We start from the raw sequence: 72,089 nt of genomic DNA on the forward strand, positions 1-72,089 counted from the left end.
GGCTGTTGCCATCCCATCTGAGTCGCAGGAGGATGAAGGAGATAGTGAGTTGGACGAGGCTGTTGCCATCCCATCTCAGTCGCAGGAGGTTGAAGGAGAGAGTGAGTTGGACGAGGCTGTTGCCATCCCATCTCAGTCGCAGGAGTTTGAAGGAGAGAGTGAGTTGGACGAGGCTGTTGCCATCCCATCTCAGTCGCAGGAGGTTGAAAGAGAGATTGAGTTGGACGAGGCTGTTGCCATCCCATCTCAGTCGCAGGAGGTTGAAAGAGAGATTGAGTTGGACGAGGCTGTGGCCATCCCATCTCAGTCGCAGGAGGTTGAAGGAATGAGTGAGTTGGACGAGGCTGTTGCCATCCCATCTCAGTCACAGGAGGTATGATGTATTTTTCTATTAAATCAAATCAAATCAAATTTTATTGGTCACATGCGCCGAATACAACAGGTGCAGACATTACAGTGAAATGCTTACTTAGAGCCCTTAACCAACAGTGCATTTATTTTAAACAAAAAAAGTAAAAATAAAACAACAACAAAAAAAAAGTGTTGAGAAAAAAAAGAGCAGAAGTAAAATAAAGTGACAGTAGGGAGGCTATATATACAGGGGGGTACCGTTGCAGAGTCAATGTGCGGGGGCACCGGCTAGTTAAGGTAGTTGAGGTAATATGTACATGTGGGTAAAGTTAAAGTGACTATGCATAAATACTTAACAGAGTAGCAGCAGCGTTAAAAGGATGGGGTGGGGGGGCAGTGCAAATAGTCCGGGAAGCCATGATTAGCTGTTCAGGAGTCTTATGGCTTGGGGGTAGAAGCTGTTGAGAAGTCTTTTGGACCTAGACTTGGCACTCTGGTACCGCTTGCCGTGCGGTAGCAGAGAGAACAGTCTATGACTAGGGTGGCTGGAGTCTTTGACAATTTTGAGGGCCTTCCATTGACACCGCCTGGTATAGAGGTCCTGGATGGCAGGAAGCTTTGCCCCAGTGATATACTGGGCCGTACGCACTACCCTCTGTAGTGCCTTGCGGTCGGAGGCCAAGCAGTTGCCATACCAGGCGGTGATGCAACCAGTCAGGATGCTCTCGATGGTGCAGCTGTATAATTTTTTGAGGATCTGAGGACCCATGCCAAATCTTTTTAGTCTCCTGAGGGGGAATAGGCTTTGTCGTGCCCTCTTCACGACTGTCTTGGTGTGTTTGGACCATGATAGTTCGTTGGTGATGTGGACACCAAGGAACTTGAAGCTCTCAACCTGTTCCACTACAGCCCCGTCGATGAGAATGGGGGCGTGCTCAGTCCTCTTTTTTTTCCTGTAGTCCACAATCATCTCCTTTGTCTTGGTCACGTTGAGGGAGAGGTTGTTATCCTGGCACCACACGGCCAGGTCTCTGACCTCCTCCCTCAACGTGACCCATGTTATACGGTAAGATATACCACAGCTTTCAGCCAATCAGCATTCAGGGCTCGAGTCACCCGGTTTATAAAAAGGAACGTGTGTGTGTCAGCCTTAGCATTATGTGGTGGTGCCTGGTTATTTCTGTTGTGTTTAGCTTGAGGTTTGGCCACTCCTCCAGCTGCTGTTACATGTGTCACGCACGGCGCTCTTCCTGTCGTGTCGTTGCTGGTATGTTGTAGTAACGTTCCACATACGTTATTTATGTCAAGGTCAATGTCAAGGTTGATCTGTGTGCTGAGGAGATGGGGAACAACGTGCAACCTGCTGCTGCTCTCCTGGGGGACATCAATACTATTGTCAAGCAGGTAACACAACACAGTCCTGGGGGACTGGAGATCCTGGTTTGAATCCAGGCTCTGTCGTAGCCGGCCGCGACCGGGAGACCCATGGGGCGGCGCACAATTGGACCAGCGTCGCCTAGGGTAGTGGAGGGAATGGCCGGCTCAGTTCGTAGAGCATGGTGTTTGCAGCGCCAGGGTTGTGGGTTCGATTCCCACGGGGGGTATGAAAAAAAAAAAGTTACCCATGCACTAACTGTAAGTTGCTCTGGATAAGAGCGTCTGCTAAATGACTTAAACATGTTAAATGTAGAGGGCCCCGTAAACAGTTCCACAAACGTCAGCATGAGTGCGCTGACTGTGGAAGCACTAATCACTGGACCAAAGCTCACTGTCAGATGCACCAGCTGTGCATCAAGTGCTTTTCTCCGGGCCACATGAGCTTTGACTGTAGTGAGGCTGGGCAGCGACAGAACCCTGGATGTGGACAGACTGGCAGGTCTCAGGAAAACTAGAAAGCCTCCGTTCTGAGGAGGGCAATGTGGGGCATTCTTATTTTTTCTCCACTGATGATGATATCCAATCTGTTTATTCTTACTTTTGTGAGTCAGTACCCAAGAACAACACAGTCATTTTTCAGAACACAATGAGAATGACTCAGAATGACAGTTTGTTTTACACCACTGTGCTAGTACAGGATAAAGTTGAGCTGAAGGGGATGTTAGATAGTGGGTCCATGGCTACTACTCTGCGCGCAGATATTGTACCTCGGTTGAGGGAGGCAGGAGTGGTAGAGGGGAACTTTCTAGCTCCTTCAGACATCATCCTGGTGGGTTGTGGTGGGAACAAACTAGCCCAGTGGGCATGTGTGACTTAAAAATTCAACTTTATGGCTTCTGTTATGTAGTCCCAGTGCTTATTGTTGATGGGCAGGTTGATGAACTCATTGTGGGCACTAATGTGTTGAAGTCTCTGATTAGACAGTTATAATCAAATGACAGCTACTGGCGGGTGGCGGGTACACCAGGTTCCTCTAGCCAGTGTGTGTCAGTTTGGCACCGATGTGGATGTGATGAGGAGTCAGGCGCAGGACACAGAGGTTTAGTCCAACAAACTTTACTAATGTAAAGTGAACAATAATCAATACACGACCTCGAAAATACAGAGGCGAGAACAGTACGCAACATGCGTAAAACAAAACATGTAGAGCGCAAAACACGCAGCTCAAACGACACGCGGACAACAACACACAATATAACTAACACAAAACAGGGAACTTATAGGACACGTAATTAGGACACAAACAGACACAGGTGTACCAGACAGACCAAAGCAATCAACACACGAAACATACAACGGTGGCAGCTAGTATTCCGGGGACGGCGAACGCCGAAGCCTGCCCGAACCAGGAGGAGGAGCAGCCTCGCCCGAAACCGTGACAGTAGCCCCCCCTTGACGCACGGCTCCAGCCGTGCGCCGACCCCGGTCTCGGGGACGGCCAGGAGGACGCGGACCCGGGCGCGTGGGATGCCCACGGTGGAACTCTGTCAGGAGGGATGGGTCGAGGATGTCCCTCCTAGGCACCCAGCACCGTTCCTCCGGACCGTACCCCTCCCACTCCACGAGATACTGGAGACCACTCCTCCGGCGCCTCGAGTCCAATATAGTCCGGACCCTGTACGCCGGTGCCCCCTCGATGTCCAAAGGGTGTGGAGGGGTCTCTCCTATCTCCTCCTCTTGGAGTGGACCAGCTACCACCGGCCTGAGAAGAGACACATGGAACGAGGGGTTAATATTTTTGTACTCAATAGGCAGTTGTACTCTGTAACACACCTCGTTCAATCTTCTCAGGACTTTGAAGGGCCCCACAAACCGCCGACCCAGCTTCCGGCAGGGCAGGCGGAGGGGCAGGTTTCGAGTCGAGAGCCAGACTCGATCTCCCGGTGCGTACACCGGCCCCTCACTGCGGTGGCAATCGGCGCTCGCCTTGTGTTGACGGATGGCACGCTGCAGATGGACATGGGCAGCGTCCCACGTCTCCTCCGAGCGCCGAATCCACTCGTCCACCGCAGGGGCCTCGGTCTGGCTCTCGTGCCACGGTGCCAGGACCGGCTGATACCCTAAAATACACTGGAAAGGTGTTAATCCGGTGGAGGAGTGGCGGAGAGAGTTCTGGGCCATCTCTGCCCAGGGGATATACCTCGACCACTCCTCCGGCCGGTCCCGGCAATAGGACCTCAAAAACCTACCCACATCCTGGTTCACACGTTCAACCTGCCCATTGCTCTCTGGGTGGTACCCCGAGGTAAGGCTAACCGAGACCCCCAGGCGTTCCATGAAAGCCCCCCAGACTCTGGAGGTGAACTGGGGACCTCGGTCGGACACAATATCCTCGGGGACCCCATAGTGCCGGAACACGTGGGTAAAGAGGGCCTCGGCGGTCTGTAGGGCAGTAGGGAGACCCGGCAGTGGGAGGAGACGACAGGCCTTAGAAAACCGATCCACAACGACCAAAATGGTGGTATTTCCCTGGGAAGGGGGTAGATCGGTCACAAAATCCACCGAGAGGTGGGACCATGGTCGTTGTGGAACGGGCAGAGGATGTAACTTACCCCTGGGCAAATGTCTAGGTGCCTTACACTGGGCACACACCGAGCAGGAGGAGACATAAACCCTCACATCCCTGGCTAACGTTGGCCACCAGTATTTCACGCTAAGGCAGTGCACCGTCCGACCAATACCAGGATGTCCAGAGGAGGGTGATGTATGAGCCCAAGAAATAAGCCGATCACGAACCTCGAGCGGAACGTACGTCCGCCCCACAGGACACTCGGGGGGAGTAGGGTCGGTACGCAGCGCCCGCTCGATTTCCGCATCGACCTCCCATACTACCGGAGCCACCAGACAAGACTCCGGCAGTATGGAAGTAGGCTCAATGGACCTCTCCTCTGTGTCATACTGCCGGGACAGGGCGTCTGCCTTACCGTTCTGGGACCCAGGGATGTATGTGATCTTAAAAACAAACCGGGTCAGGAACATGTTCCACCTAGCCTGACGAGGGTTCAATCTCCTAGCTGCCCGGATGTACTCCAGGTTACGGTGATCAGTCAGAATGAGGAAAGGGTGTTGAGCCCCCTCAAGCCAATGCCTCCACACCTTTAGGGCCTGGACTACAGCTAACAGCTCCCTGTCCCCAACGTCATAATTGCGCTCCGCCGAGCTGAGCTTCTTAGAGTAGAACGCACAGGGGCGGAGCTTAGGTTGCGTGCCGGACCGTTGTGACAGGACTGCCCCAATACCGGTCTCGGACGCGTCCACCTCTACTTGGAAAGGCAAAGAGGGATCCGGATGCGCCAGCACCGGGGCCGAGACGAACAGGTTCTTCAGCTTGCCAAATGCCCTGTCCGCCTCAGCTGACCACCGCAAGCGCACCGGACCCCCCTTTAGCAGGGACGTAATGGGAGCTGCAACCTGTCCAAAGCCCCGGATAAACCTCCGGTAGTAATTAGCAAAACCCAAGAACCGCTGCACCTCTTTTACGGTGGTTGGAGTTTGCCAATTACGCACAGCCGCTACCCGATCTACCTCTATCTCCACGCCAGACGCGGACAACCGATAACCCAAAAAGGAGACGGACTCCTGGAAGAACAGGCATTTCTCTGCCTTGACATACAAGTCATGCTCCAACAGTCGTCTCAATACTCGGCGCACCTGGGCTACATGCTCGGCTCGTGTAGAAGAATACACTAGAATGTCGTCAATGTACACCACTACACCCTGCCCATGCATGTCCCGGAAAATCTCGTCAACAAAGGATTGGAAGACTGAAGGAGCATTCATTAACCCGTATGGCATGACGAGATACTCGTAATGATCCGAGGTGGTGCTAAATGCTGTTTTCCATTCATCCCCCTCCCTAATGCGCACCAAATTGTACGCGCTCCTGAGATCCAACTTTGTGAAGAACCGCGCTCCGCGTAATGACTCCGTCATCGTCGCAATCAGTGGAAGTGGGTAACTGTATTTGACTGTGATCTGATTGAGACTACGGTAATCAATACACGGGCGCAATCCCCCATCCTTCTTCTTCACAAAGAAGAAACTCGAGGAGACCGGAGAAGTAGAGGACCGTATGTATCCCTGTGCCAAGGACTCGGCTATGTAAGTCTCCATAGCCGCAGTTTCCTCTTAAGACAGGGGATACACATGACTCCTGGGAAGAGCTGCTCCGGTCTGGAGATTTATCGCACAGTCCCCCTGTCTATGAGGAGGTAGCCGTGCGGCCCTCGATTTGCTAAACGCTAGTGCTAAATCCTCATACTCGGGGGGAATGCGCAGTGCGGGCACTTGGTTCGGACTCTCTACCGAGGTTGCCCCTATGGAAACACCTAGACATCTCCCTACACACTGGGCAGACCACTCCATAAGAGCCCTCTGTTGCCACGCTATGGTAGGATCGTGGGTGCTTAACCAGGGAAGCCCCAACACCACTGGGTACGCAGGAGAGTCAATCAGATAGAACTGAATGATTTCCTCATGACCCCCCTGCGTCGTCATAGTCAGCGGTGCTGTGACATCCCTGATCAGACCCGACCCCAACGGCCGGCTGTCTAATGCGTGGACAGGGAATGGAACTTCTACCGGCCGAAGGGGAATTCCTAACCTAGCACAAAAGGCCCGATCAATAAAGTTCCCAGCTGTGCCTGAATCTACTAGCGCCTTATGCTGGGAATGAGGTGCCACCTGTGGAAAACGCACAGGAATATTCATGTGACCAACAGAGAGCTCTGGGTAAGTGGGGCGCCTACTCACCTGAAATGACTCCCCAGTGCGTGACCTGTTGTCCCCTCTCTCAGAAGACCCTCCCCAGCACCTGGCCGCGGTGTGTCCTCCACGGCCACAGTTGGTGCAGGGGGTGGCCCCCCTCGGGTTCTCCCTCCTCCTCTCTCTAGCGCCAGCACCCCCGAGCTCCATAGGAATTGGCTCGGAGGTGCTGGAGGATGAAATGGACGACCCCCACTCGGGACGTCCGCGGGTGGCCAGCAGGGTGTCAAGACGGATGGAGATGTCCACCAGCTGGTCGAAGCATAGGTTGGTGTCCCTGCAGGCCAGCTCACGACGAACGTCCTCTCGCAGGCTACACCGGTACTGGTCGATGAGGGCCCTCTCATTCCATCCTGCATCCGCAGCTAACGTCCGGAACTCCAGTGCGAACTCCTGTGCGCTCCTCTTCTCCTGTCGGAGGTAGAACAGACGCTCCCCCGCCGCCTTCCCTTCAGGTGGGTGATCGAAGACTGCCCGGAAGCGGCGGGAGAACTCAGCGTAGGTGATGGTAACTGCGTCTATTCTCCTCCATTCGGCGTTGGCCCACTCCAACGCCTTTCCGGATAGACAGGAGATGAGGGCGGAGACGCTCTCGTATCCCGAGGGCGCTGGGTGTATAGTAGCCAGGTATAGTTCTACCTGCAGGAGGAACCCCTGACACCCGGCTGCAGAACCGTCATATGCCCTCGGGAGCGAGAGCCGAATACCACTGGGTTCCGGCGCTGAGAGAGGAGGACTGACCGGTGGTGATGGGATGGTGTATGAGGACGTGGGCACCTCTCCATTAGCCAACCGGTGCAGAGTGTTGGACACCTCGCCCAGAACGGCCTCCAGTTGCCGGATCATGGAGTCCTGCTGACTGAGCCATTCTTCTAGCGACCAGGTTGTCGTCGCTGATCCTGCTGACTCCATAGAGGGTGTGTTGTTCTGTCAGTTTGGCACCGATGTGGATGTGATGAGGAGTCAGGCGCAGGACACAGAGGTTTAGTCCAACAAACTTTACTAATGTAAAGTGAACAATAATCAATACACGACCTCGAAAATACAGAGGCGAGAACAGTACGCAACATGCGTAAAACAAAACATGTAGAGCGCAAAACACGCAGCTCAAACGACACGCGGACAACAACACACAATATAACTAACACAAAACAGGGAACTTATAGGACACGTAATTAGGACACAAACAGACACAGGTGTACCAGACAGACCAAAGCAATCAACACACGAAACATACAACGGTGGCAGCTAGTATTCCGGGGACGGCGAACGCCGAAGCCTGCCCGAACCGAGAGGAGGAGCAGCCTCGGCCGAAACCGTGACAGTGTGATGTCAAATCTGGAGAGATGGAGAGGAGACTCCATCCCAGATAAAGTGGGCACCATTAAGTTGAAGAGAGCAGTAACGCTCCAACCCATGAGTGAGCATCTGGTGTGGGGCCGCCTACCCCCAAAGACAAAACTCTCTGTGGGCAGTACTGTTGTTGTCGAGCCCAGCACGTCTCGTTGTGTGAATCGGCACATACTAGTGGGGAGAGTAGTTACGCCTCTGTGGGGGGATGGATGGCTCCCTGTGAAGATTGTGAATCCAACAACATCGGCAGTTACCCTGAGACAAAATGCTAAAGTGGCGGATGTGTACCCTTGCATTGCATTGGAGTATTTTAATAATGTCAAGCAGCAAACAGCTCATCAGAATGTGGCAAAGGCTCAATGTGACAGATCACATGGCAGTCTGACAGCTAAGAGTTCAGTTGGTGGCAGTGTAGATAATGGCAACAGTACACTGAGGAATCTTGGACATCAAGGCCTGTCTGTTGAGGAGTAATTGGGAAGTATGACACAGTGTTCTCTAGACATAGCCTAGATTGTGGCGAGGCAAAGGAGTTCTGCCTTCGCATACGGCTGACTGATATCCGCCCATTTCAATGACCTTATCGTAGGCTGTCTCCCCCTCAGGAGACTAAAAAGATTTGGCATGGGTCCTCAGATCCTCAAAAAATTCTACAGCTGCACCATCGAGAGCATCCTGACTGGTTGCATCACCGCCTGGTATGGCAACTGCTTGGCCTCTGACCGCAAGGCACTACAGAGGGTAGTGCGTACGGCCCAGTACATCACTGGGGCAAAGCTCCCTGCCATCCAGGACCTCTATACCAGGCGGTGTCAGAGGAAGGCCCTCAAAATTGTCAAAGACTCCAGCCACCCTAGTCATAGACTGTTCTCTCTGCTACCGCACGGCAAGCGGTACCGGAGTGCCAAGTCTAGGTCCAAAAGACTTCTCAACAGCTTCTACCCCCAAGCCATAAGACTCCTGAACAGCTAATCATGGCTACCCGGACTATTTGCACTGCCCCCCCACCCCATCCTTTTTACGCTGCTGCTACTCTGTTAAGTATTTATGCATAGTCACTTTAACTCTACCCACATGTACATATTACCTCAACTACCTCAACTAGCCGGTGCCCCCGCACATTGACTCTGCAACGGTACCCCCCTGTATATATAGCCTCCCTACTGTCACTTTATTTTACTGTATATATAGCCTCCCTACTGTCACTTTATTTTACTTCTGCTCTTTTTTTCTCAACACTTTTTTTGTTGTTTTATTCTTACTTTTTTTGTTTAAAATAAATGCACTGTTGGTTAAGGGCTGTAAGTAAGCATTTCACTGCAATGTCTGCACCTGTTGTATTCGGCGCATGTGACCAATAAAATTTGATTTGATTTGATTTGATTTGAAACTCAGGGAAACACTGGATGATATGGAGGAAAAGGAAATCGTCAGAAAATCCAGCAGCGAGTATGCCTCACCATTGGTGCTGGTATGGAAAAAGAATGGGGACTTGCGCCTATGTACTGACTTCAGGTGGTTAAATGCCGGCACAGTAAAGGATGCTCATCCCCTGCCTCATCAGGCTGATGTACTGGCCGCGCTGGGAGGTAATGCCTTCTTCAGCACAATGGATTTGACGTCAGGGTATTACAACGTGCCCCTGCATGAAGAGGACAAGAAATACACTGCCTTTTCCTCCCCTTTAGGTCTGCACGAGTACAATCAGTTACCTCAGGGCCTCTGCAACAGCCCGGCTACTTTTATGAGATTGATGCTGACCATCTTTGGTGACCAAAACGTTCTAAGTCTCCTTTGTTACTTGGATGATCTGATGGTTTTTGCTAAGACGGAGGAAGAGAGTCTGCAGAGACTTGAGATGGTTTTTCAGCGGTTGCAGGAGCACAACCTTAAACTGTCTCCGTCTAAGTGCAAGTTTCTGAGGAGGTCTGTAAAGTTTTTGGGCCACATAATTTCTCAGGAGGGTGTAGCCACTGACCCTGCTAAAGTTCAAACCATATTGAATGTGACTGAGAGTGAGATAATGGAAGCTGATGGTGTCACACCGTCTCCTATCAAAATAGGTTATTTCCTTGGTATGGTAGTATACTATCAGCACTACATTGAGAATTGTTCCATGGTTGCTAGGCCATTGTTTCAGCTAACTACAGGTCAGAAGAAGCCTAGGAGAGGCAAGGGTAGGAAGAGGCCTGGTCCCCCTCGCAGGCTCACTGCTGCAGACTGTGTCACGACCCGGTGCGAGAAACAGTCACTAATAATTGTCAGAACCCAGAAGATGAGGCAGACACAGCTGTACTAGAGATGGTGGTTTAATTAAAGAACAAAATCTTCAGGCAAAGAAACTAAATCCACAATGTCCAAAAATAAAGCCAAGAGGCACAAAGAGGAAAACCTCCAAAAAACAAAAGAAACTCCACAAAGTGGTAAAAAACAGCAGGGAAAAACAAACCTCAAAAGACTACTCAAACAAAACACAAGAACTAAACCAGAGAACCTCTGGAAAATCCCACCAGAGAAATATCTATATAAAACAAGGCTTGGGCTGGGGCTGGGTGCTAACTTACAAACACTGAGCAAGGAACTGAGGAACACACAGGGTTTAAATACTAACAAGGGAATGACCTACAGGTGCAAACAATAATTAGAGCAAGAAAAACAAAAGGTACAAAAAAGGTGCAATGGGGACATCTAGTGACCAAAACCCGAACAGTCATGGCCAAAACCTGACAGAATCCCCCTCCTAGGAACGGCTCCTGACGTTCCTACCAGCCTTCTCAGGGTGGAGGGCCCTGAACTGACGAATGAGGTCAGGGTCCAGTATGTCCTTGGCAGGAACCCAGGAGCGCTCCTCGGGACCGTAGCCTTCCCAGTCCACCAGATACTGCCAGGACCGCTGCACCCGGCGGGAATCCAGTATCCGGTGGACGGTATAAGCCGACTGGCCACCGATGACACCGGGCGGAGGGGGAGGTCTTCCTGCCGGGATAAGGGGAGAAAAAACAACAGGTTTTAATAAAGAAATGTGAAATGTTGGATTGATCTTAAGTGATCTGGGTAAGTGCAGGAGAAAAGTAACGGGATTGACTCTCCTGGCAATCTTAAAGGGACCGATGAACCTCTGGGACAGCTTGCGAGACTCCACCCGTAGTGGTAGGTTCTTAGTTGAGAGCCATACTCTCTGGCCGGGGTACAGGGTAGGACCGGGACGGCGACCTCTGTTGGCTTGTCGTTGGTACTGCTGAGAGGAACGCAGAAGATTAAGACGTGCCTTCTTCCACGTAAGCCGACAGCGTCTGATGAACCTCGAGGCTGAAGGCACTCTGACTTCTGCCTCCTGGTCCGGGAACAATAGAGGCGCATAGCCAAACTGACACTCATGCGGGGACATACCAGTGGAGGAGGAGCACAAGGTGTTGTGCGCGTACTCGGCCCAAACAATGAAGGATGACCAAGTGGACGGGTTGTTGGAAACCATGCATCTGAGGGTGGTTTCCAGCTCCTGATTCATCCTCTCAGTTTGGCCATTGGACTCCGGATGGTACCCTGAAGATAAACTGGCCGTGGCCCCTATGAGTTGGCAGAAGGCCTTCCAAAACCTTGAGGCGAACTGGGGACCTCTGTCGGAAACCATATCTTGCGGAATCCCAAAGACTCGGAACACATGGTTAATCACCAACTCAGCTGTTTCCTTGGCAGAAGGTAATTTGGTCAAAGGAACAAACCTGGCCGCCTTAGAAAACCTGTCGATGATGACTAGGATCGTAGTATTACCATGGGACGGAGGAAGGCCAGTAATAAAGTCCAACGAGATATGGGACCAGGGTCGGTGGGGAATAGATAGAGGGTGAAGGAGTCCTTGAGGGCGGAGGTGAGAAGATTTGCCCTGGCAGCACACGGAACAGGCCTTGATGAAAGTGGCAACGTCTTCTTTTATGGTGGGCCACCAGAACTTACGCTGGATGAACTCCAAGGTGCGGCCTACGCCCGGGTGACAGGTGAGGCGAGAGGAGTGCCCCCACCGAAGGACTTGGGACCTTGCTGCCTTGGGAACAAACAACCGATTAGCAGGACCTCCTCCAGGGCCCGGTTCGATGGCTTGAGCTTGTTTCACGGTATCCTCCACTTGCCACGAGATCGGAGCCACGATCTTAGCGGCCGGAAGGACAGTCATGTCAGTATCTTCTCGAATGGCAGGAGAGTAGATTCGTGACAAGGCGTCCGGTTTGAGATTCTTCGACCCGGGTCTATAGGTGAGGATAAACTGAAATCGGCTGAAGAAAAGGGACCATCGAGCTTGTCTGGCGTTGAACCGCTTCGCCTGCTGGATATACTCCAGATTCTTGTGGTCCGTAAGCACTTGAAACGGTTGAGAAGCCCCCTCGAGCCAGTGTCTCCATTCCTTCAATGCCATCTTAACCGCTAGGAGTTCACGATCCCCCACATCGTAATTCCTCTCGGCCGGGGTAAGCCGGTGAGAGAAGAAGGCGCAAGGATGAAGCTTCTTGTCTTCACCCCTCTGAGACAGGACAGCTCCAACCCCAACCTCTGATGCGTCTACCTCCACCACAAAAGGTTCATCCGCCGTTGGTAGTGTCAGGATGGGAGCAGAGAGGATGCGCTGCTTGAGTCCTTGGAAGGCCGTCTCAGCTTCTCTACCCCACAGAAACCTTGTGTTGCCACCCTTGGTTACCGCCGAGAGAGGGGCTGCCACCGAGCTGAAGTTCTTGATGAACTTGCGGTAAAAGTTGGTGAAGCCCAGGAAACGCTGAACTTCCTTAACGGACTTGGGGGTGGGCCAATCCGCTACCGCCTCTACCTTCTTGGGGTCCATCTGGACTTGTCCGGGTTCCACTATAAATCCCAGGAATTGTACTCGAGAGGAATGGAATTCACACTTCTCCAGCTTAACGTACAAATGGCTGTCTAGGAGGCATTTGAGCACTTGTCTGACATGCTTAGTGTGTTCTGGAAGGGAGCTCGAAAAGATGAGGATGTCATCCAAGTAAACAAACACAAAGATGTTAAGCATATCCCTAAGCACATCGTTTATGAGCGCTTGGAACACAGCCGGAGCGTTGGTCAGGCCGAAGGGCATCACCGAGTATTCGTAGTGACCAGTAGGCGTGTTGAAAGCGGTCTTCCACTCGTCCCCGGGTTTGATCCGCACAAGATGGTATGCGTTCCGCAGGTCAAGCTTAGTGAAGACAACTGCTTCCTGGAGCAGCTCAAAGGCTGTGGCCATAAGGGGTAGCGGGTAGCGGTTACGGACGGTTATGGCATTGAGTCCCCGGTAGTCGATGCAAGGTCGTAATCCACCGTCTTTCTTGGCCACAAAGAAAAACCCTGCTCCCGCCGGCGAGGTAGATGGACGCATGAGGCCTGCTGTCAGAGCGTCCTTGATGTAGGTATCCATAGCAGCTCGTTCGGGAGGAGAAAGGGAAAAGATCCGACCCCTGGGAGGGAAGGTCCCCGGCAACAGGTCGATGGTGCAATCGTAAGGTCTATGGGGTGGTAGTTTGGTGGCCCTCTGTTTGCTAAATACCAGTTTGAGGTCATGGTAACACTCGGGAACTCGGGACAAGTCGATGGATTCTAGAGACTCGGAAGGAGAACTCTGGGAACTCGGGAAGATACAAGTGGCTTGGCACGTAGGACCCCACTGCTTGATAGTGCCCACAGACCAGTCGATGTGAGGGTTATGGCTGTGAAGCCAGGGATAACCAAGGACGAGAGGAAACTCGGAACAGGAGATCAGATGAAAGTTCATCACTTCCTGGTGTTGGGAAACTGAAAGTCGTAAGGGGGTAGTGGCACGAGTGACAAGTTCAGATCCCAAAGGACTTCCATCCAACGTAGTAACCCTTATGGGGTCACTTAGAGGTTCAGAAGGAACGCCATTCTCCTTCGCCCAGATCCCATCCATGAAGTTACCTGCGGCTCCAGAGTCTACCAAGGCTTGAAGAGAAAACTCGTGGTCGTCCCAGGAAAGGGTAACTGGAATGAGCAGGCGGGAGTTGGATGGATGGGAGGAGGTTATGTTTCCCGTTACAGTCCTCCCAGGCCTGCACGGGAGAGTGCGTTTCCCTGGAGCCCGGGACACGTGGAGCGGAAATGGCCCGGTTTGCCGCAATATAGACAGCATCGCTCCCTCATCCGGCGGTCTCTCTCAGCCTGGGAGATGCGTCCAACCTGCATGGGTTCTGGTGGAGCCAGCGAGGATAAAGGTGGAGACTCGGAGCTGGAACCGATAGGAGCTAGGGTGAGCGGTCTATGGTTTTGTTCTCTCTCTCTCAGACGCTGGTCTATGCGTGAAGCCAACTTGATAAGGGACTCGAGGTTGTCCGGTGGTTCCCGAGTGGCCAGTTCATCTTGGATGGTGTCAGAAAGACCCTTCAAAAAACACACTGTGAGCGCCTCGTCGTTCCAGCCACTTGCTGCTGCCACAGTGCGGAACTGGATGGCATAGTCCGTCACGCTGCGCCGACCTTGGCGGAGAGTCAGGAGCTGTTTGGCTGAGTCAGGGCCGTTGGTAGGACCTTGAAACACTCGCTTGAATTCTTCAGCAAAGGTAGAGTAGCTGGCACAGCAGGGACTTTGGGCATCCCACACAGCAGTAGCCCAGGCTAGGGCCTTTTCCGACAGCAGGGTGATGATATATGCTATCTTGGACCGGTCGGTGGGAAACGACGATGGTTGCAGCTCAAAGGAGAGAGAACATTGGGTGAAAAACCCCTTACAAACACTCGGATCCCCTGAGAACCGTTGGGGAGGCGGCAGACGAGGTTCAGCCAGGGGATTAACTGCCAGGGGCCCTTGAATCGGATGAACGGGAGCAGAAGCGGTTGCCGGGGAAAGTCGATCCGAAATCTGCTTTATGGAAGTCAGCATCTCTGACAGAAGTTGAGAATGTCTAGCCATTAAGGCCTCTTGCTGAACCAGAGCAGCTTCGTGGCGTTGGACAGTCCCCTCATGGTGGGACAGCATGGAAAAAAGATCCTGGGTACTGGCTGCCTCTGGGTTCATAATAAAGGCTCAGTGTTTCTGTCACGACCCGGTGCGAGAAACAGTCACTAATAATTGTCAGAACCCAGAAGATGAGGCAGACACAGCTGTACTAGAGATGGTGGTTTAATTAAAGAACAAAATCTTCAGGCAAAGAAACTAAATCCACAATGTCCAAAAATAAAGCCAAGAGGCACAAAGAGGAAAACCTCCAAAAAACAAAAGAAACTCCACAAAGTGGTAAAAAACAGCAGGGAAAAACAAACCTCAAAAGACTACTCAAACAAAACACAAGAACTAAACCAGAGAACCTCTGGAAAATCCCACCAGAGAAATATCTATATAAAACAAGGCTTGGGCTGGGGCTGGGTGCTAACTTACAAACACTGAGCAAGGAACTGAGGAACACACAGGGTTTAAATACTAACAAGGGAATGACCTACAGGTGCAAACAATAATTAGAGCAAGAAAAACAAAAGGTACAAAAAAGGTGCAATGGGGACATCTAGTGACCAAAACCCGAACAGTCATGGCCAAAACCTGACAGACTGGACTGCCGAATGTCGACTCGCTTTTGAAGCTTTGATATCAGCAATAATTGACCAGGCACTGCTGGTTCATCCAGATTTTTCTCAGCCATTTCTACTTTCCGTGGATGCATCTACTAGTGGTTTGGGAGCTGTACTATCACAAGTGCAAGATGGGAAGGACATAGCCAGGCCGATAGCTTTTGCTAGTAAATCTCTTAATCATGCACAATCCAAGTATCCTGCTCACCGGCTGGAATTTCTAGCCATGAAATGGGCTGTCGTGTCGCGTCGGCTGCTGGTGGCTATTTGCTGTTAACCAAAGAGTCTGCTTAAGCTGCACCGTGTTCAAAGGCTTTTATTAAAATCACGAGGTTACAGCATAAGTTACAGACACGCGAAGATCTGGAGAAGCAGTCCCAAATGAATCTCAATGCTTTCTGCCCCTCCGTCGTTGTTCCCCCAGTATATATAACCTCCCAAGATGTGGGTGTCTCCCTCTACTGTCCAATCCCCGTGTCTACACCACACTTCCTGTCTGTTGTATGTGACGTTACGCTAAAACATTCCCTCTTGATACCAAAATGAACATTCTTTTAGTTCCACTTAAAAAACATTTAACACCATCATAATGTCAATACACTACAGGGCCATTCATGATAAATTCAGCCATTGGCTGCGAGGGCATAAGTTTACTGTGTGGACCGACAACAATCCACTCAAATATATTCTTACAAAGCCGAGACGATGCATGCGAGCAGAGATGGGTTGCAAAGCTGGCACCCTTTGAGTGGCGCAGTGGTCTAAGGCACTGCATCGCAGTGCTAGCTGTGCCACTAGAGATTCTGGTTCGAATCCAGGCTCTGTCGTAGCCGGCCGCGACCGGGAGACCCATGGGGCGCCGCACAATTGGCCCAGCGTTGTCCAGGGTAGGGGAGGGAATGGCCGGCAGGGATGTTGCTCAGTTGGTAGAGCATGGCGTTTGCAACGCCAGGGTTGTGGGTTCGATTCCCACGGGGGGCCAGTATGAAAAATAAAAATGATGTATGCACTCACTAACTGTAAGTCGCTCTGGATAAGAGCGTCTGCTAAATGACTAAAAATGTAAAATTAAAATGATATCCAGTACATACAGTGGGGAGAACAAGTATTTGATACACTGCCGATTTGGCAGGTTTTCCTACTTACAAAGCATGTAGAGGTCTGTAATTTTTATCATACGTACACTTCAACTGTGAGAGACGGAATGTAAAACAAAAATCCAGAAAATCACATTGTATGATTTTTAAGTAATTAATTTGCATTTTATTGCATGACATAAGTATTTGATACATCAGAAAAGCAGAACTTATTATTTGGTACAGAAACCTTTGTTTGCAATTACAGAGATCATACGTTTCCTGTAGGTCTTGACCAGGTTTGCACACACTGCAGAAGGGATTTTGGCCCGCTCCTCCATACAGACCTTCTCCAGATCCTTCAGGTTTCGGGGCTGAGATCCCCAAAGCCTACAAGAATTCTGATAGTGAAACTCCACTCAGCTGGGATGGTGCTGTGCCTGATGTTGTTAACTTGGTTGAAGATGCTTTGTCAGTCTGGTCTGTGACAATCTACCAGGATTCTGATCAGTCGTCTGACACTACTAGTGTTGAGTTGGAAATTGAAAGTGTGCTGGCTCCGGATATGCTGATCTGTAGTACTCCCCAACCTGAGGTTAGACCTTTGAGCACGGTTGGTGCTGTCCGTGACATTCCTGCTAGGTTTTTGGGTGAGGGTGTTCGGACTAGACTAGGTAGATTTATTAATCCAGTGAATAGGCTAATCCAAACTATGTCTACACAGGAAATGAAACAATTCTTGGTTTCTCATTTACATTTACATTTTAGTCATTTAGCAGACGCTCTTATCCAGAGCGACTTACAGTTAGTGAATACATATATATATATTTTTTATACTGGCCCCCCGTGGGTATCAAACCCACAACCCCCAACCTTTTCTTTGTTGTGTGTATGTGGTAATCTAAGTGGGTCTTAGAGTGATTTGTGGGTTTGTCTAATATTTTTGACAATTCATGTAACTTTGTGTGTAGTTCATCAGCATAAAATGTATTTGGCATTTTTTGTATAGGGTTGAATAAGGGATTAGCTACCTCTTATTTTTCCTAATCCTTCACGGGATAGCTTTCCAGCTGATCGACCATTTGTGGGTCTAGAATTAAGGGACTACACTGGGTTACTCTGTCGCCCTGTGGGTGTGAAATGTTTTTTTTCTTTCTTTGCTTTGTTACCTTCGAGGTAATGTGTTTTGTTTTGTGTTTATAATCTAGTGTAAAACAGTAGGGGTGAATGTAGTAGTGTGATGTTGTTCCCCTAGATTATGCACCAAGTTGCACACAAGGACAGTTCAACTAGGCCAGGTCAAGAGGGGATGTTAATAAGTTAATAATAATAATAATAATAATAATAATAATAATAATAATAATAATAATAATAATTCAATGTGGTTTTTATTTAATTACAGCTGCATAGCTAATGTAATTTTTTGGTGTACAAACATTTTTATATATCTATATTGTAAATACACCTAATTGTAAAAGTTTTGTATATTTTGGTTTGGTCCATCGCGGGTTATCTGTATTTATGTACCCTCTTATTGTTCTCTTTTGCCTGTCCTTCAACTAGCAAGGTATGTTGTCCTTGGCGCCGTAATTTGTCAATATAAAACTGTGGTAAAGTTACACAAAGTGCTGTTACGCAACTATAGGTTTTGTTACAATGTGGACAATATAAAGATTTATGTTAACAACTTTCACCAAGCTCGCTAATTTGGGTACCTATTGTAACTCGGGAGTATTTGGGTCAGTGTTTGAGTGAGTTTCTATGTGCTCACGCAGGTGCCCGAGAGCTGTGGCTGCACCAAGGGCTAACCTATTGTGTGTTGTCTCTTCGTGTACAGGTATGTCTTTTATTTTGTCAGAATTATGTTGTATATCATTTTACTTGTATTGTATAGTGTGTTGTTAGGCACTGAATGTGTGCATGCAGCACCTGTTCTCTTTTGCCTGACCTTCAACTAGCAAGGTGCCCGAGAGCTGTGGCTGCACCAAGGGCTAACATCATTTTTTTGTCTCTTCGTGTGCAGGTCGAATAAAAATTATCCAACCATCAGAATTCCAGTTGTGGCAGTGTCCTAATTAAAAGTACACAACGCAGAACGAACCACGCTACATATGCATAATGATGTAGTAAACAACATCGCTCTGCGTGGGAACTTTTGGTGGGGGGGAAGTAGCCTTTATAAGTCTCCATGGTGGGTAAAGACCATCACTTCGTTGTCTTGTTGGGAATAGTAATAATTTGTGACAGTACGCATTGTATTAGTCTAACGGTTGTTTTTAATTTAGTTTCTCACATTAAACAGACATTTGAGAAGGATTTGAGAAGCGAATTGCTTGCAGTTGTACCTATGAGACACAGACACACTAAAGCTGTACAGTGTAGTTAGAAAAGTCAATTTACATTATTTGCAGATGTGTTCCCTTTTATTTACAAATCGAAAAATGTAACATTTGAAATGAATGTGGCAGAGCAGTTAAGCATAGAGTTCCTGTGGGAGTCTTCTCCTTCAGTCTTTTTGCCTCCTATGCCTCGTTTCCTATTAGATGGGATTTTCCCAATGCCAAGTTCACCTGAGACAGCCGCTATCCAGTGTCATGTGTTGCTGAATTACAGATCTCGCTATCCCAATGTCGCTGCTGTCCATGGTGCTGAAATATCCAATCTCGGCTATTTGCATACATAGGACCATCCACACTTGACACCACACACACAAGTTAATGCTAATATCACACACACTTTTGAACATTGCACAACCTGCAACAAGACACTGAAACAGCAAGTTTGTTTGTTTCTGAATAAAGATGCGAAGAATGAAATCAATGTGTGGAAGGAGATTGGACAATGTATAGGCATTCCCTATAGCTGTATTTGACTGGAGCATGATCAGATTGCTTTGTTTCAGCCAGAATGGAAATTTGGTCTGAGAAACTATGCCCATTATAGCATGACTATTTCAGACAGAATTCACTTAATATTGTCTGTAAAAATATAAATAAGGCAATGTTTATATGACCCCCTTTCAAACATTCACATATTTATCATTTTCTTGCAGATATACAGTGCATTCAGAAAGTATTCATACCCCTTAACTTATTCCACATGTTGTTTTCTTACAGCCTGAATTCAAAATGGATTCAATTATAATATTTTCTCTCACACAGCTACATACAATACCCCATAATGACAAAGTGAAAACACGTTTTTGAAATTTTTGCAAATGTATTGGAAATGAAATACAGAAATATCTAATTTACATAAATATTCACACCCCTGAGTCGATTAAAGCTGTGTCTTTCTGGGTAAGTCTCCAAGAGCTTTGCACAACTGGATTGTAAAATATATGCAATATACATTATATAGACAGCCATTTTTTTTTTTGCCATAAGTTTTCAAGCCGAATTAAGTCAAAACTGTAACTAAGCCACTCAGGAACATTCAATGTCATCTTGGTAAGCAACTCCAGTGAATATTTGGCCTTGTGTTTTAGAGAGTGTGCGGAAAAAGTGTGACACCACTCCGGCCCCCAAGGACAGGAATTGTCCATCCCTGATCTATATGGTAGGAACAGTACCAGACCTGAATGAATGTGTCTGTTTTGAATATTCACGGAGACAGAATGATGTGGTTGATAGCAGAGACGTCATGCCCAAAGGGGGCACAGGGTCACCTGCCCCCTCAGATTTGTGATGTTTAAATTTGTCTTGTTATTTTTTCTCTGTCATACTACTAACCATGAATTTGGCTTTAGCTAGCCCAGATAGGATCCCATTCTCCCAACCTAATAACTACACTGAACAAAAATATTAACGCAATATGTAAAGTGTTGGTCCCATGTTTCATGAGCTGAAATAAAAGCGTGAAATATTTAGTTCGCACAAAAAGCTTATTTTTCTCAAATTGTGTGCACAAATTTGTTTACATCCCTGTAAGCGAGCATTTCTCATTTGCCAAGATAATCCATCCACCTGACAAATATGGCATATCAAGAAGCTGATTAAACAGCATGATAATTACACAGGTGCACCTTGTGCTGAGGACAATAAAATGCCACTCTAAAATGTGCAGTTTTGTCACACAACACAATGCACAGATGTTTCAAGTTTTGAGGCAGCGTGCAATTGGCTTACGGACTGCAGGAATGTCCACCAGAGCTGTTAACAGATACGTTTATGTTAGTTTCTCAACCATAAGCCAAGGCGGCTTTAGAGAATTTGGCAGTACTTCTAACTGGCCTCACGACTTCAGACCACTTGTAAAGCAGCGTATGGGCGAGCTGTTGGCTGATGTCAACGTTGTGAATGCTCCATGGTGGCAGTGGGGTTATGGTATGGGCAGGCATAAGCTACAGACAATGAACACAATTGCATTTATCAATGACAATTTGAATGCACAGATATACCGTGGGATAGTGTACGTGCACAAAGTGAGTTTGTAACATGTATATCATTCTTACTTGTTGTTCATTCTTATATGTGTAACACGTTTTTGGTTCCTACATGATGCCATATGTGTTATTTAATAGTTTTGATGTCTTCACTATTATTCTACAATGTAGAAAATACACAAGACACAGAGGAGGAGAAACTATCCAACACCCTGGGAGAGAGAACGAGTGACCTCAGTCGAACTCACAGCCAGAAAGATGGGTTAGATACAGGAGAGGAGGAGGTTACCCCGGATGCCATACAACCCATACAACCTCTTGGCTGAGATTAACCACACAGAGGTAGAGGCAGAGGGCCTTCAGGGCAAGCCAGTCAGCCTGCCTGCTCTGATCCTCAAGTCAATTGTATTTAAATTCATATTCATTAAAGATTTTTAGTCAAGACTTGAAAAGTGCCATTTATTTCAAATGATAATTATTCAGTGTCTGCAACCCTCAAGAACCAGGGTGAGTCTGGGTCCCCCTTTAACTGGGCAAACACAACTTGCATATTGTCATAGACTAGGCCGAAACGTTAATCTTTTAACCTTGCTTAAGTAAAACAATGCATTTTTAATAGTGAGCAAGAGTTTTCTATGATGATTAAAGTTTTTTTGTCGCGCCCTCCACTTTTTTCTCAAATAATACATCTAAAAAAAATGTAATAAGTTAATTATTAAAAGCATTAAAATTGGGATTGGGATGTTTCCCACCTATTTATACAACCTACTCCACAAAGTTTAGAGAAATGTTCTGAAATTAATTAAGAATTAAACAAAAGAAAATCAGAATTGAAGGCAACTATAATGCAAAGAATTTAATGGTATATGGTTCAATCCTGTTTCTGGTCTAATGAATAATTAATATTGTTCCTCCTCTTCCTTGTGGCAAGCGCAGCAGCACACTGCCCTCCAAAGCCTGCAAAAAAAACGCTGGACTGCCCCTTTCCTCGCCCTGCATGGAACATCCAGGGTCACGTCCTTGGTGACGTGTGGGGTGACGTCCAGGGTGACCACAGCAACATCCTCTGGAAAGGGACAAAAGCGGGACAGAATGTAAATAAATGCAAACCGTAGGTTCTAAACACTGGCCAGTTGAATGGGATCTTTTATTTCAGCTCATGAAACATGGGACCAACACTTTACATGTTATCATGATGAACGGCACCTGTCAGAGTGCTTTCTATAAGTCTTACTCACCTGCTTGGATGTCAGATGGCAGAGTGGTGTAGACGGCCACCATGAGAGGCTTTTCTTCAGGTGTGACGTCCACAACCTCCAAGAGTGAAGAAGCAGGGTATGCATCTGTGTTAGGGGTGAGGTCCACAAGCTCCAGGTGGGAAGAAGCAGGATCTGCCTCTGTGTTTGGGGTGATGTCCACAACCTCTAGGTGGGAAGAAGCCAGGTGTGCCTCTTTGTTAGAATTGATGTCCGCAAACTCTAGGTGGGAAGAAGCCGGGTCTGTCTCTGTGTTAGGGTTGGTTTCCACAACCTCCTGATAGGAAGAAGCCGGGTCTAACTTTGTGTTAGGGGTGATGACCACAAACTTCAGGTGGGTAGAAGCCGTCTCAGCCTCTGTGTTAGGGGTGATGTCCACAAGCTCCTTGTGGGAAGAAGCCAGGTGTGCCTCTTTGTTAGGGTTGATGACCGCAATCTCTAGGTGGGAAGAAGCCGGGTCTGCCTCTGTGTTAGGGGTGATGTCCACAACCTCCAGGTGGGAAGAAGCCAGGTGTGCCTCTTTGTTAGGGGTGATGTCCACAACCTCCAGGTGGGAAGAAGCAAGGTGTGCCTCTTTGTTAGGGGTGATGTCCACAACCTCCAGGTGAGAAGAAGCCGGGTCTGCCTCTGTGTTAGGGGTGATGTCCACAACCTCCAGGTGGGAAGATGCTGGGTCTGCCTCTGAGTTATGGGTGATGTCAACAACCATACGGTGGGAAGAAGCAGGGTCTAACTCTGTGTTAGGGGTGATGTCCACAAACTTCAGGTGGGTAGAAGCCGTCTCAGCCTCTGTGTTAGGGGTGATGTCCAAAACCACTATGTGGGAAGAAGCCGGGTCTTCCTCTCTGCTACGGGTGATTTCAACAACATCTAGGTGGGGAGAAGCTGGGTCAAACTCTGTGTTAGGGGGGAATCCCTCAACCTCCAGGTGTGCAGAAGCCGGGTCTTTCTCTGTGTTAGGGGTGATGTCCACAACCTCCAGGTGGGAAGAAGCCTGGTCTGCATCTGTGTTAGGGGTGATAATTAAAATCCTGATTGGCTCTACTACTACAAGGCACCAGGATGTCATGACAAAAGGCATCTGTCAGAGTGCTTTCTATGAGTGCTACTCACCTGCTTGGATATCAGCTGGTAGTGTGGCGGAGAAGGCCACCACTAGGACAGGGGGAACTCGCAGGGTGTCTGCAGTAGGCTGGAAGTAGCTTTTCACCTCGTCCGCCACAAAGGCACAGACAGAGCTCATAAAAAAAGGGGTCTTGTGGTCATCCAGGGAGAAGGACTGGCTGATTCTCCCGAGGATCGACCTCACAGAGTCAAAAGCAGCAGCCCGGGAGAAAGGGGTGTGAGGAGAAGAGGCCTTCAACATGTTGGAGAGCTTCTCCCCTACGGCCACCACCATACTCACAGCCATCCCGCTTAGGAGGATGGGCTGATCTGAATGGTCTTCCTCTGGCTGAAGCCACAGGGCCAGGAGGATCCTGGGCACCAGCTCCACCACCACCTGGGATGGGCTGAGCAGGTTGCTACAGGGCTTATTGGACAGCTTGTCCAGAATGCTCCTCACAGCTCTCTCCACGATGATGTGGACCTTGGGGTCGCTGAAATCAACAAAAAGCAGCAGAGAAAGCTAAACGATGTGCAATGTTCACACAGAGAACACTGCCCTAGTTATTTTCTGCATAGCTCCAGATGTGTAGATGAATGGAGCAAGCTGTATGCAGGGCAGTACATGGAACTCACATGTCAGCGCCAGCTGGAGAGGTGGTGTGCATAGAGCGGCGGAGCTTGCAGACAGCCTTGTGCTCCATGTCAATCATTTTTAGGCAGGTGTTTACTTCCCAGGTCTGCCGTAGGAAACAGGAAGTCCCATTAGTGTAATTTCACAACAGATATATTCTGCTGTACTGACTAGTTGTTGAAAGGCTAGAAAGGAGCTCACTGACTGATAGTCTAAGTCTCTAACTCTCATTCTCTTACCAGCCGAGCGAGTTCGTTCCCCTCCTCCAGGGTTTCCTTCCACACCCTTCAAATAAAACACAAAGCATTTCAACTTTCCTGGCTTCCTATTTATCTGTTGTTGATTTTACCCACACCTCCTGGAGTGCTGCTGGTGACAGAGAATGGCAGTGAAGGTGAGAGCTGACGTGGTACTCACCTCTCCCTAAGGGATTTTTTGCCCTGAGACACCAGCCAGTCGCTCATGTGCTCCATGGTGACATGGGGCGAGACCTGGCCTCGACTCTGGAGCAGCAGATAGTGGACCATGAACTTCTTCTGCAAGATGAGGTAAGGTGTGAGACCGTGCCACTAAAGACCATATAATGTGCTTTCAGAAGGGCCTCTCGCAACATTTCACAACTGCTCATGTCTCACAATTTGCAAGTGATATTAAAAACTCTTATGACCATCTTCTCTAAACTGTCTTGATATAAAACTCTTGTTTTGGGATTAAATCTATCTATTTTTTTCTGTGGTTACTGTTTTTGTGGGATGAATCTTACCTGTTTATTGTAATATGCTTCCTCCCAGCAGGCCTGCAGAGTCTGAAAATAAAGGCTGCTTCTACAGAATTCCTTTGAAGATAATTAAAACAATTATGCTTTATTAGGTACATTATGCACAGGCATTTACAGTATGCCAAAAGGAATATCTCCTAAGATTACCTTAGTGGGACCATAAGTGAACTCAGGAATGCTCCCAACCCTATCCATGGTCAGAGGGGGACGAAATGCAGCGCTATAAATATACGGGATGCTCTAGAGATAACAGGAATGACTTAAAGTCGCGAATGATCAATGCCTGTGGAGTCGTCCAATATGCTGCGCTGAGAATTGAGTTGTAGGCGATATTTGGATATGTTTGGCGCAATTTACATGTTTACATTCTATTGCCATGGAGAAATTGAGTTTCTAGAACCTGTTTTCTTCTATGTCTTTATTTCGTGAAATATTAAGATCTTTATTTTGTCATAATGTGTATATGAGGACGTTGGAGCCCGTTCCGATTCATGACGCGGTTATCCAGGTGCATGTTGCATAGACCTACTAATCCAACCTTGGCTTACAAGTTAAATTAAATGAGTATATATGCCTATACAAATCTATTGACCACATCCATTTAAATCAATGATTGTCAATTGAAAATGTGGTAGTTGTGTTATCCTGTTGTGCGTGTCAGGGCTCCTCTTAAGCACGTTATTCCAATAGTTCCTAGAATTGACGCAGGTTACACTTTTGCAAAACTACTAGGTTAAAAATAAGAGCATGAATGACAATAAAGGTATGACTTGAATTATATGTGTAGTAGTTGTAATATTCATATGTGTCAGCATACTGAATTGTAATTGGATGCATTCTACTGTCATATCATACTGTGCTATGATTGGTTAAGACCACCCAGGTGGTGAGGTCATTCTAAAAGATGATCATGGCCGGAGACACATGGACATGCCAGTTATAGCTAGTTAATAAAGAGCTACGTTTATAAATATCCTGTCGTCCTGCATTTTATTATTTTGTATAAAGCATACAAAACAAGACATGGTGTCAGAGTAAAAGGACTAAAAGATGGATTTTGCTGGAGTTCCTTCACCTCGAATGGATTGGGGGTCTACAAATCTACCCGATGCATGGCGTAAGTTCAAACAGCATGTGGAGCTGATGTTCACGGGTCCTCTGAAGGAAAGAGGAGAAGAGGAAAAGTGCAGCTACCTGCTCCTCTGGATCGGTGAAAAAGGGAGAGACATTTACAACACATGGACACTTACCGAGGCTGAATCAAAGGTACTGAAAACATACTACGATCGTTATGAAGCATATGTTGTGCCAAAGACCAATACAATTTTCGCTAGGTACAAATTCCATGAGAAAGGACAAGGCGCTAGCGAATCGTTTGAACAGTTTGTCACTGAGCTGCGTCTGCTTGTGAAAGACTGTGATTATGCAAACAAGGATGAGATGGTCAGGGACCGTATTGTATTTGGAATACACTCACCGCGAGTGAGAGAGAAACTTTTGAATGTTGGATCAGAGTTAACGCTGGACAAAGCTATCGACATAGCCAGATCTCACGAGCTAGCACAGGTTCAGATGAAAACCATTTCAGGCGGCAGCACGAGCGCATCACGTGAACAAGCAGTGTACGCAGTCAGGCAGACATCAAAGCACACCTCCAGTGCCCAGAGAGCATGTTTCAGAACGGAGACAGACAGAACTCCAAAACAGAGCGACACAGACTCCAAACGCCCCAAAACATGTGGATATTGTGGATACAAAGTGCATGGCGAACAGGGGAATTGCCCAGCTAAAGGCAAACAGTGTACTAAATGTGGAAAATGGAATCACTTTGCAAAAGTGTGCAGAGTTTACCGTGGAAAAACAGTACATACAGTGAGTGAAGATGAAATGTCAATCAAAGAGTCAAATGCAGATGAACTGTTTATTGATTCAGTGACACAGAAAAGTCAGATATCAGAGACAGAGCAAGCCTTTGCTGACATTGAGATAGGAAGACAAGGCACAGAGCTAAAATTCAAACTAGACACTGGTGCACAAGTAAACATTATTCCTCTGAGTAAGTACAGAAGCTTGACATCTGAGTGTGAGCTACAGCCCACCACGCACAGACTGACTGGTTATGGTGGTGAACAGCTCCCAGTAAAAGGCACATGCACTCTCAAATGCAAATACAAGGAAAGGGACATGATGTTGGACTTTTACGTTGTTGACACTCGAGCACCTGCAGTGCTAGGTCTTAAAGCATGTTTAGACATGGACCTTATCAAGCTAGTTTTATCAGTGACAGCACCAGTAGAGATAGAGAATGGCATGGAGGAGTTTGCTGATGTTTTTACAGGAATAGGACTATTCCCAGGAGAATGTACCATTCACCTTGACCCAGACGCAACCCCTGTGGTCTACCCACTGAGAAAGATTCCACTTGCTCTCCGCGCCCGTCTGAAGAAAGAGTTGGAGAGCATGGAGCAATCTGACATCGTCACCAAGGTTACAGAACCGACGGATTGGGTCAACGCGTTAGTGGTGGTGGAGAAACCACGCACAGGCAAGCTCAGAGTATGTCTCGACCCAAGAGACTTGAACAAGGCTATCAAACGCCCCCATTACCCCTTACCGACGCTAGATGGCATCACACACAAGCTAGCGGGCGCACGCTACTTCAGTGTCATGGACGCCAGATCAGGCTACTGGGCTATCAAGCTCACAGAAGAGTCATCTAAGCTCACAACGTTCAACACACCGTTTGGACGCTACAGGTTCCGTCGCCTGCCTTTTGGGATTATCTCAGCCCAAGACGAGTTTCAGCGAAAGATCGACGAGGTGTACGAAGGCCTCGACGGAGTCGTGGCAATTGTGGACGACATCCTTGTCTATGGTCGAACCAAAGAGGAACACGACAGAAACCTCAACGCGATGCTGCAAAGGTCCCGCGAGAGAGGAGTCCGGCTCAACCCCGAGAAGAGCACAGTCGGCGCTACAGAGGTCAGCTACTTCGGACATCTTCTCACAGCGAATGGAATCAAGCCAGATCCGCAGAAGATCTCAGCCATAAAGGAAATGGAGCCACCAAAGAACCGCGCAGAGCTGGAAACAGTGCTTGGCATGGTCAACTACTTAGCCAAGTTCGCACCCAGCCTCTCCAATGCTAATGCACCCCTGCGTCAGCTGCTAAAGCAGTCCAGTGAGTTCCTCTGGGACAACCAACACGACATCGCTTTCCAGAAAGTGAAAGACTTGATCACGAGAGAACCAGGACCAATCCTTGCCTACTACGACCCCAACAAAGAGCTCAGACTCCAGGTGGACGCGTCAAAGTATGGACTAGGGGCAGTGCTACTGCAAGAAGGAAAACCCATCGGCTACGCTTCCAAATCTCTCACAGACTGTGAAATCAACTACGCTCAAATCGAAAAGGAGCTGTACGCCATTCTGTTCGGATGTAAGCGTTTCCATCAGTATGTCTATGGACGACAAGTCATTGTGGAATCAGACCACAAGCCCCTCGAGTCAATCATGAGGAAACCGTTAGCCGCAGCCCCGCCAAGGCTACAGAGAATGATCCTTCAACTACAAAAATACGACTTCACAATCACTCACCGTCCAGGCAAAGACATCCCTGTTGCAGACACACTCTCCAGGAAGTTTCTTACCTACAAGGACAGCAGCCTCAGTGAAGGCATGGACATGCAGGTGCACACCGTGTACAGCAACTTACCAGTTAGTGACACAAAACTGAAGGAGATCCGAGCAGAAACAGAAAAAGACACACAACTCACACAGCTGAGGAAAGTCATACAGTCAGGATGGCCTGAGGAGAGGAGAAAATGCCCTCAGAGTGTCTCAGAGTTCTGGAACCATCGTGACGAACTATCACAGATCAACGGAATAATTTTCAAAGGAGAGAAAATCATCATTCCTACCAGTCTCAGAGAAGAGATTTTGACAAAGATCCATGCTGGACACATGGGCATGGAAAAGTGCAAACAGAGAGCACGGGACATTTTGTTTTGGCCCGGAATGTGCAAACAAATAGAGGACATGGTTGGTAAATGCCCCACCTGTCTTGAACGACGCCCCTCAAACACCAAAGAGCCAATGTTACCTCACCGTATCCCAGACCGACCCTGGCAGGTCGTGGCAACCGATCTGTTCACGTGGAACAACGAGGACTACATTATAACAGTGGACTACTACAGCAGATACTTCGAACTCGACAAGCTTCACAGCACCACATCTGCAGCTGTGATACACAAGCTGAAAGCAGCCTTTGCCAGGCATGGCATTGTAGAGACTTTAATATCTGACAATGGGCCCTGTTACAAATCAAATGAGTTTGAATCCTTCACAAAAGCATGGGAGTTCACACACGTCACCACAAGCCCACATTACCCTCAAAGTAATGGCCTTGCTGAAAAATCTGTGCAGATCGCTAAATCACTCATGGACAAAGCAAAAGCAGACAAGAGAGACCCCTACCTCAGTCTCCTTGAATACCGCAACACTCCAGTTGACAACTTCAAATCACCAGCCCAGCTGTTGATGAGCCGCAGACTTCGCTCAATCCTTCCCAGCACCAACCAGCAGCTGCAACCTGAGGTCGTCAGCTACAAGGAAGTGCATGCAAAACGTGCACAGAGACAACAACAGCAAAAGCGATACTACGACAGGTCAGCCAGACCACTGCCACCACTGAACGACGGAGAGTCAGTTAGAATCCAGGAGCATGGCTACTGGAAGCCAGCAGTCGTCATCCAACCAGCTGACACTGAACGTTCATATCACGTTCGCACCGCAGAAGGAGCGGTGTACCGCCGCAATCGTCGTCACCTACTGAACACAAAAGAACAACACACTGACGAGACGAACTGTTCCCCTGAAAGAGAACGGGATGGACTAAACACAGACACAACACAACATACACCATACTTACCTGCAACACCACAAGAACTGTTGACTGACACAGAAGCATGCTCAGCTTCATATCACACAAGGTCAGGAAGAGAGGTCAAGCCTAGAGCTGTCCTAGACCTGTGAAATGTCAAAGGGTGTAGGCGGATCGCTGCCCTGAAAGAGTTCCAGACTGTAAACTTGTTATTGAAAGTTAACTTGAAATGCTTTGGTATTGTATTTGTTTGATATGTTGAGATGTCATTGCTATAGTGAAAAGCTGAGTTGCTGAGAAATATTTGTTCTAAAAATAACAATATGCTGAATCATTGTTTGTCTGTTATGTTGATGCAGTTGGTGCAGTTTAAATGGTTACTTACCTCGAGTTCAAACTACAGAGCATATATTCAAAAGAAACGCTTTATTGTTCTACATATTTTTTCTTTTTTTAAAAGAAGGGGGATGTAATATTCATATGTGTCACCATACTGAATTGTAATTGGATGCATCATACTGTGCAATGATTGGTTAAGACCACCCAGGTGGTGAGGTCATTCTAAGATGATCATGGCCAGAGACACATGGACATGCACGTTATAGCTAGTTAATAAAGAGCTACGTTTATAAATATCCTGTCGTCCTGCATTTTATTATTTTGTACAAAGCGTACAAAACAAGACACCTTTATTTAACTAGGCAAGTCCGTTAAGAACAAATTCTTATTTACAATGACGGCCTACACCGGCCAAACCAGGACGACGCTGGGCCAATTGTGCGCCGCCCTATGGGACTCCCAATCACGGCCGGTTGTGATAGCCTGGAATCTAAGGCACTGCATCTCAAGCACTGAGATGCAGTGCTTTAGACCGCTGAGCCACTCGGAAGCCTGTGGAATGTTGTCTCATTCCTCTTCAGTGGCTGTGCGAAGTTGCTTTATATTGACGGGAACTGGAACAAGCTGTGGTATACGTCGATCCAGCCCTCCCAAACATGCTCAATGGGTGACATGTCAGGTGAGTATGCAGGACAAGGAAGAACTGGGACATTTTCAGCCTCCAGGAATTGTGTACAGATCCTTGTGACATTGGGTCCTGCATTATCATGCTGAAACATGACGTGATGTCGGCAGGACAATGGGCCTCAGGATCTTGTCATGGTATCTCTGTGCATTACATTTTCCATTGATAAAATGCAATTTTGTTCCTTCTCCGTAGCTTATGCCTGCCCATACCATAACCCTGACGCTAACATGGGGTACTGTGTTCACGACATTGACATCAGCAAACCACACGCCCACACAACGCCATACACAGTGGTCAGCAGTTGTGAGGCTGGTTGGGCATACTGCCAAATTCTCTAAAACAAAGTTGGAGGCGGCTTATGGTAGAGAAATTACATTAAATGATCTGGCAACAGCTCTGGTGGACATTGCTGGAGTCAGCATGCCAATTGCATGCTCCCTCAAAACTTGAGACATCTGTGGCATTGTCAGTGGTAGAAAAAGCACCCAATTGTCATACTTGAGTAAAAGTAAAGATACCTTAATAGCACACCAACACTCAGATTTTCTCTTGATAATTACGTGAATTTGACAATTTTTCTGTCCTAAGCATTCAAAATGTAACAAGTACTTTTAGGTGTCAGGGAAAATGTATGGAGTAAAAAGTACATCATTTTATTTTGGAATGTAGTGAAGTAAAAGTCAAAATGTAGAAATAGTAAAGTAACGTACAGATACCCAAAAAACGACTTAAGTAAAAATACTTTAAAGTACTACTTAAGTACTTTACACCACTGGGCATTGTGTTGTGTGACAAAACTTCAAATTTTAGATTATTTATTTTTTAACAGGGTATCTTACAGTGAGGGAAAAAAGTATTTGATCCCCTGCTGATTTTGTACGTTTGCCCACTGACAAAGACATGATCAGTCTATAATTTTAATGGTAGGTTTATTTGAACAGTGAGGGACAGAATAACAACAAAAATCTTATATATCCCAGCTTTACATTGGGTGGAAGATAGGCTTACCCTGGCGTAACGTTTTGATAACAGTGTAAATCTCTCTAGGACAAGGTGACTTTGATCCATATATTCACCTGCATTTACCCCCCAAAAATGAAAAGCTAATTAGCTGCTAATGTGGCTATCCTAGTAACTTCAAGAGCCAGTGCCTACAACAAGGTACATAATGTTTCAAGTCTGATAAACAAGCCTACTTTCTCAAAGTTCTGTTCCTACCAACTGTATGGGATGAACAGGAAAATCTGTTAAGTGTGTACTATAAATGTGGTAACGGTTTGACATCTGTGATATTCTCTGAAGTTGCAGATGCAGAAGACTTGAGGCCATGTGCCACCTCAAGCCAGAGCAACAGTAAGTGTCTGGTTGTAGTTTTAGGGTAAACAATTAGTTTTAGGGTAAACAATTAGTTTTAGGGTAAACAATTGAATTGTATTAAGTATTATAGCTTTACAAACCTTTATTTAAAGTCTTATTACTACTTTGTGCATACTGTTAGAACTTTCCAAATAGTTGTGGTGCTGTGTATGGGTGAAACTTGTATTTACAACAGTAGTGAAATCACCCTATTCTTCTGGGGTAAAACACAAGTGTGATGCCATGTTTGTAAATATCTGTATGTATTTGCCATCAAACTAAAAGCATAATAAATAAATAATTCTTAGCATTTATTTTTGTTGGGATTCATTCACCTTCCCACTGAGCTCCTGACTGACAGCCCTTCACGTTTGGTTCTGTGCCAGTTTCAAAAGCAAAGTATGTCTTCATGTTTTTCCTTCTGTTTTCTCAGTAAGTCCAAGTGGCAGCCAGGAAGAAGCTGGCCAAGACAGAGCATCAGAATCAGGTTTCTTTAGCCATCAAGATATTGATCTCGAAATCGTAAATGTAGAAAGTTTCAATAACAGCATGATTTGTTCTTATATTTTAGACCAAGAGCTGCCATCCCTGCTTGATGAGCCTGTGGCTTCTGAGATGCCTGCTGGATACATTAAAGGTATATTATGCTAGCCTATATGTTACAACATGTTGCTTCTCTTGTATTGTCAACATCAATTCCAAATTGTTTGGCTGTCAGCAGATATATGGTTATCAATACTACTAATATATATGAAGGGTGGATATTTTGATGGAGGTATTTCACATGGCCTTGATCCATGTCCTGCCTGGTACTCATGGCTTGTATTGTCACGCTGCTTGCAGCAAAACTGTTGAGTCTTTATTATTTTGCAGATCTTCAAGCAGTGGAGATGAGGCTTCTCTGCCTTTTGGCTAAGATCAAGTGTAGTATCTGTTCTTATCAGTTTAATATCTGATACGTCCCCTATCTGGGGACCATATATTAAATTGATTTTTGGAACAGGGAGATGGAATAGGGGCTTGCTCCGTCCACTCCACGCATCGACCTGGTATTGCAGTACCTCCAGGAACGGTGCACCCCCTGTCATTGTAAAGATAAATCAGGCAAAGACAACAGAATTGCTTTGTTATATTCCATTAGAATCACGATGTATTTTATATTTTCACGTTTGACCATCTTCATCTCAATGTCAATGATGGCTAGAAAGTGATGGTGAAGTCAGTCACTGCTATATTGACTATGATAGCTGATGTGAATGGTGCGTTAATCATCTAATCAAATCAATGTTTATTCGTCACATGCACAGGATACAGGGTGTAAATGGTACAGTGATAATGCTTTAAATATAATGTTTAAAAAAAATCTTGGCATAGATTGGGAGTTGATCAACGTTGGGAATAACCACTTTAGACTGTTACAAAGTAACACATTTGTTGGTTCGTAAGTCACGTGGTCATCTGCCCTCCAATCGGAAATGACAGAAAGCGTTTATAAATTAAATCCAGATTAACAGCTAAATCGGAATAATAATATATGAAATACGGGTGGGGGAATCAATTTAGAGATAATAATATTGACATGACATTTGATCTTATATCACATATCTCTGGTAGCATTGATGCCACAAGGGAACTGAAGCAATTGTCCACTTGGTGGCGCAAGTGTTCCACCGACCGTCGCGTTTTCCAAGCAGTCCTGTGTGGTCCATCCAACTACATTTGAATGTTGAACCACTTGACTTCAATATATCATCAACGCAAATAATATGAACAATAAAAACAGCCTGTCATTATTTTATATGTCTGTAGAGCCTTGTACGATAAGACCAGGGTGAGGAGGCCTTCATAAAGTTGCCGTCCTAAATTACTAGAGGCCAAACTTCAAAGATGTCCATGGCACTGGACTGCAGTAAGAGCTAGGCCTACAGTGCGGCCTACGGAGCGGTCCTGGTGTATGGTCCTGGCTGCCTAAATGTTTCCTCCACATAATAAACTGTACAAACATGGCACTTTAGAGGGTTACTTTTACAATTAGCCTTACTGAGTCACTACAACAAACTTCCTATCATGGACATGAAATGCCATTAGGCCTAATGAAGATACCGTATATGTAAGTTACTTAGTTGGTGTCTTGTGAATCAACTGGTATGCGCATCAGGGTTTAATATTTCCTCGGTAACCTATGCTTCAGAGGAGAGGAGCAGGTAGTTTCCTATGTGACTTGTAAAATAGTTTTTATCACGTTCTTCACTCACTCGGTTTGACACAAAAATAACACATAGCTAAAACCTTTACAAAACGTGATAATACCTTGACGTATTTGTGACCTAGCATGTTATGAAATGTTCTTTCTAAATTAGAAAGTTGAAACGTGCTATTACATAACTGTAGTAATACATTTGAAACGGACACAACAGCTATTGTCTTTACAGCACAGTTTTAGCGCTTTTTTCTTTATCTGAAGAATGGTGCCCGCCTGACCGCTGAGGTATAAGAGGTAGAGACGGTCTCCAAGATGGCCGACCGTTGTTTTCAACGTAATCTACTCCCGTTCGCATCAGGCCAGGGTTCTGGTGGGGAAGTAGCCATCCTATGTACCTAGAGGAGACTGGCGGTAGGGTACTAGGGGGTAACTCGCCCCCCCTAAGAACAATGTCTAATTGCTGACACAAAAAAGCAACATTTTTTTTTCGGGGGGGGGGGGGGATTATGTGGATGAAGGTCATGCTTAGGCTAATAAACTATAAAGGGAAATAAATTGCTACAGTTTACACTTTTTTAGTTATTTAATGAAATGTTGTTCTTAGAAAAGGGGCGTTTTTTTTAAGTCACAGGGTAAGTGCTCCCCATCAGAATTGTATATTTAAATAAATGTAGCATATTTATTCATTACTACATTTAGCTAACATTATATAGTTAATCCAGAGATCCTTACCTTTGCCTCGATTCAGCAGCCTTGTCCAGATCATCATGGCATTTGTAGTTTTTTAGGATAGCCACATTAGCAGCTAATTAGCGTTTCATTTTTGGGGGACATCACAACGTTTTGAGAAACTTTTAGCATCAAATCGATCTGCCTCTAGCAACTTCTCCTGAAAATTAGTTGGCAACACTGGTAGGGCCGTCCCAAGGATCCCGAAATGCACGGACCGTTGCACAGTAGTAGTGGGGAAACAGGAAGTTCCGGCAGGCGCGCCCATCCCACGTTCTTCACAATAAAGAAAGCGCCAGAACTATGCAGTCAAGAAGATAACCTTTGTGTCCGTTTCTGTTTATTACTACAGGTATGTTAATAGCACGTTTAAACTTTCTAATGTCGAAAGAACATGTCATAACATGCTAGTTAACACATCCGTTAAGGTATTATCACGTTTGGTAAACGTTTGATGTGTTATTTTTGTGTCAAACCGAGTGAGTGAAAGAACGTGATAAAAACTATTTTACAAGTCACATAGCTAGAGATTTGGGGTTTGTCTGAGTGGATGTACATAATTTTCTCGTTTTAGTTTATAAATAATCAGATTATTTGAGATTTCTGAGTTCGTTTAGCATGTTATTGGTTTTGTGTAAAATTCCCAAGCTGGTAAAATGGCGGCTACTCTCGGTCAGCGTCAACGGACTTCAGTGAGGACAGTGCGGGTGCATCAGAGACAATTTCACGGTCGCACTACTGTTTTGAAGCTGAATGTAATGATTATCAGTTTTCTACATGTGTACTAATATTCAGACACATTCAGTAGTTTCTGTTTTTATCAATAAATGTTGCTATGGTGTGAACAGGAAATACAATTGTTTTTTGATTGAAGTAATACAGTGAAGACAAGGTTATTCAGGAAATTAGCACACAGTGCTGTCTAAAACAAACTGTAACCTTGTACTAAATGGATTTTGTGTCATTTATGCATTTATCTACTATAGGTTAGGTATTAGCTCAAAAGTATTGTGGAGCTCCTGCACCTTAATATGAACAGTACTGGCACCCAAAATGAGTATTGGCACCTATTTCAGTCCAAGTCAAGCACTGAATTAGATAATTGAACAAGAAAAAAGTGAAAATATTTTTAGAGAATAAAGAAAGTGCCAGAACTGTCAACACTAACTTTTGTGTCTGTGCTCTCTATATTACTACTGGCCGATTCCGATAAGTCTGAGGCCGGTAACATCAACAGTGAGGACAACACCCAGCCTGCCTCTCTCCTTCCACGCTGAGTCCAAACCTACAGTTACTGGGTCCTGATTGTGACAGTGGAGCCCAGTTTACTGCAGGATCCAGAGATGGCATCAGTGAAGCTGGAAGACTGCATTAAAACACTGGAGCTGAATGTCATAATTAAAGATGAAGAAGAGGAGGAGAAGATTGGGAAATCTGTTTCTCAGGGTAAGGGCAGCTTCTATCTAATTAAGTTTGTTGGACATGATTTGGAAAGCCACACACCTGTCTATATACAGTGCATTCGGAAAGTATTCAGACCTCTGGACTTTTTTGTTACGTTACAGCCTTATTGTAAAATAGATTAAATCGTTTTTTTCCCCCTCATCAATCTACTCACAATACCCCATAATGATAAAGCCAAAACTGGTTTTTGTTCAATTGTTGCAAAAACAACATCTGAACGATCACATTAACAAAATGTCTTTCTACTCTGCGAGTGTCTAAACCATGATCCCCTTGATCATAGGACTGTTTCAGCCTAGTTAAGCTGTTTGCAGCCTTTGAGGTGGGAAGTTCTTCATACTGAGCTTTAAGACCAAATAATTCCTTGTTTACTTCGACTGAGTTATCCAAAAAAGCTTCCCTCTCCAATTCTCTGATTTTGCTGTCCATTGCTCTCATTTTCTGATTTATTTGATTTTAAACAGGTAAAACGTATAATTTGCCTGCAAATATGTGCTTTGAAAGCCTCCCATCTGGTACTCGCTGACGTTTGATCAGTGTTCAATGTCAAATAAACATCTATATGCACTCCAACGTAATGTAAGAAGTCTGGGTCCTGTAACCATCTGGGATGCAAACGCCATCTAGAGGATCCTTTTACTAGTTTTGTATCCCTATAGAATTATCACACAAGAGAATGGTCATTCAAAACAATAGTATCATATCCACTTCCTGCTACATTGGGAAGCAAGAAACTAAAAAGTAGTCTACATGAGAATATGACTTAAATGTTGATGAGTAACATGAATACTCCCTTTTACTCGGGTTCTGAGTCCTCCAAGGTTCACATAGATTTAAGTCCTGAATGAAATGCTGTAATTTCTTTCTACTCTGCGAGTGGGAAGTGTCTAAACCAGAGGAGCGATCTAGATGAGGATCAAGAGAGCAATTAAAGTCCCCTGCCATTAGGACTTTACCAGGAATGGAGGCTATCAATAGAAATACATTCTCAAAGAATTTGGGATTATCATCATTAGGACCATAAACATTATCCAGATTAATATGCTCATTCAAAAGAGTTCCCTGTATCAAAATGTATCTACCAGCTGTATCAGTTATAATAGTATCCACTTGAAACGGAACAGATTAGTGAATTAAAACCATAATACCATGAGAATGAGAGGAGAAACAGGATGCTACTACTTGCCCTTGTCGTCTCCTGCATACTTTAAGTAGCTCATCCTTCAACAAGTGAGTTTCTTGTAGGAACACAATAGATGAAGTTGTTTAAGCCTAGTAATAACCTGTTTTAAGCTTGGATAGTTTACAAACTCCACAGACATTCCACAAAGTAAATTTAAGTTTTGCATTTGAAGTAATTTAACCAAAGATGTAAACATGGAATAAGCTATAGCATAAAGGCATATCTAAAATCTGTTTAGTAACCACAAGGACCGCATTAATATTTTGTAGTGAGGAAAATATGTAAAGATCTGTTGAAACAAACATAAATATTTCCTAACAGTAAAACACTGAACCCCATTCCACTGTCTCCCTAAACGAGACAACCAACGCTTCCTCTCCCACCTCCCCCTGATCGTAGCGTGTAGCCTGGTGGACGACTGATCCATTAAAGAGAGCAGTCTAACCTAAGCGACACTAAACAAAACAAAGTATCTCCTGCCTTCTCTCGGCCATTACTTCTCACAATAAAAACAAAAGGCATATCTAGCAAGATGTTATGTGAAATATCACGTAGTATTTGTTTGAAAAGTAGCAAAGAATATTTCCACCTAAAACAGTAACGCTAGTTAGTGAAGCCTGAGACTAACGTTAACGTTACAGTATGGACCGTCCAAAATAGTGGTAGATGATCCACAACACAGGGTCTGTTGCTAGTAGCTACCAAGTAACAATATGGCCCATACGTATGGCGTTAATGTAGTATACCATGATACGTTTATAAACCAGAAAAAGTATCAAAGATCAGAAATGAACAGCCTACGTGAGAAAAAGAGATATCATTGAATATGTGCTACGTTAACCAAAGGCCCTTTGCACATGATGTTAGGCTTGCACCTGAGTGTCAATCATTTTAGTCCAAGGATATGATCGAAAGGCCTCCATCATTCTTAAATGGAAGAAGTGTAGAACCACCCATACTTTTTCAAGAGCTGGCTGCCCGGACAAACTAAGCAATAGCGGGAGAAGGGCCTTGGTCAGGGAGGTCACCAAGAAGCCTGTGGTCACTGAGTTCCTCTGGTGATGGAAGAACCTTCCAGAAGGACAACCATCTCTGCAGCACTCCACCAATCAGGCCTTTATGGTAGAGTGGCCAGACGGAAGCCACTCCTCATGAAAAGGCACATGACTGCCCGCTAGGAGTTTGCCAAAAGACTCCTTAAGGACTCTCAGACCATGAGAAACAAGATTCTCTGTTTTGATGAAACCAATATTGAACTCTTTGGCCTGAATGCCAAGCGTCACGTCTGGAGGAATCCTGGCACTATCCCAACGGTGAAGCATGGTGGGGGCAGCATCATGCTGTGGTGGTGTTTTTCAGTGGCAGGGACTGGGAGACTAGTCAGGATCGAGGGAAAGATGAACGGAGCAAAGTACAGAGAGACCTGAAAATAGCTGTGTGGCGACACTCCGCATCTAACCTGACAAGCTTCAGAGGATCTGCAGAGAAACTCCTCAAATACAGGTATGCCATGCATGTAGCATCATCCCCAAGAAGACTTGAGGCTGTAATCACTGCCAAAGGTGCTTCAACAAAGTACTGAGTAAAGTCTGAGTACAGCTTTTTTATTATTGTTATTTTTGCAAAAATTGTGTCATAAAACGTAGCGGTTAATCAGGGAAATGGTTCCAATCATTTTTCCTTTTTATTCATTTTAGAAACACTTAAAATAAGGGCTGTGTTTCGTGTAGGCTTACCCTGGCGTGACCTTTAGCAATATATTCGGCTCTATTTCCTCTCAGATTATAAAACTCTAATTATCAAAGTAGACATCATGCAAAACAACAAATCACTGCAATCTCCTGCATGTCATCTCTAGCTGACACCTTTGCTAACAGGTATTGTGTCAATTTAAAACTTGCACAAGACAGTTCACAGAATTGACCATTTAAATAAATGTAGCCTATTTATTAATTACTAAATTTAGCTAACATTAGATAGTTAACCCAGAGATCCTTACCTTTGACTCGATTCGGCAATTTTGTCCAGATCATCATGGCAATTGTAGTTCTTTATGATAGCCACATTAGCAGCTAATTAAATGTCATTTTTGTAGGGGTAAATACAGGCGAAAATATTGATAGAGAGATTGACATGGTTATCAAAACGCCACGCCAAGGTAAGCCTACACGAAACACAGCCCTTATTTTAAGTGTTTCTAAAATCCCCTATGGGAAAAATGAATGGTGGAAAAATGATTGGAACCATTTCCCTGTTTGACTGCTAGGTTTTATGGGTATTATCATTTATACTGTGGTACATAATTCGTGTGCAGCTACATGAAGCTAGTGGGGTGTGGATGAGCTGAGACACGTGGTAAGATGGCAGACAATAAAAAAAAGGTGGAGTGGGGGATTGCAGTGGGGGATGCACAAATCTTCTGGAAGATCTGATGAAGGAGAAGATGGATGGATGAATTACCTGCGGTGAGGAACTCCGAGTTCGGGCCTCGTTCCGAGGATGATAAGGATGATTCTGGCCCAGTGGGAGTGAGATTTGTAGAGAGAATGGATCCATATGTGGTGTCAGGTTAGGTGGAGAAGAGGTTGGGGACTGTTGAGTTGGTGAAAGTAACTCTGAGTGGATTCGTGATAATTTGTTTCTCCTCTGTCCAGAGGGAGCGGGCGCGATTAGAGACAGGAATTGTGACTTTAATTGCTCTCCGGAACAGTGTGTGATTGAAAGGAGTGATAACGGGGTTAGGTTTAAGTGTTGAGGATGAGCAGTTGAAATGGAAGATTCCAGGTGTCTGTGACGCCCTCCGTTTGGTGAGACGTAGATCTGGTGTAGAGCGTGGGGAAACAGAGAATACATTATGTCATGCTGGATTTTGATGCATAGTCTCTGCCAGATAAGGTCGAGGTAGGAAGTGTCAGTTATCCCGTGAGCGCTTTTGTTCTGTAAATACTACAGTGTTTTAGGGGTGAAGTTTATGGGCCTGTTGCAGCAGTGTGTAGGCGTGAGATGCCTAGATGTGACAAGTGTGCAGGAGGGCATGAGATGAAGAAATGTGTGGTATCGGTGGAGAAAGTTCTGTGTGTTAGTTGTGGGGGTGCTAACGGGCTGGAGATCTGAGGTGTCTGGTGAGAGAAAGGCAGATTGAGGTTGCCAGGGTTACAGTAATACAGAAAGTGTTGTATGCCAAAGCAGTGAAGAGAGTGGTAGAGGAAGATGGGTACAGGGTGAGGGATCTTGAGAGGATTCCTGTGAGTAGGCAGAGACCAAGAGAGAGTGATGGGAGGAATATGTGCTTCAGTAAGGTGGGCTTTTTAGCATTTATAGCAATGGTTGTCAATTGTACTGCAGAAATGGATCAAAAGTCCCAGAAAATAGAGGCTGTGGTGGCAGCGGCAGAGAAGTACTTGGGATTGCGAGGATTTACTGCAGAACAGCTGCAGGGGGTGTTGAGTTGTAGTGGTCTGGCGTAGGACTAGATGGTGTTAAATAGTGGAATGGGGTGGTTGGTTTTTGTCGTGGAAAATTGCCACGAAGGGACTCAAAGTCAAACTTAAATTAATAATTATTTTTTATCAGCAAGCTGGAGAGGTTCCAACAAACTTAAAAGCACCATAGTACATGTCGGTTGGGAGCTCTGCCGGGGAAGTCCAGTTAGTTGTCCTATATACTGCTTACACAGACAAGTTATATTTGCATGATTTAGCTTATTAATAATTAATTCATCATTAACATTTGGTTCCTGCATGTGACCGACCAATACCTCACAAGGCTTCTTCTCTCCAAGCTGAGACCTTGAAACTGAGATATCCCTTTTGGTTCCCAGAACAATGTTCTGGGCGTACTGCCAATTGGTCTGAGGAGGTCAGTCACCTGCACGAACCAAGAACATTTTCCCTCACATTTTTTAGAGTGGGCTAATACTTGGCAGGGCAATTTTGTATTAATTACAGTATCAATGAATGTAATGGTATGTAGGCTGTGAATGGCCTCACACACCAGTACAGTAGGTGGCGGTGTATGCACCTAAAAGTTGGATGCACTCCGCCAACCAAATCCCAAAGAAGAAGGATGATGCAAATGCACGTCACTTGACCCGTATGGAGAATGTGAAAAAGGAGCAAAGTTCATCTTTATTATTGATGTTTGATGAAGAGTATCTACCACCCTATGTAAAGCTGGGATATATAATATACCCCATAAGAGACTTTGTGTAAAACCTGATGCAATGCAAGAAATGTAAAAAGTTTGGCCACATGTCAAGTGTTTGCAGACGGAAGGAATATGTTATTGAAGAGCATGTGAATGTAAAATGTAACTGTGGTGGGGGTCATATTCCTGAATTCCCAGAGTGCCCTGTTAGGGTGAAAGAGGTTGAGGTGTCAAGGATCAGGGCTGTACAGCAAATGTCCTATGTGGAGGCGGTGAAGAGAGTTATAGGGGCAAGAGGCCACAGTTCTGAAGAAGATATGGCGGTGGATGCACTGCAACCAGTTGCAAATGTTGTATGTCAATCAAGTGTTCTTGATACTCTTATTTTGAAGGTGGATTTTTTAGTATTTATAGCCACAGTTATTAATTGTACTGCACAATAAGTCCAAGAAGCTGGACATCATTATATCTGTAGCTGAGAAGTTTTTGGGCCTCCAAGACTTCACGGCAGAAGCCCTGCAAGGTCTACTGTAGACAGAAAATGTTCCACCCTCACAGGATCCTTCTGAGCCTGTGAATGGACCTGATTAGGACAGAAAATATGATTTTAGTTCAATTTAAATTTCGTTATTGATAGTTTGTATGATAATTTTTTTTGAAATACTGTATATACTGAACAACCATATAAACGCAACATGTCAAGTGTTGGTCCCATGTTTCATGAGGTGAAATAAAAGATCCCAGAAATGTTCCAGACACAAACTTATTTCTAAAATGTTGTGCACAAATTTGTTTACATCCCTGTTAGTGAGCATTTCTCCTTTGCCAAGAAAATCCATCCACTTGACAGGTGTGGCATATCAAGAAGCTGATTAAATAGCATGATCATCATTACACAGGTGCACCTTGTGCTGGGGACAAAAGTAGCTGAGGAGGTGCTTGGCATCATCTAAAGGGGATCCCTAACAAATACAAAAATGCCACTCTAAAATGTGCAGGTTTTTCACACAACACAATGGCACAGATGTCTCAAGTTTTGAGGGAGCATGCAATTGGCATGCTGACTGCAGGAATGTCCACCAGAGCTGTTGCCAGAGAATGTTAGGTAAATTTCTCTACCATTAGCTGCCTCCAATGTTGTTTTAGAGAATCTTGCAGTATGCCCAACCAGCCTCACAACTGCTGACCACCGTGTATGGCGTTGTGTGGGCGTGCTGTTTGCTGATGTCAATGTTGTGGACAGAGTGCCCCATGGTGGTATCGGGGTTATGGTATGGGATGCCATAAGCTACAGGCAACTAACACAATTGCATTTTATCGATGGCAGTTTGAATGCACAGAGATGCCATGACAAGATCCTGAGGCCCATTGTCCTGCCATTCATCCACCTCCATCACTTCGTGTTTTAGCATGATAATGCATGGCCCCATGTCGCAAGGATCTGTACACAATTGAACATGCTGAAAATGTTCCAATTCGGCCATGGCCTGCATACTCACCAGACATGTCACCCTTTGAGCATGTTTGGGATGGTCTGGATTGACGTGTACCACAGCTTGTTCCAGTTCCCCCCAATATCCAGGAATTTCACATAGCCATTGAAGAGGAGTGGGACAACATTCCACAGGCCACAATCAACAGCCTGATTAACTTTATGCAAAGGAGAAGTGTCCCGGAGGAGGCAGCGGCAGCTACCCAGTTCTCCAGTGCTTCATTTGTAAATTGGGCGGCGCCGGAACCAAAAGTGAGCCCGAGAGGGGGGTGACCTGGGGGGCTCTGAGGTACCAGAACGGATAAAAACAAACAACCTTTATAACAAAGCATTGCATGCATTATCATGGCTTTCGCGTACGGTCATAGAGCAGTGGTGTGGAGCCACTTGCAGAAGTTACACACATGGAATATATTTTTTGTAGCCTAGAGTCTGGGAAAAATGTGTTATTTTTATAAATGGATTTCATGCAGTTCTACATAATTTTAGATGACTGGAGACTTTTGCAGAATCTTTTTTAATACCTCACAAATGACCAAAATGACAGGCTACTTTGACACTGAGAATCTGAGATCAATAAAAACGACCTTGTCTTGAATCCATCAATAGCCGAGGCCCCTAAGTGTGCAGAGAAACACATTGTACAATATGAGGAGGAAGATATAGTCCTAAAAAAGCTTTCCAGTTTCACTGACTCACCCAATGATGTGGCGCTCACTCACCGGCCAAAAGCTTATCTCTCTCTTGCTTTACTTTTTTAAACAATGCTGGAGAGAAGAGAGTTGCTAGCTTATGTCTATAACAGCACAGAGAGGTAGAGAGATCATAGAAAGTGAATGTCATTGTATTTCTGTGAGAGATACAGGCGTGCTTCTCTCTCTCACCACAGCAATGGCCACGCCTTGGTCTAGGCTACAATGTTGCGCAAACCATAAACCCGGGACGGCCCAACATTAACCAATTCTTAGAATATCAGGCACGTTTTCACATTATGTTTTTTTAGGGGGCATGACAATTACAGAGGAATCGAAATGTAATTACTCTGATTGCTTTTATTAGGATCTTTACATTGCAAACAGTGGAATTTTTTTTTCTTGCCACAAGAGGTAGGCTACCTGATTCTGGCAAATGCGTTCCGGAACCATAGACTACAAAACTGAGAGGTACTGGAGGATCCAGCTCAAATTAAGCACCGCCCTTCTCATATAATGGGGTAGGGCCATCCCAAGGATCCCTGAACGCACGGACGGTTGCACCAATGATTTCTTATAACTAAACCAAGATAGACCACAGCTGGTCGTTTCCAATGGGAACAGATGAGTCATAGTGGGCAGAGCCAAGCACGAGCTAGCGAGATCCTATTGGCGTGTTCTAGCACACATCTGCATATTTTTGTTAGGGAACGCCTCCTCTGTGAAGCGCATGTGTGCAATAACTCAATTCGCCTTTGCGTTCCTTCAAAATAACGTGATTTTAAGAAACATTTGCAATAGGTAAGTCCACAAAACTTAGTCCACTCTGTGCATAACAGATTTTAGTTTTGGGAACAGAACTGTATTAAGATCAGATGTTTCATCGATTAGAACATTTGCAGAATATCGGCCAAAATCCATCTCCTTCCATCTTCTCCCACTGCCGGCCAGTGGGCTTCCTCTCATTACCATATTTGGTAGTGAGTGGAAACGCCAACCGGATGCTTCACAATTATACATCCAGTGAAATATCTGTCTCATTGTTCTATCTGTGGCTGCACTGTGGTAGTAGGGGAACAGGAAGTTCCAGGCAGGCACGCACCATTCCTCAGTATAAAGAAAGCGCCAGAACTGTGATGTCAAGAAGATAAACTTTGTATCCGTTTCTATTTATTACTGTAGTTATGTGTTATGATGATAAAGCACTTTGTGACAACTTCTGATGTAAAAAGGGCTTCATAAAATACATTTGATTTGACATGTATATCACACCAACTGACTGGTTCTTCTGATGTTGTTCACACAGGAGACCATGTTGAGACATTCTCTACATCCAGAGAGCAACAGCAGGAAGATCACAGAGCTAAGAGGTCTCACCACTGCCCACATTGTGAGGAGATTTTCCCAATTCTATCAAAGTTAAAAATACACCTACAAATACACACAGGAGAGAATCTGAATTCCTGTACTGACTTTGGGAAGACTTTCACAACATCAAAGGCTCTGAGAGAGTGCACATAGGAGAGAAGCCTTACTCCTGCTCTGACTGTGGGGTAAGTTTCTCTCAACCTGGCAACTTAAAACAACATGAACGTATACACACAGGAGAGAAGCCTTACTCCTGCTCTGACTGTGGGAAGAGTTTCTCTCAACGGGGCCACTTAAAACAACATGAACGTATACATACAGGAGAAAAGCCTTACTCCTGCTCTGACTGTGGGGCAAGTTTCTCTCAACCTGGCAACTTAAAAGAACATGAACGTATACATACAGGAGAGAAGCCTTACTCCTGCTCAGACTGTGTAAAATGCTTCAAAACATCAACTGAGCTAAAACGTCATCAGAGAACACACACAGGAGAGAAGCCTTACTCCTGCTCTGACTGTGGGAAGAGTTTCTCTCAACTGTCCAACTTAAAAACACATGAACGTATACATACAGGAGAGAAGCCTTATTCCTGCTCAGACTGTGTAAAATGCTTCATAACATCAACTGAGCTAAAACGTCATCAGAGAACACACACAGGAGAGAAGCCTTACTCCTGCTCTGACTGTGGGAAGAGTTTCTTTCGACTGGGCCTCTTTAAAATGCATGAACGTATACATACAGGAGAGAAGCCTTACTCCTACTCTGACTGTGGGAAGAATTTCTCTCGACAGGAAAGCTTAACACTGCACCAAAGGATGCACACAGGAGAGAAGCCTTACTCCTGCTCTGACTGTGGGGCAGGTTTCGCTCAATGGTGCAAATTAAAAATACATGAACGTATACATACAGGAGAGAAGCCTTACTCCTGCTCTGACTGTGTAAAATGCTTCACAACATCAACTGACCTAAAACTTCATCGGAGAACACACACAGGAGAGAAGCCTTACTCCTGCTCTGACTGTGGGGCAAGTTTCTCTAAACTGTGCAACTTAAAAACACATGAACGTATACATACAGGAGAGAAGCCTTATTCCTGCTCAGACTGTGTAAAATGCTTCATAACATCAACTGAGCTAAAACGTCATCAGAGAACACACACAGGAGAGAAGCCTTACTCCTGCTCTGGCTGTGGGAAGAGTTTCTCTCGACCTGGCAAGTTAAAACAACATGAACGTATGCATACAGGAGATAATTCTTACTCCTGCTCTGACTGTGGAAAAAGTTTCTCTCAAATAGGCCATTTAAAAAGTCACCAAGGTAAACATAAAATGAGAGAAGGCTTACCACTGATCTAAAAACAACAGCACTGGACAAGCCCTGGATGGCTGAAAGAATGAAGGCTGCCTTCAGGAAAATACAGAATATTTTCAACAGATGGGGAGAAACAATGACATGGAGAAAAAACAGAAACACAGTGCAAATGCTTATCAAGGAAGCAAAGACAAGCTACTACAAAATTGAAATCCATGACCTAAAGAAGAAAAACCCTAATGAATGGTGGGACTTCATTAACAAAGAACTGGGACCAAAGAAAACATCAGGAGGGAGAATACAGGTCGAGGGAATTGAAGACGACGACGTGGCTGATGTTTTGAATGGCTTCTTTGCTGAGGCATGGACAAGCACCACACCTCTTGCCATCTTCTCCCTGCCAATGCCTACAAGGCAGGTTGAGCTGTGCAGCATTGGCCAGTTAAAGCAAGCTCTGACCAGACTCAGAGCACGTAAAGCTTGTGGGCCTGATGGCATTCCAGCCTGGCTACTAAAAGAGCATGCAGAAGATCTAGCCCCTGTCATCAAACACATTGTTAACACCTCCTACTGGCAGGGGACAGTTTTATCTAAGTGCCAGTAATGTCCTACTGAAGATCTGGTCACAGTCTATACTACACTGGCCAGGCCTTGTCTGGAATACGGTGGAGTGCTGTTAGTTGGAGGGCCTTGAGGATCATCTCCAGAGGTGGAGCAGTCCAACCACAGCTCCCGTCACTGCAGAGCAGGCGAGAACAGGCTGCAGTGCACCTGGTGAAGGACATGCACACTCTTGACCATCCACTGAATGACCTACTCCCTCCAAGAAGAGGTAACTGCACCAACAGGCTCCTGAGAAACAGCCACAAACTGTCCTGTCTAACTGCCCGTACAAACCGCCTGCGAAACGCCACTCTACCCACTGATATCAGACTGCATAATAACTCCCAAAATCTTTTTTTAAAATCACATTTTAATATTTCAATTTCCATCAAGCGTTCTGTATTCTACTTATGTCACGTATTGTGTTATGTATTTTAAAACGAGTGTTTTGTAGTTATTAGTCATGTAAATTCTGCATTTATTCCGTTTTATCGGTGAGCAAGAATAAATCAACTCAAACTCAAAGGGGGTTGCAACTCAATATTAGGAAGGTGTTCCTAATGTTTTGTGGACTCAGTGTACATCAGATAAAGACTGTGTGATCAGTTTTTAGCATTAGTTTGGGTGGATTATTTTTTATTACTAAACATCTTTTGTTTAATGATAAACAGGCTATGAATCGACTACTTGTGTTCATGAAATTGTCTTTTAATACCAGATTAATTATTTTAGTAATTGATGATGAATGTATTTGAATAACTGTATTGAAGTTAATTGATTTGGCGGCAGGTAGCCTAGCGGTTAAGAGTGTTGGACCAGTAACTGAAAGGTCGCTGGTTTGAATCCCGTGCCAATTAGGTCCAAAATCTGTCATTGTGGCCTTGAGCAAGGCAATTAACCCCAATTGGTCCTATAAGTCGCTCTGGATAAGAGCATCTGCTAAATTACAAATATGTAATGAAAAATCATGTTTGTACATGAATTTGTGCTGGGCAACCTATTCTTCTCTTGTGCATAAATATAACAAAGTGTTTAAAGTGAAATAGTTAGTGTCTATACAGTGCATTCTGAAAGTATTCAGACCCCTTGACTTTTTCAACAAGAAAATACGTTACAGCCTTATTGTAAAATTGATTAAAAAAATAAAAATTCCCTCATTAATCTACACACAATACCCCATAATGACAAAGCGAAAACAGGTTTAGACATTTTTGCAAATTTATTAGAAATAAAATGAATCTCAATTTAGCTCAGGTGCATCCTGTTTCCATTCATATTCCTTTAGATGTTTCTACAACTTGATTGGAGTCCACCTGAGATAAATTCAATTGATTGGACATGGTTTGAAAAGGCACACACCTGTCTATATAACATCCCACAGTTGACAGTGCATGTCAGAGCAAAAACCAAGCCATGAGGTCGAAGGAATTGACCGTAAATCTCAGAGACAGGATTGTATCGAGGCACAGATCTGGGGAAGGGTACCAAAACATTTCTGCAGCATTGAAGGTCCCCAAGAGCACCGTGGCCTCCATCATTCTTAAATGGAAGAAGTTTGGAACCACCAAGACTCTTCCTAGAGCTGTCCGCCCGGCCAACCTGAGCAATCGGGGGAGAAGGGCCTTGGTCAGGAAGGTGACCAAGAACCCGATGATCACTTTGACAGAGCTCCAGACTTCAGCCCGCTTGGAGTTTGCCAAGAGGCACCTAAAGGACTCTGACCATGAGAAACAAGATTCTTTGGTCTGATGTTACCAAGATTGAACTCTTTGGCCTGAATGTCAAGCGTCACGTCTGGAGGAAACCAGGCACCATGCCTACGGTGAAGCATGATGGTGGTCCTCTGTAGTGGTCCTCTGTAGCTCAGCTGGTAGAGCACGGCGCTTGTAACGCCAAGGTAGTGGGTTCGATCCCCGGGACCACCCATACACAAAAAATGATGCACGCATGACTGTAAGTCGCTTTGGATAAAAGCGTCTGCTAAATGGCATATTATATATTATTATGATCGTGGCAGTATCATGCTGTGCAGATGTTTTTCAGAGGCAGGGAGACTAGTCAGGATCGAGGGAATAATGAACGGAGCAAAGTACAGAGAGATCCTTGATGAAAACCTACTCGAGAGCACTCAGGACTTCAGACTGGGACGAAGGTTCACCTGGCCCAGCCAGAGCCCAGACTTGAACACAATTTAATATCTCTGGAGAGACCAGAAAAGAGCTGTGCAGCAACGCTCCCCATCCAACCTGACAGAGCTTGAGAGGATCTGCAGAGAAGAATTGAAGAAACTCCCCAAATACAGGTGTGCCAAGCTTGTAGCGTCATACCCAAGACGACTCGATGCTGTAATCGCTGCCAAAGGTGCTTCAAGAAAGTACTGAGTAAAGGGTCTGAATATTTATGTAAATTTGATATTTCCGTTTTTTATTAATAAATTAGGAAAAACATCTAAAAACCTGTCTTTTGCTTTGACATTATGGGGTATTGTGTGTAGATTGATGAGGGGAAAAAACTGTTAAATCAATTTTAGAATATGGCTGTAATGTAATAAAATGTGGAAAAAGTCAAGGGGTCTGAATACTTTCAGATTGCACTGTATATAGCCAAGCTACCATTGACTAGGTATTGTCACCCCATGTATATAGCCAAGCTACCATTGACTAGGTATTGGCACCCCATGTATATAGCCAAGCTACCATTGACTAGGTATTGGCACCCCATGTATATAGCCAAGCTACCATTGACTAGGTATTGGCACCCCATGTATATAGCCAAGCTATCATTGCTCATCGTGTATTAATTGTTGTATTGTGTTCTCCATTGTAGGGAAATCAACATTTCACTGTTAGTCTACACCTGTTGTTTACCAAGCATGTGACAATTAAAATGAAATGACTACGTGTTTAGTAAATTGTCTTCTAAACTAAAATATAACCTTGACATGTAAAGTGTTGGTCCCATGTTTCATGAGCTGAAATAAAAGATCCCAGAAATTTTCCATACGCATAAAAAGCTTAATAATCTCAAATTTTGTGCACACATTTGTTTCCATCCCTGTTAGTGAGGATTTCCCCTTTGCCAAGATAATCCATCCACCTGACAGGTGTGGCATATCAAGAAGCTGATTAAACAGCATGATCATTACACAGGTGCACCTTGTACAATAAAAGGCCACTCTAAAATGAGAAGTTTTGTCACACAACACAATGCCACAGATGTCTACATTTTGAGGGAGTGTGCAATTGGCATGCTGACTGCAGGAATGTTCACCAGAGCTGTTGCCAGAGAATGTAATGTAAATTTCTCTACCGAGAATTTGGCAGAACGTCCAACTGGCTTCACAGCCACAGACCATGTGTCACCGTGCAAGCCCAGGACCTCCACATCTGGCTTCTTCACCTGCAGGATCATCTGAGACCAGCCACCCGGACAGCTGATGAAACTGAGGAGTATTTCTATCTGTAATAAAGCCCTTTTAGTGGGGAAAAATCATTCTTATTGGCTGATGGGTGGGCCCCTGTCATGTGAAATCCATAGATTAGGGCCTAATGAATGTATTTCAATTGACTGATTTCCTTATATGAACTGTACCCCAGTAAAATTGTTGAATGTTGTGTTTATATTTGTGTTCAGTTAAAATCTTACAAAAAAACTGATGATGAATATGTTTGGAAAACTGCATTGATCTGCCAATGAAAAATAACGTTTGTACATTTATATGTACTGGTCAACCTCTCCTTCTCTTTTGTATTCAGTTCTTCCATATTAGATCTGACAGTATGAATGGTTCTTATGGTTGTATTCAGTTCTTCCATATTAGATCTGATAGTATGAAAGGTTCTTATGGTTGTATTCAGTTCTTCCATATTAGATCTGATAGTATGAATGGTCCTCATGGTTGTATTCAGTTCTTCCATATTAGATCTGACAGTATGAATGGCTCTTATGGGCTGAGTGCCTGGAGTGTTTTGGTATGACCACAGTCAGGAGTTTTCTTTGACCCTGTGATCTCACCAGGACAGAACATGTCTCTATCACACTCCAGCCCAGAAGGTGGCAGTGATGTACCTTTAACGTTGGTCTGAACACCACCAATAAACACCATAGAAGAAGAATGCCTGCTTAGCAACAACCAAGGGGCCATGCAGCTTTCCACTGTTCCAAAGACTGTCTATTATATGGAACAGATTGGCATGTGTCACGGATTCTGCCGAGGCTGCCCCTCCTCCTTGCTCCGGCAGGCTGCGGCGTTCGTTGTCACCGGAATACTAGCTACTACAAGAACGTTTTTTGTATGTGAAAACATCCCTTTCATAGCACCTACCGCTCCATTAAAGGAGTATTTCACTATTTTACAACTAGAAGTCATGTACAGTGCCTTGCAAAAGTATTCATCCCCCTTGGCGTTTTTCCTATTTTGTTGCATTACAACCTGTAATTTAAACAGATTTTTATTTGGATTTCATGTAATGGACATACACAAAATAGTCCAAATTGGTGAAGTGACATTAAAAAAATAACGTTTCAAAAAAGTATAACAAATTAATAATGGAAAAGTGGTGCGTGCATATGTATTCACCCCCTTTTCTATGAAGCCCCTAAATAAGATCTGGTGCAACCAATTACCTTCAGAAGTCACATAAATAGTTAGATTGCACACAGGTGGACTTTATTTAAGTGTCACATGATCTGTCACATGATCTCAGTATATATACACCTGTTCTGAAAGGCCCCAGAGTCTGCAACACCACTAAGCAAGGGGCACCACCAAGCGTCACCATGAAGACCAAAGAGCTCTCCAAACAGGTCAGGGACAATGTTGTGGAGAAGTACAGATCAGGGTTGGGTGATAAAAAAATATCAGAAACTTTGAACATCCCACGGAGCACCATTAAATACATTATTTGTCACGGATTCTGCCGAGGCTGCCCCTCCTCCTTGCTCGGGCAGGCTGCGGCGTTCGTCGTCACCGGAATACTAGCTACTGCCGATCTATGTTTCTGTGTTGCACCTGTTGTCTAATGTCAGACACCTGTTGCCCATTATTGTAATCACGCCTTCCCTATTTAACCCAGTGGCTCCCAATGTGTTTTGTGCGTGGTTGTTTTTCGTTTCGTGTGTCGTTGGTGAGCGGGTTAGTTCCTTCCTGTGTGGAGGTATTTCTGTATTGTCTTTACTCATGTTCAGGAAAGTACGTTTCTTCGAGTTCTGTGTCCTGCGCCTGACTTCGATCCACCGCATTACACTGATACTCATTACAGCATGTGACCACTCTAACAATGTAGACACGTTCTCAAATATTGGACATTCATTTGTGTTGGTCAAACTCTTCTCTTCTCTAGCTTTGAATACAACAAAACTATATTTTAAGTGAAATATTTAGTATTTGTCTGAAGCTGGAAGAAATACCTGAAATGAGCATCACAAAGATACATTTGACCTATGCACTAACAAGCTTTTTCAATATACGCAGCTTTGTCACCAGCTGCAGTACTGTAGCTTTATTAATCTACTGGCGGCAGGTAGCTTAGTGGTTAAGAGCGTTTTGCCAGTAACTGAAAGGTCGCTGGTTCTAATCCCCTAGCCGACAAGGTGAAATATCTGTTGATGTGCCCTTGAGCAAGGCACTTAACCCTAATTGCTCCTGAAAGTCGCTCTGGATAAGAGTGTCTGCTAAATGTTAAATGTACTGTACTTTAATCAATTGACTTGCAATGGATTTGTGCCACAAATGCTAAAAAGTTAGCAGTTATAACAATAGTAAGATAAACAATATATGCCCAGGACTATATTGAGGGACAGACTGTTGAAATGCCCAGTTGATTATGGAAACAGTCTTGTAGAACTCTGGCATTGATGGTCCATCAGAGGGTGAGGCAAAAGTATCACAGCATTTAAGTTTTCGCTTACAAGACTTATAATTTGCTCAGTTCCCCAAAAAACTATTTTATAGAAATAAATCCTGCTTCACTTTGGAAAGTAGAAGGAAGATTGTTCAAGCAACGCTTCTCCCAGTGCTTGATTATGGTGATGTAATGTACATGCATACATACGGCAGCTTCTGTTTTATGTGCCCCCGCACATTGACTCTGCAACGGTACCCCCCTGTATATATAGCCTCCCTACTGTCACTTTATTTTTACTGTATATATAGCCTCCCTACTGTCACTTTATTTTACTTCTGCTCTTTTTTTCTCAACACTTTTTTTGTTGTTGTTTTATTCTTACTTTTTTTGTTTAAAATAAATGCACTGTTGGTTAAGGGCTGTAAGTAAGCATTTCACTGTAATGTCTGCACCTGTTGTATTCGGCGCATGTGACCAATAAAATTTGATTTGATTAAAACCTTTAGCACTGTGTTTTATCACTGGGGAAAATATTTATATAAAAGTTAAATTAAAAAATGCAATATAAATACAAAATATGCCTTTTGAACACGGCACCCAAATATACATTTTTGACTAGAAACATTTTAAATGAGCCAATTTCTCTTCTATATTATTTATCTAGTCAAAACATGTCACTACACCTCTACACATCACCATTGGGAAAATCCAATTAGCTAGTCCCCATTATTTTCTATAATGCATATGAATATATTTTTTAATTTGAATTTTTTTAAAGTGTTTTAAGATGTCCCACTTACTATTGGGGAGTGGAACCAGAGAGGAAGCTTGTGTTACCTTTCTCACACCACTACAGTATTCATTTCAACAGACCCTTTCCATCCCCCATTGTTAGAGTTCAATATATGCCCAGGACTATATTGAGGTTCAGGCTGTTGTAATGTCCAGTTGATTATGTGACTCCCGAGTGGCGCAGTGGTCTAAGGCACTGCATCGCAGTGCTAGCTGTGCCACTAGAGATCCTGGTTCGAGTCCGAGCCCATGGGCGGCGCACAATTGGTCCAGTGTCGTCCAAGGTAGGGGAGGGTTTGGCCGGCAGGGATGTGGGTTTCCCACGGGGGCCAGTATAAAAAAAATAAAAACATGTATACATACACTAACTGTAAGTCGCTCTGGATAAGTCTGCTAAATGACTTAAATGTAAATAGCATTGTAGAACTCTGGTATTGATGGTCCATTTGAGGGTGATTCATTGATATGAAAGAGCTGAGAATTCATGTGATGGCCCACATCTAACACAATATTTCCTGTTGTGTTAGTAAGCACCACAGCATTTTAGGTAGCCATTGTACAAATTAACAGTGAGTACAAACCCAGCATGCCTCTCTCCTTCCACACTGAGTCCAAACCTACAGTCACTGGGTCCTGATTGACAGTGGAGCCCAGTTTGCACTGCAGGATCCAGAGATGGCATCAGTGAAGCTGGAAGACTGCAGTCAAACACTGGAGCTGAATGTCAACATTAAAGATGAAGAAGAGGAGGAGAAGATTGGGAAATCTGTTTCTCATGGTAAGAGTAGGTTATTTAGTGATCATATGTACAGTACACCTCACCAGCTACTCATGAAAATACTTCAATTTATGTATTAACAAAGTCTACTAAAATGTTTATCTGACACCATAAAGATGATTAAAATATGCAAGCAAGCATTAGGCAATGAGTTGATGTTGACTAGCAAGAAATAGATTTAATGACATTGTAAAATGAACGATTCACTTACATTTTTTTAATTTCTAGAGGAACTAGGGTTATGTGCCTTGCTCAAGGGCACATCGACAGATTTTTCACCTAGTCGGCTCTGGGATTCGAACCAGCAACCTTTCAGTTACCTTCCGCCTAAGTTACAAGTCAATACTGACATTAACAAAATATTAAGTATCTAAACATGATCAGACAGGAAGGGAAAGACAGAGAATTCATAGTTTGTGCCGTGGCCCATAGCTCATGGGATAGAGAGAATCCATAGCTTGTGTTGTGGCCCATAGCTCATGGGATAGAGAGAATCCATAGCTTGTGTTGTGGCCCATAGCTCATGGGATAGAGAGAATCCATAGCTTGTGTCGTGGCCCATAGCTCATGGGATAGAGAGAATCCATAGCTTGTGTTGTGGCCCATAGCTCATGGGATAGAGAGAATCCATAGCTTGTGTCGTGGCCCATAGCTCATGGGATAGAGAGAATCCATAGCTTGTGTTGTGGCCCATAGCTCATGGGAGAGGGGCAGAGAGAAAGACAGTGAACACTGAGTGTATTAAACATTAGGAACACCTGCTTCTTTCCCTGCCATAGACTGACCAGGTGAAAGCTATGATCCCTTATCGATGTCTCTTGTTAAATCCACTTCAGTGTAGATTTTTTGTGTATGTGTTTCATTCAGCGGGTGAATGGGCAAAACAAAATATTTAAGTGTCTTTGAACAGGGTATGGTAGTAGGTACCAGACGCACCGGTTTGAGTGTGTCAAGAACTGCAACACAGTTTCCCGCAGTTTCAACAGTTTCCCGTGGGTATCAAGAACGGTCCACCACCAAAAGGACATCCAGCTTTCGGCACCTTGTAGAGTCCATGTCCTGACAAAGTTAGGCTTTTCTGAGGGCAGAAGGGGGTGCAACTCAATATTAGGAAGGTGTTCCTAATGTTTTGTACACTCAGTATATATCTCACCACAGCAGGTCAAGAACAAAAGAGAAAGACACATTGAAGCTAAGACCCTTTTAGAACCATTTGACCATGTTTGGATTCAAAATCGGAGTTGTTGATCAATAACATTACTGTTGAGTTAACTTCCAATCAGATATCAGACCTACAGTATGTTCTCACAACAGGAGCTCAGAGGTGTGACAGAATGGGGGATGGTGAGATAATGCATCATTCAGAATGGGGGATGGTGAGATAATGCATCATTCAGAATGGGGGATGGTGAGATAATGCATCATTCAGAATGGGGGATGGTGAGATAATCCATCATTCAGAATGGGGGATGGTGAGATAATGCATCATTCAGAATGGGGGATGGTGAGATAATGCATCATTCAGAATGAGGGATGGTGAGATAATGCATCATTCAGAATAGGGGGATGTGGGGAGCAACACAGAGAAGGCTGAATTCCTGAGAAGACAGTAAAACCTTTGGGTTGATAAAAGAGAAGTCTGGGGTTGGGCCCGCCACTATAGTACTATCTACATCTAGGAGTTATCTCCAAAAGTAAGACCTCCATAAGTTCATTCTGTCATTCTGACACCCCTGAAGAACTCAACATAACAAAGCTTGTTTTATCGTTGTGCATGAAAAGTTGTTATAGAACTGTTTCGATGATAAGATATATGTTATTTCATGCTACTGAGACTTGCATGGATGACACCAGTATTGTCAGCATTTGTTTTATTAACTGGGCTATCTGGAGTGATCAGAGAGTAGACTAAAGAAGTGAAGTAGACATACTGCCAGTGTTTTGAAGTTCTATGAAATGAGTCTGTGTAGTTGCCAGGGTTGGTGTCAATTCCATTTAAATTCCAGTCAATTCAGGAAGTACACTGTCATTCTAATTCCAATTCTCTTCAATGTTTTTCAATCAGGACCATTGGTTTACTGGAAACACCTTTCCTCTTTTGACCTCACCCTTTCCCAGTCCCCTCCCACTGCTTGACCCCATCTTCACTAGAGGCTGTTCTCCTACTAATCTCACTGCAACCCCCCTCCAAGTCTCTGACCCCTACTTTGTTTCCTTTTCTCTCCATCTCTCCTCCAACCTACCCACTCAGCCCTAACCCAGATGGTCATGCTCCTCCCACTCAGCCCTAACCCAGATGGTCATGCTCCTCCCACTCAGCCCTAACCCAGATGGTCATGCTCCTCCCACTCAGCCCTAACCCAGATGGTCATGCTCCTCCCACTCAGCCCTAACCCAGATGGTCATGCTCCTCCCACTCAGCCCTAACCCAGATGGTCATGCTCCTCCCACTCAGCCCTAACCCAGATGGTCATGCTCCTCCCACTCAGCCCTAACCCAGATGGTCATGCTCCTCCCACTCAGCCTTAACCCAGATGGTCATGCTCCTCCCACTCAGCCCTAACCCAGATGGTAATGCACCGCCCCAATCTTCACTCTCTCTCTCCCGCTTCTCTCCCCTATTTTATCCTATCCTCTCTCATGACTCTGACTTTGCCTCCTGGACCCTACTCTACTCCCTTTCTGCACCCTAGAAAATGTAATTGATACGATTGTGATGCGTTGTTGTCTCACCCAGCTATCTGAAGATGAATGCACTATTGTAAGTCACTCTGGATAAGAGTGTCTGCTGAATTAGTCAAATTTAAAAAATGTGAATTGACCCCAACCCTGATGGTTACTAACCCTTGTGATAGTGAGTGGAGGATGATATGGCTCGTAACACTTTAGAATAGTTTTATTCCCCTGTATTGTACAGCATACTTATATTAAGTCATTTGTTACCCAGTACAGCCAGAAGAGGACTGGCCACTGCTCAGAGCCTGGTTCATCTCTAGGTTTCTTCCTAGGTTCCTTCCTTCTAGGGAGTTTTTCCTAGCCACTGTGCTTCTGCATTGCTTGCTCTTTGGGGTTTTAGTCTCGGTACCTGCACCCTCAGCGGAGTCAACAAACACCGGAAGCATCCGTGTTTCAGGGAAAAGGCAGAGAGGAAGGCAAAGCCTGAAAACCGGAAGCTTCTGGTTTCTGTGGACCTGGTTTAGGCATTTATTTTACTCCTGATACGTTAGGTTAGGGCAGTGCTTCTCAATTATTTTCTGTTGCGCCCCCCCCCCCCCCCCAGGAAGAAGTAAACATTTTGCGCCCCCCAACTCTCCGCTGCGACTGTAAATAGTATCATTTGTCTATAAAATTATTATAAGTACACCTCTGCATAACATTGTATCCTTGTTAACATTAAAGAAAACAAAAAAGAAATATAGATCAACTTACAAAGAATAACTTTATTACATTTTTTTAGTCTGTAACAGAAAATACTTAAAGTGCATCGATTTGCCTGAAATTAAAAAAATAATTCAATCCTTATTTAAACTGTAAAATTTTTTTGACCATTTGATACTGAAAAATTAAATAAAATATAATCAATAAATAATAATACATTCAAATTGATCAGCAACATTAACCCAGGAGTACAATATATGAAACACTGACCTATAAAACATAAATGAATAAAACAATTTGTGCTGATTTTTAAAAAATCAAAATGAGGAAGTCAGGATTAATGGCTACAATGAGCACGTTTTGCAGTGCACAGCTTTTCGAAGCGGGGTTTGAAGCATGATACTGCAATTCTCAGCTCCTGCTCAATGTTTAGCTGGGACCTGTACTTGGTCTTCAGTGCAGCAACAGCAGAGAAGCCAGTCTCACAAAGATAAGATGTTGCAAAAGGAAGAAGAATGCCCATGGCCCTCTGCCCTAAGAGTGGATACTGCCTCTCTACACTCAGCCAGAATTCACTCAGTGTCTGTGATGTGAACCTCAGTCTCAATGTGGAGTCAGACGTCATATCAATGAACTGGTCCTCCTCTGCAGAGCTGAAACCAGTTGGAGCTGGTGCATTAAAATGATCTCTGACCCAGTCATATTGGGAAATGTTTTCAGGGAAGTACTTTTTAAAGAATCCCATCAGTGATGAAATATGCTCCTTAATATATGGAATCACTGAGGTGGCATCATAGTCAGTAGTGTCAACAAATTCATGCAGGTTCTCGAATGAATCAGTATTTCCTTCATCAAGTCGCCTGCCCCACATTGCAAGCTTTCGAGTGAAAGAGCTGATCTTGTCTGTGACCTGAGGGAGGTGTTTATCTTTCCCTTGAAGCTGTAGATTTAGTTCATTTAGCTTTCCAAATATGTCACTCATGTAGGCCAGTTTTGCCAGGAAGTTCTCATCACTAAATTTTTCTGCGAGGTCATACTTGTGCTCCTGCTCCGAAAACATTCTTATCTGCTCTCTGAGCTCAAAAACTCGGGACAAGACTTTTCCTCGTGACAGCCACCCTGCTTCACTGTGAAACAGCACAGCTTGATGTTCAGCTCCCATCTCCTCACAGATAGCAGAGAAGACGCTTGTTTTTAGTGGTCTGGTCTTTATAAAATTGACTACACCTACAATGTCAGTCATAACCTCACTTAATTCAGAGGAAATGTGCCTTGATGCCAGTGCTTCTCTGTGTATAACACAGTGTGTCCACTCAGCATTAGGTGAGGCCTTCTTGATGAGTGCCCGAAGTCCTTTTCTCATCCCTGCCATGGTCTGTGCACCATCACTGCAAACACCAATGCAGTTCTCCCACTTTAGCCCATTCTCAGTCAGGAAGCAGTTCAGCATTTTGAATAGCTCTTCAGCTGTGGCTCTGTCTCTGACATATTTACAAAAAAGTAGATCCTCACACATGGAGTTTGTCATGTCAAATAGTACATAAGCCATAAACAAACAGTCTTTGTTGCCGTCAGTTGCTTCATCGAACTGTAAGGCAAAACGTTTGTCTTTGAGTTTATCTACCAGCTGTTCTTTAAGATCGTTAGAAATGTCATTTATACGTCTGGCGACAGTGTCATTGGACAGAGGGATAGTTTTTATTTTTGCAGCACTTGCGTCATCCAGCATGACAGAGACCATGTCTAATGATGCAGGCAGTATCAGCTCCTCTGCTATGAAGTGGGGTTTTTTGCACTGAGAAATTTGGTACGCCACCTTATATGATGCTAACAGTGCTCGCTGGTTTACTGAAGTAGCATTCACAAAGCGGGACGATTGTTGGCAATATTCGGCACGTTTTCGCTGAAAAAACTCAAGCGGCTTATCAGCGTGATTGGGGTGTAATGTCTTTAAGTGACACCTTAATTTATTTGGCTTCATGCTGTCCGCAGCCAACATTTTTAGACACAGTAAACATACCGGTCTTTCCTCGTCTCCCACCGTAGTCACAGTGAAGCCAAGCGCTACATACACTTCGTCATATTTCCTCGTCTTAGCTTTCGGGAGACTTACATTTGTCTCATTATCTCCGTCTCTCTCCGCCTTTCTTTTCATCCCTGTGAAATATTTTTCCATTGTGTCTCTTAAGGGTTTGTTATCTGCACTTCATATCTCCTGCTGTGTGCTCTTGTTCGGTGCAAAAAAAACCTACTCCCTGCGGGGAAAAAAAGCATGTTCCACGGGGTCACACGCGCCCCCCCGGGATTGCTCCGAGCCCCACCAGGGGGGCGCGCCCCACTATTTGAGAAGGACTGGGTTAGGGTATCTGTGAAGTACTCTGTAACAACGGCTGATGTAAAATGGGCTTTATAAAATAAATGTGATTGATGTAAATCACACCAACTGACTGGTTCTTCTAATGTTGTTCACACAGGAGACCATGTTGAGACGTTCTCTACATCCAGAGAGCAACAGCAGGAAAATCACAGAGCTAAGAGGTCTCACCACTGCCCACATTGTGAGGAGATTTTCCCAATTCTATCAAAGCTAAAAAATACACCTAAAAATACACACAGGAGATAATCTATTTCCCTGCTCTGATTGTGGGAAGAGCTGTACAATATCAAGGGATCTGGTACTCCTGCTCTGACTGTTGGAAGAGTTTCTCTCAACATGGCCACATGAATGTGAGAATCCTCATCAGTTGTCTGACTAGCTAAGATTAAAATCATTCCATCACTTAATTCTCAAGAAATCATAGCACACTCTATTGTAATCCTATTGTTTCTCACTGTGAGAGAACTGTGCAGAGGAAAGGGAGCGTTCTAGAATGTTAGCCTCTCTTTACTTTATTGATCAGTGTTCACCTGGTCAGTTTTGGTGTGATTTGTTAGCTTCTATTGTAAAGATATTGAGATTACCTTGGATTTGCCCTAAGGGTTGAATATCCTCTGTGAAGCTGGTTGACTGGGTGGTACTGATTTCCTCTGCAGTTTTCTGTGGGAATGAGCTAGTATACACAACATGTATCAGACAGAGATGGTGTGATGAGCAGTTTTCACCATTAGTTTGGGTGGATACTTTTTGTTTATTAAATTGTATTTTAAAACTAGATGAGTTATTTTAGCCATTAAGGCTTAATTCAAGCCTGTGTAATTTATCTGCCAATGAAAAATAGTATGTATATGAATTTGTACTAGTCAAGCTCTTCTCTTTTGTGTAATGACTTACCAAAAAACTATGTTTCAAGTGACATATTTACTGTTGTTCTGAAGCTGAACAAGACAGGACGTTTAATTGAGCATCACAAAGCTAAATCTGACCTATTCACTAACATGTTTTGTCAGCATAAGCAGCTGTGAGACATGCTAGAGTACTGTAACATTACTGATCTACTGAATCATTGTAGTTGTTGGGGGTTATCTTTACAGTAAATATAATGGTGGTGGATAAGCCTTCAATGCAAGCTGCAGGGGTTGCCTTTCAACAAGATGATCCTGACATTTTAAAGGTTAAAAAGGTGGACTTTGTGGCCTTTATCGCAATGGTGATTAACGGCACTGCCAAGGTGGAGAAAAGATCTAGGAAGATAGAAATCATTGTGGTTGCGGCAGAACGGTTCCTGGGGCTGAAAGATTTATTGGCAAAAGAGTTACATGGAATATTGTCAAAAGCCGTACCACCATCTCAGGTCCTAGAGACTGAGAAGGGAGATATGGAGATTTAAAGGAAGGAAGAAATGGGAGTTTTGTTTGTTTTGGCAATGTACTATTTTTATTAGGATGGAGTAAGTTAGTATCACTATTAAGTCTGGATTTATTTTTTATTTAATTTATTTTGTGGTTTCAAACCGTCCAGTTGGTGGCGGCAATGCAACTTTTGGATGTAGTCTGCCATAAAACCCACAGAACAAGAAGATGTCGCCGTTGCTCTGTGGTAGTTGGGGAACAGGAACTTCCGGGGAGGCGCGCAACATTCTTCAGAACAAAGCAAACCACATGACTGTGCTCTCCGTTTCTCTTTATTACTACAGGTATGTAATAGCACTTTTAAACTGCCTAATATCGAAATAACGTCATAACATGTTAGATAACAAATCAGTCAAGGTATTATCACGTTTGGGAAAGGTTTTGTGTAATGTTTGTGTCAGTCTGAGTGATTGAAGAACGTGATAAAATATATTTTACAAGCACATGGCGCTGGGTCCATTACACGTGTTCATTTGTGAGGCTTTCCAGGTTCGTATATAGGTCAGTGCGTTTCGCCTGGGCATGTTCAGTACAAAAACGTTTTGGAAAGTTGCAGATAGAAATACCCTGAATAGAACTGACATGATTCATTAGAATCAGAGGCATGTTTGTTCTACATAATACATTTGTATCTGAATGTGGCCAACGTCTCCGTCCTCCTGCTGGACGCAGCCCTGGTACCCGCTTGTCCCTATGTATGTGAAGCTAGTCATAATAATGATTAGCCACAATAGTGGAATTTGCGGTTCGCCCTCAAAATAAAAGGCCCTCATTGAAAGTGATGCAAACTGATACAAAATATTGGAATCATGTCAAACGTTGTTACTTAATTTAAAATGAATTACAAAAACTAATTATTTTGAAAATAAACAGGGGGGAAACCGGTTGAAATCCCACTGTGGAGGTATTAGACCACATAATTGCATTGGGGGCGTTCATATATGCACTTATGAAACGGGTTGGATTGTGCTCCCATGGAATGGGTGACACCCACAGAAAACAATTCTCAAGAGTTTATACAAATATTAGCGTCTTAGCGCTTATTGCAGGACTTTGACTGTGAAAAATCACCTTCCCAGTCAGTCTATTGCAGGGGTACTCCAGTACTATTTGAGAAGGTCCAGTCACACAAATTCCCTAGGGATGGATATTGTCATTTATTGGCGTAGTAACAAACCCCCAACTTGCGACCCCAAACTGTTCACAACCCACTTGTTGGCGGAGAGAACATTTAGCAGTTTTAAAGCTAATATCCCGCAATTCTACACATTTTACGACAGGGCTGAGATTTTTTGTTGTTGCTGTTTTTAAGCAATTCTACATGTTTCCATGTCTTATGTGTGTTTATATGATACCAGGGGTTGAAGCCCAACCAAAACAGTATTATTATATAATTATTTTGTGACCCGTGGTCCATATCGACCCCGTTCTTGGTCCTTACCGCGTTACGCCAGTTGAGTATGCTGTTTCTTTTGTTTGTATTGGACATTCATATTGCACTGTACAGCCCTACCTATGTATTGTTCAGCCTACTCAGTGACACCCACAGAACACAACTATGTAGACTTTACACAAATATTAGCGTCTTCACTCTATTGCAGGACTCTGAAACCACTGTTGTCCGGGAGTTTAACCCTGTCAGCTAAATTGTCATGATAATCAGTGGTTTCAAGTTTGTCTCTGTACATTTTTGACTAGATGATCATAGCAAAAAATTAAATACTTCTGCATTTCCCGCTGTGCAAATGCATTGATTCTCATTGCAAATAGGCTCAGGATAACTCCTGATAAAGTTGGGTAGCTGATAGGCCTTTTCAGAGCTTAAATAGACAAAATGATTAGTCACAGGGCTCCCGAGTGGCGCAGCGGTCTAAGACACTGCATCTGTCACTACAGACCCTGGTTGGATTCCAGGCTGTATCACAATGATTGGGAGTCGCATAGGGCGGTGCAAAATTGGCCCAGCGTCGGCCGGGTTTGGCCAGGGTATGCCATTATTGTAAATAAGAATTTGTTCTTAACTGACTTGGCCCAAACATTAGACCGGACCAAATCTGAACTAATCACTCAGACATCATTAGGCAGGTTTCCATTGAACCAGGTGCATTCGACAAAAGCAATGTTGCAAAAAAAATCTTTGCACTGTGTGTAATGGAAACGGCAGATATAGGAGAAATGTTCTAAAGCTCGACAACCATTTTTAATCATTGGACGGGTGGGTTTTTCTTTTGTCAAAGTTTCTTTATTCTGACAAGTGAGGATTGAAACAGTGTTTTAAATAAATGATGATTGCCAAACCATTTTGACGGTACAGGGTGAGTCATTACGTCCAGCTGTTTTTATCGACACAAGATAGTTACATGGAAACACAGCCTAGATGGCAATTGTCGTATCTATTTTCTATGCAAACCTTTTCTAAATGTCCAGAAAAAAATCAATGGACAAGTTATTGGAAACATAGCTACAGTTTCACAAGATTGGAAAGTACAGTACAGCAGAGTACAGGAAATAGAAGTTTAGTTCAGTACAGTACAACAGTACTGAGTATAGTACAGTATAACATACTGTATTGTATTATACTTTACTCTAATGTACTCTGTTATGGCTGGGCTATATGGACTAAATCATACAGCTGTATCTTGAGTTTTTTCAAACGTATGGGTGATTCAAGATTTCTCAATTTTGTTTTTCTCTAAGTGTTGTACAATTAAAGGTCAAATACACTGCATTTCAAACAGTCAGCTATAATCTAATGAATTCAGGGCTTGTGAAGTTAAACCTAGGCTAAATATAAGCCATCCACAACCAATAAGACCCACTAATTATTGTATTATTTTATAAAAATAGTTTAACCTGCTTATATTGGCATTAATCACTGATCTGGCTTTCAAGTTGGTCTATGAAAATGCATTTTTTTGTTACAAATTGACAAACTTATTGTAGAAGGCATTTGGCTATAGAAAATTAACACAGGTCTCATCAACAATTTCTCAAGTGCTAGTGATTAACCAGCTAATCTTTGTTTCAGGTTTAGCCAACTTGGATCTGTCTGCTAACAAGGTTGAACCGTTTAGCTGTTATGAACACACCATTCTGTCTGTCTCCAACTGTTTGAAAAGCATGTTAGCCTGTCCACTTTGTTCAGATGTTGAAATCAAGTGGCCTACCTTATTTCTCAGAATGAGAACGAGTTGCCAATTCCTTACAGTGGATTCAGAAAGTATTCAGACCCCTCCCCTTTTTCCATATATTCAGACACATTCAGTTGTTTCTGTCTTTATCTATAAATGTTATTATGGTGTGAACAGGAAATACAATTGGTTTTTGATTGAAATAATACAGTGAAGACGGTTATTCAGGAAAATATTACATAGTGCTGCCTAAAACAAACTGCAACCTTGTACTAAATGGTTTTTCAGTCATTTATGTGAATTTCTGAAATCTACTATAGGTTAAGTGCACTTATGTTGTTTAATTTAAAGTGTGCAATTTGTGTCTAATGTGAAATTAATAAATGGTTTGTTGTCAATGCTTAGCTACCTGATCTAATATATTTTTAGACAATAAAGAAAGTGCCAGAACTGTCAAGACAATAACTTTTTGTCTGTTTCTCATTACCACAGGACGACTAGAATTAAATCTGAGGCCTGTAACATCAATAGTGAGAACAAACCCAGCCTGCCTCTCTCCTTCCAAACTGAGTCCAAACCTACAGTCACTGGGTCCTGATTGCGACAGTGGAGCCCAGTTTGCTAAGCAGGATCCAGAGATGGCATCAGTGAAGCTGGAAGACTGCAGTCAAACACTGGAGCTGAATGTCAACATTAAAGATGAAGAAGAGGAAGAGAAGATTGGGGAATCTGTTTCTCATGGTAAGAGCAGGTTCTATCTAACTATAAGTTATCTTTTTTTTTTGTCAAGCAGTGGCAAATATACAGCACCAGTCAAAAGTTTGGACACACCTACTCATTCAAGGGTTTTTCTTAATTCTTTACTATTTTCTACATTGTAGAATAATAGTGAAGACATCTAAACTATAAAATAACACATATGGAATCATGTAGTAACCAAAAAAGTGTTAAACAAATCAAAATATATTTTAGATTTTAGATTCTTCAAAGTAGCCACCCTTTGCCTTGATGACAGATTTGCACACTCTTGGCATTCTCTCAACCAGCTTCACCTGGAATGCTTTTCCAACAGTCTTGAAGAAGTTCACACACATGCTGAGCACTTGTTGGCTGCTTTTCCTTCACTCTGCGGTCCAACTCATCCCAAACCATCTCAATTGGGTTGAGGTCGGTTGATTGTGGAGGCCAGGTCATCTGATGCAGCAATCCATCACTCTCCTTCTTGGTCAAATAGCCCTTACACAGTCTGGAGGTGTGTTGGGTCATTGTCCTGTTGAAAAACAAATAATCCCACTAAGCACAAACCAGATGGGATGGTGTATCGCTGCAGACTGCTGTGGTAGCCATGCTGGTTAAGTGTGCCTTGAATTCTAAATAAATCACCAGCAAAGCACCATCACACCTCCTCCTCCATGCTTCACGGTGGGAAGCACACATGTAGAGATCATCTGTTCACCTACTCTGTGTGTCACAAAGACAATGCGGTTGGAACCAAAAATCTCAAATTTGGACACATCAGACCAAAGGACAGATTTCCACCGGTCTAATGTCCATTGCTCATGTTTTTTGGCCCAAGCAAGTCTCTTCTTCATGTTGGTGTCCTTTAGTAGTGGTTTCTTGCAGCAATTCGACCATGAAGGCCTGATTCACGCAGTCTCCTCTGAACAGTTGATGTTGAGATGTGTCTGTTACTTGAACTATGTGAAGCATTTATTTGGGCTGCAATTTCTGAGGCTGGTAACTCTAATGAACTTATCCTCTGTAGCAGAGGTAACTCTGGGTCTTCCTTTCCAGTGGCGGTCCTCATGAGAGCCAGTTTCATCATAACGCTTTATGGTTTTTGCGACTGCACTTGAAGAATCTTAAAGTAATGATGGACTGTTGTTTCTCTTTGCTTATTTGAGCTGTTCTTGCAATAATATGGAATTGGTCTTTTACCAAATAGGGCTATCTTCTCTATACCACCCCTACCTTGTCACAACACAACTGATTGGCTCAAGCGCATTAAGACATTCCACAAATTAACTTTTAACAAGGCACACCTGTTGATTGAAATGCCAAGAGTGTGCAAAGCTGTCATCAAGGCAAAGGTTGCCTACTTTGAAGAATCTCACATATAAAATATATTTTGATTAGTTTAACAAATGTTTGGTTACTACATGATTCCATATGTGTTATTTCATATTGTTATCCTATGTAGAAAATAGTAAAAATAAAGAACCCCTGGAATGAGTAGGTGTCCTAAAACCTTTGACTGGTACTGTATGTGAATTTGGGAAAATATACTATAGGTTAAGTACCGGCACCTCAAATATCTAGTGCTTGAGCTCCTGTTCCTCTTATAGAATGTTAGCTCAACAGTATTGTGGAGCTCCTGCACCTAAATATAAACAGTACCGGCACCTATTTCAGTCCAAGTCAAGCACTGAATTAGATGATTTAACAAGAAGAAAGAGAATATATTTTTAGACAACAAAGAAAGTGCCAGAACTGTCAAGACAATAACTTTTTGTGTCTGTTTCTCATTACCACAGGACGACTAGAATTAAATCTGAGGCCTGTAACATCAATAGTGAGAACAAACCCAGCCTGCCTCTCTCCTTCCAAACTGAGTCCAAACCTACAGTCACTGGGTCCTGATTGCGACAGTGGAGCCCAGTTTGCTAAGCAGGATCCAGAGATGGCATCAGTGAAGCTGGAAGACTGCAGTCAAACACTGGAGCTGAATGTCAACATTAAAGATGAAGAAGAGGAGGAGAAGATTGGGAAATCTGTTTCTCATGGTAAGAGAAGGTTCTATCTAATTAAGTTTGTTGGACATGATTTGGAAAGGCACACACCTGTCTATATACAGTGCATTCAGAAAGTATTCAGACCCCTGGACTTTTTAGATATTTTGTTACGTTACAGCCTTATTGTAAAATTGATGAAATTGTTTTTTTCCTCATCAATCTACTCACATTACCCCATAATGACAAAGCAAAAACAGGTTTTTATCAATTGTTGCAAAAAACAACAACTGAACGATCACATTTACAAAATGACTTTCTACTCTGTGAGAGGGAAGTGTCTAAACCATAGGAGCGAAAAGTAGTCTACATGAGAATATGATTTAAATGTTGACGAATAACATGAATACTCCCTTTTACTCGGGTTCTGAGTCCTCCAACGTTCACATAGATTTAAGTCCTTAATGAAATGCTGTAATTTCTTTCTACTCTGCGAGTGGGAAGTGTATAAACCAGAGGAGCAATCTAGATGAGGATCAAGAGTGCAATTAAAGTCCCCTGCCATTAGGACTTTAACAGGAATGGAGGCTATCAATAGAAATACATTCTCAAAGAATTTGGGATTATCATCATTAGGACCATAAACATTAACCAGATTAATATGCTCATTCAAAAGAGTTTCCTGTATCAAAATGTATCTACCAGCTGTATCAGTTATAATAGTATCCACTTGAAACGGAACAGATTAGTGAATTAAAACCATAACACCATGAGAATGAGAGGAGAAACAGGATGCTATTACTGGCCCTTGCCATCTCCTGCATACTTTAAGTAGCTCATCCTTCAACAAGTGAGTTTATTGTAGGAACACAATGGATGAATGAAGTTGTTTAAGCCTAGTAATAACCTGTTTTAAGCTTGGATAGTTTACAAACTCCACAGACATTCCACAAAGTACATTTAAGTTTTGCATTTGAAGTCATTTAACCAAAGATGTAAACATGGAATAAGCTATAGCATAAAGACATATCTAAAATATGTTTAGTAACCACAAGGACCGCAGGAATATTTTGTAGTGAGGAAAATATGTAAAGATCTGTTGGAAGAAACAAACATAAATCCGTGGTCCTCTGTAGCTCAGCCGGTAGAGCACGGCGCTTGTAACGCCAAGGTAGTGGGTTCGATCCCCGGGACCACCCATACACAAAAATGTATGCACGCATGACTGTAAGTCGCTTTGGATAAAAGCGTCTGCTAAATGGCATATTATTATTATTATTATTATTATTATAAATCTATCCTAACAACACAGGGTATTTTGCTAGTAGCCTAAATATCACAACAAAAGGCCTTTTTAGCAAGATGATATGTGAAATATCACGTAGTATTTGTTTGAAAAGTAGCAAAGAATAGCTCCACCTAAAACAGTAACGCTAGTTAGTGAAGCCTGAGACTAACGTTAACGTTACAGTATGGACCGTCCAAAATAGTGGTAGATGATCCACAACACAGGGTCTGCTGCTAGTAGCTACCAAGTAACAATATGGCCCATACGTATAGCATTAACGTAGTATACCATGATACGTTTATAAACCAGAAAAAGTATCAAAGATCAGAAATGAACAGCCTATGTGAGAAAAATATATATCATTGAATATGTGCTACGTTACCCAAAGGCCCTTTGCATGTGATGTTAGGCTTGCACCTGCGTGTCAAACATTTTAGTCCAAGGATATGATCGAAAGGCCTCCATCATTCTTAAATGGAAAAAGTGTGGAACCACCAATCATTTTTCTAGAGCTGGCAGCCCAGACAAACTAAGCAATCGGGGGGAAAAGGGCCTTGGTCAGGGAGGTCATCAAGAAGCCAGTGGTCACTCTGGCAGAGCTCCAGAGTTCTGTGGCGATACGAGAATCTTCCAGAAGGACAACCATCTCTGCAGCACCACCAATCAGGCCTTTATGGTAGAGTGGCTAGACGGAAGCCACTCCTCATGAAAAGGCACATGACAGCCCGCTGGGAGTTTGCCAAAAGACACCTAAAGGACTCTCAGACCATGAGAAACAAGATTCTCTGGTGTGATGAAGCCAAGATTGAACTCTTTGGCCTGAATGCCAAGCGTCACGTCTGTAGGAATCCTGGCACCATCCCAACGGCGAAGCATGGTGGTGGCAGCATCATGCTGTGGGGATGTTTTTCAGTGGCAGGGACTGGGAGACTAGTCAGGATCGAGGGAAAGATGAACGGAGCAAAGTACAGAGAGAACTGAAATAGCTGTGCTGCGACACTACCCATCTTACCTGACAAGCTTGAGAGGATCTGCAGAGAAACTCCCCAAATACAGGTATGCCAAGCTTGTAGCGTCATACCCAAGAAGACTTGAGGCTGTAATCACTGCCAAAGGAGCTTCAACAAAGTACTGAGTAAAGTCTGATTACAGTTTTTTTATTATTATTATTTTTGGGAAAATGGTGTCATAACACGTAGCGGTTTAACAGGGAAATGGTTCCAATCATTTTTCCCTTTTATTCATTTTAGAAACACTTAAAATAAGGGCTGTGTTTTGTGTAGGCTTACCCTGGCGTGACTTTTAGCAATATTCGGCTCTATTTCCTCTCAGATTATAAAACTCTAATTATCATCAAAGTAGACATCATGCAAAACAACAAATCACTGCAAGCTCCTGCACGTCATCTCTAGCTGTAACCTTTGATAACAGGTATTGTGTCAATTTAAAACTAATTAACTGTGGTGGCAGGTGCAGTGAATGACCGCTGAGAAGGAGCTGAGTGTAGAGGGAAGCAGTGTGGCGAGGGAGGTTATAGTCTAGTGTATAAAGAGGGATACGTCCTCCAGTAGCTCAGAGATGGAACCTGGCGAGAGTGAGGATGAATTACCTGCGGTGAGGAACTCAGAGTTCGGGCCTCGTTCCAAGGATGATAAGGATGATTCTGGCCCAGTGGGAGTGAGATTTGTAGAGAGAATGGATCCATATGTGGTGTCAGGTTAGGTGGAGAAGAGGTTGGGGACTGTTGAGTTGGTGAAGGTAACTCTGAGTGGACTCGTGCTGATTTATTGTTTCTCCTCTGTCCAGAGGGAGCGGGCGCTGCGGATTACGTGATTAGAGACAGGAATTGTGACTTGAATTGCTCTCCGGAACAGGGTGGCATTGAAAGGAGTGATAACGGGGTTAGGTTTAAGTGTTGAGGATGTGCAGTTGAAATGGAAGATTCCAGGTGTCTGTGACACCCTCCGTTTGGTGAGACGTAGATCCGGTGTAGAGCGTGGGGAAACAGAGAATACATTATCTGTCATGCTGGATTTTGATGCATAGTCTCTGCCAGATAAGATCAAGGTAGTCAGTAGGTCAGTTATCCCGTGAGCGATTTTGTTCCGTAAATATTACAGTGTTTTAGGGGTGAAGTTTATGGGCCTGTTGCAGCAGTGTGTAGGCGTGAGATGCCTAGATGTGACAAGTGTGCAGGAGGGCATGAGATGAATAAATGTGTGGTATCGGTGGAGAAAGTTCTGTGTGTTAGTTGTGGGGGTGCTAACGGGCTGGAGATCTGAGGTGTCAGGTGAGAGAAAGGCAGATTATGGTCCTCTGTAGCTCAACTGTAGCTCAATTGGTAGAGCATGGCACTTGTAACGGGTAGTTACAGAGAGTGATGGGAAGAATATGTGCTTCAGTAAGGTGGGCTTTTTAGCATTTATAGCAATGGTTGTCAATTGTACTGCAGAAATTGATCAAAAAGTCCCAGAAAATAGAGGCTGTGGTGGCAGCGGCAGAGAAGTACTTGGGAATGCGAGGATTTACTGCAGAACAGCTGCAGGGGGTGTTGAGTGGTAGTGGTCTGGCGTAGGACTAGATGGGGTTAAATAGTGGAATGGGATGGTGGGTTTTTGTCGTGGAAAATCGCCACGAAGGGACTCAAAGTCAAATGAGTCCCTTGTTGGAGAGGTTCCAACAAACGTAAAAGCACCATAGTACACGTCGGTCGGTAGCTCTGCCGGGGCAGTCCCGTTAGTTGTCCTATATACTGCTTACACAGACAAGTTATATTTGCATGATTTTAGCTTTATTCATAATTAATTAATTGTTAACATTTGGTTCCTGCATGTGACCGACCAATACCTCACAAGGCTTCTTCTCTCCAAGCTGAGACCTTGAAACTGAGATATCCCTTTTGGATCCCAGAACAATGTTCTGGGCATCAGAGCATATGAGCGGAGTGGAGCGGTGAGAATCTCAGCTCATCGCTCACGGAGCTGTTCACCCCTCCGCTCCCCCCGCTCAAAGCCACATCAGGCCAGTCCGCTCATTATCGCTCAGCGCTCAACGAAGTTTGCATCGCGCTCCACTCAAATCGCCCCCTCGCTCGCTCCAAAAAAGGAGAAAAATCTGCATGTATTTCACTTTTAGCTTAAACCACAGCCTTACCTCCCAAAGAACTAAAGAGCAACGACAACATTTTCCAAATA

The sequence above is a fragment of the Coregonus lavaretus genome (assembly GCF_964263955.1).
Source record: "Coregonus lavaretus genome assembly, contig: HAP1_SCAFFOLD_63, whole genome shotgun sequence".
NCBI classification, from domain to species: Eukaryota; Metazoa; Chordata; class Actinopteri; order Salmoniformes; family Salmonidae; genus Coregonus; species Coregonus lavaretus.